Here is a 71,812-nt window from a genome sequence, read left to right on the forward strand (position 1 = left end):
TATCATGGTTTTTTTGTATCATTCACATTAGTGCAACTGCAGCAGGCTCAGGTAGGAGCCTACCTGTTCCTGGTCTTCCCAGTGAGAATCTATTTACTGGCATAAGTCAAGTGAGAAGATAAACAGCTGAGCAAATTGCCAGCATGCTCAGCAGGCAGATCTTTGCTCCACATGCTGGCTGGACCGGCAGCCACTGCCATTGCTGGGAAGAGGGAGTCAGTTAAAATGGGCAGCTTGATTGCTGATATATCTTTCCAATCCAATGTGGTTGCTTGGAATAGAGAGAAGCTCTCATGTAATAATGCAAATTATCATCTTAAGTCAAATAACAATAATAAATAGCTAGCCTGATAATGCTGATTGTAATTATTTGTTTATGGCAAAGCAAGACGATCAAAATGCCACTGAGCTGATCTCATAAGCTGTCCTTGGCCCCAGTGGGCTGCAATCCCAACACACAGCCCTGCAGGACGGCAGAAGAAGGGGGATGTTCACATCAGCCACACACGGGTCCTTGGGAAAGTTTGCAGGTTGTGACCTGTTCAGTCAGAGAAACCGGGTTGTCTAATGACTCCAAATATTCTGATGAGTTTGTTTTAAAAGGAAGCTTGAAATAAGTGAGAGCTGAGTGGATTATTGCTTGGCTTTAGTCTGCTGAAGGATGAGGCTTTTAATATGCATGGGCAGTTTGCAAAGCTTTTCTTTTCTATTGCTCTTTTGCAAAGCATTTAAAGATATTGACTTGGAACCATAAAGCAGACATTAATTCCTGACAAAAAACCTGTTTTTCCCTGGGAACTCTGGGAAGATGTAGCTAGTAGATGCACTTGATTTATAAAGGAGCGTCCTTGCAGCTCTGACCCCTTGAATATTGCAGCTGCCTTGTGAATATGAGTTTTCAAGCCCTGACTACCTGTGAGAGGCCAGGATATGACTACTGTGACTGCTGGGCTGCGTGTTATGCCAGAGGACAAACCCAGGTTGGGTCTCTTGGGGGTCAAGAGTGGGGGCCTATCTCTTCCCAGCCTTGGGGACTGCACAGCAGCACTTTACACCCTTCAGCTGATGCTAGCTGCAGCCTGCATTGCACTGCAGAGGAACAGGCAATCACTTCTGCATGTCTCAGTCCATAAACCAGCTCATAAATCACCCCAGCAGCCTCCCAGGGAGGGGACAGGAGCTTGTAATAGTATTTCTCCATCATTTCCAGCCAGAATTCTCTTTCTGAAGTGCCATTTTCCCACTTTGAAATGCAAATTCAATGCTGAAGATCCTACTTACTGCAGCAGAAGACCATAACAATGTCCTCTAGCTGTGCTGGGGATGTTAAGTGCAGCCCTACGCTGTAGCTGCAGCAGGAGCAGCAACTGTGTTCTCAGAGCTTCTGGCTGCTTCTCCCCTGTCAGAAGCGATGTCCTTCCAGGATGTTTCTCCCTCTGTAACAGTTAACAAATGAGATGAATGAATTGAGCAATAAGATGCCACATTGCTGCCTGTAACTGGACTTCTCCAGTCTGACTAACTGCAAATGCTCTTCTAAGTCAGCGACCCTGAGCCCCTGGGGAACTGAGCTGTAACTCAGGTTTGCTGCAGACAAAGTCACAGTGCCACTGCTGGTTTTGTGCAAGCTGATGTGTGTGGGAGTGAGCAGGGCATCCAGTTCGCAGCCACTGGCTCTCACAAGGCGACCTGCATTTATTAAACGGTCCAGTTTTGCAGCTTGCCACCAAAGATGCAGGCTGAAATACTTTATTTTCCCCACCTTCCCCTTGCAAATTATTAATAAAAAGTAAGTATAAAAAGGAAGGAAATGTAACTTTTGGTTTTGCGTCGTAAGATTCCGTAACATCAAGGCCATGCCATTTTCCCTCTTAGCTCAGAAGCCGTCCTCCAGCCACAACCCGGGCTCTGTCTTGAAGTCATGCACTCTGCCGTCTACTCCCTTGGCCATTTTGCTTCCCCCATGTAGGAAATATTGATGGCTGATTTGTGGTCTTCTGCTGCTTGTGGTTATGCTTTTGTTTCCCCTTTCAGCAGCTGCTAGAAATCCTTCCCTAAATCTACCTGCTGACTGCAGGAGTCTCTCTTAAGTCATCTCCAAAGTTTTCTAACAGAGGTTTTGTGGTGAATGAGGAGGAATGGAGAGGAGTTAACCATGGGCAGCAAGGGGACTAGTTTTGCTGCTGCCCTCTGCTTTGTGGCCATGTTGCAGTCCCCTGTCCCATCCTTCGGCATGAAGACCCTGGAGGAGGAGGGGACCATCCTTTGGGAGTGTTTGCACAGCACCTCACCCCGCATGGCTCACCAAGGCCCACCCCTCCGGGAGCCCCCCAAGGTGCATACCCACCAGGTTCAGAGGTGTCACCAAGGGGGGCTCAGTGCAGAGGTCTGGGCACAGCTGCAGGGCAAGGAAAGCACCTGTTTATGTGTCCTCTAAGTACCACCTGGTTGCCTCTTCAGGGCACAGGCTAGAGAGGACTTTGTATTTTTATGAGATATTAAGTTGATATATACATATGTGTGTAAAATAAGAAAATAAATAAAAAAAATAGAAGTAAGCTGTCTTTGAACCAGTATCAGTGCTGGTGAACAAAAAGTGGTGATCAGTGATGAACAAAAGTAAGTGCTTGTCCCTGCTTGGGGCTGTAGGCACCTGGTGAGAAGTGAGTGAATTTACTGCCCAAATGAGAGGTGAATGAACTCCATTTACCTGCCTTCACCTTTGACTTTGATGTGCTGAATCAAAATCTCTGCCCCTTCCTGCACAGACGGAAACAGTAGAGAGATGCCAAGGTTTCCTCCTCAGGACCCTTATGGTACTGAGATCTCCTCTCCTTCCCCTGCTCTCTGCCCCTTTATCTGCTGATCAAAAATCTGAATTCAAAGAGACTGATCCTGGGGTAAGAACTATGTCCTCACTCATTTCTATTATACATCAAGAGAGTATCTGCTCACCTGAAACAAAAATAGATCCAACAGCAAAGGAATCAAAAGGCAGAGCCCAGCTCTGGCTGCGGCCTTTCTCCAACTGGGAGACCAACACCCAGCCCTTCACTGCTGCTCCCGGGCAGTAAATAATTCCTGCTGAAGGGAAAGGAGATGAGGAGGGTCAGACAGAGAGCACATGGTGCTTCATTTAGTAGCACATCCCCAACTTGGAAGACACCGAACAGCCAAGCCACTGGCCAGCATTTATCCCTCTGGTAAGAGAATGCATTGGGAAGTGGTTGCAGGCTGCCAGGATGGAGATGGCAGTGACATGAGTGGCTACTGTCTCTAGCAAACACTGACAAATGAATGTCACACACCTTCCCCTATGTCTGCATAGGGGCTCTGTGATAGGGGATGGTCAGCACCAGGAATGACAGGGAAAGGGGTTTGCTGGCTGATGGCCCTGCAAGGGGCTGTGCTTCAGTGCATTCACTTTGGCAAGGGTCAAACCCAGTATCTACAGACTGCAGTGAGAATCTGGCAGCTGGACTCAATGGGAGCCAAGCCAGTGCTTTAAGGTAGTAGCCTGGGTCCCTCCAACACAGCCAGCTCTGTGCTGGAGCCCATGCCATCAGCACTGAAAACATGTCTCACACTGGTGGCAGTGACAGCAGGAGCAGGGTACTCTTTCCCATCTCATGATGGCATCTCATCTGCTTAAAGCAGAAAGAGTTTGCACTCTCACAGCAGTGGCTGGGCAGTGGGCAGTGGCTGCTGCTGTGCTGCCTGAGGTCAGCTCTCTGCTGGTGATCCTGGTAGTGCCTTGGAAGGATCTGCTGGAGAAAAGGCCAAGCACCAAGGGATGATAAAAGAAAGCTGAGTCCTTCTGTTCACCTCTCTTACCTCCTGTTCACCTTTCTTACCTCCTGCTCTTCTTTGGGGTGCTTGGAAAGGCATGCTTATCCTGCCCTCAGCCCAGCACTTTGCATCATCTCCTTTTATTCCATGAGGCTGATGAAACACTGGAAGAGGTTGCCCAGAGAGGTGGTAGATGCCCCATCCCTTGAAACATCCAAGGTCAGGTTGGATGGGGCTCTGAGCAACCTGAGGTAGTAGAAGATGCTGCTGCTTGTTGCAGGAGCTTGGACTACATGACCTTTAACTGTCCCTTCCAACCCAAACTATTCCATGATCCCAGGACAGCTCAAGTGCAGTTGATGTTGCTGAGACCTGGATGACCAGACTGAAGGGACACCAAACTAGTCAAAGCAAAAATTATTTTCTCTGACAGCTGTGAACTACCTTGTTATGTAACAGTGAAGTTCCATCTTGATAGGGAAACCCTTCAGTCTGAATGATAGCATTCAGAAATAGCCTTGCTTTGTTTTCCAAAGACTTCAGACATCTCTAACACACACAATCCTTGCTAAATTTTCCAAGCAAGTGACATGTAAATAGTGACTCTCACAGAGAAAGAACACGTATTTTCCACTTCACTTACACCCTTTTTACTGTGAGGCAAAGGAGCTCTTGGATTGATCGGCAGGGCATGCTCCTCCTTGCTAAATGCTCCAGTGAGCCCAAAGAAACCTAACCGGTGAGAAGGGAAAGGCAGATGCATCACCAAATGGTATAATTCTCCATAAATTTTCAGTACTTAGTGATTTATGTCTCTGAATAAAGCACATCAAGCATATTGAATGGCTTAGTGACTGTTCTACAACAAAACGCTTTCCAGCTCCTTTTTCACATACTGTCACTAAATCTCATGGAGTATCTCACATAAAAATGAAGTGGAATTGAAATAAATTGTCCTGGAGGCAGCTGCAGGCTCAAGGGTGTTTAATGTGTAAAAGACTAGAAGGCATCACTTCACTTTCAAGATGTCCATTTGCCAAAGGTTTATTTCACAAGCACTACATGCTGCTGTTATTAATTGTGTTGTTATCAGGCCTTAGATTCACACAGAAAATGGGACCTCTTTGAATCTATCACTTTACCACAAGAGAATAAGAAATTGTCCTGCACTGGGCAGCTTATGTTTGAAATAGAGAGAACAGATGAAAGGGGGGAAAGAAAGGCACAGGAAGGTTCATTTACCTTCCTGAGTTCATGCAGCAGAGCATCAGACCCTAATTCACAGCCCTGGAGCTGCAGGCACGTCCTGGTCCTCACATCAGCTCCATGTCCCCAGTGCAACTTTGGGTGGCATGGCTTGTCACTCTTTGCATCTCAGAATGAGTTATGGCTGGAGTAAGGGATACAGCTGGGATTGAAACATGAAAACATGAGAGGGGAAAGAATAAAAGGAAGGACTGAAGGATGAGGAGCATATTTTCTGGTGACTTGGCATCACAGGGATGAAAAGAAGGGGTCAGCTGAAAAAAACAGACAGCAGTGCTGACAGTGCCCTGGCAGAGAACAGTGTAGAAGGTGCAGAGAGAAGGAAGAGGTGTGAAAGGGCTGCCACGCAGGTGCAGCATCATGGCTAGTGAAAAGAGAGGTGAGAGCTGGGGTGCAGTGGGTCAAGAAGGAGCAGAGGAGCTTGCGGGCAGCCCGGGAACAAGTAGGAAGGTGACAGCTCTCTGAAAGTGCTGCAAGCTGAAGACTTAGATGAAGATTTAAATGAAGTTGCAAGATAGATGGAGGATGCTACAGGGACAGACAGGCTCAATCCCATGGGACAGGGGGTAGCAGCAGCAGATGAAAATGTAGCAATACTGCCAGGGATTCAGCAACCCTAGACTTCAGCTTGAGGAAATGCAGGAAAGGGCAGAGGAGTGACAACTGTGGATGATGTTTTTGCTTGGGAGAAAGCACATTTCTCCCTAAAACTAGTTGTAAGGCATAAAGGCAGGAGCACTAAATGAGGAACCCTCCTCGCTGGGGATATGAACACAGCAGTGAAGCCAACATACCCTGGAAAACTCAAACTACTGCCTTTTACCTGGCAGCCAGAACGATGCCTCTGGCCGGGTGCTGCAGCCCGAACTCCGGTTCTGTATCACACTCACTCCCGGAGCTGAAGGACGACCGGGAGGCCGAGGGGCTGCGGGCTGCTGCCGGGGCAGGGGGTCCCCGAGGCAGGAGCTGCGAGGCGGCCGAAGTTGTGCTTTTTGGGGAGGCCCACGAGAGGGAGCCAGGAGTAAAGGAACGGCGGCTGCCTCCGCCGCGCGAGCCCCGTGTCCCGCCCGGCGGCCGCGGGGAGGATGCGCCGGGGGATCCGCGGGAGTACCCGGACCCCCTCACCCCGCGGCCCCACCACAGCGCCCCAGGCACGACCTGCGCAGCTGGAGTTGGCCGTCAAAGGGTTAACAACATATTTACACACGCGAGTACTCGCGGCATAGATTTTGTAGGGAACTTTTGCTGTCAAAGACAAAACTTGGCGTAAGGAACGTAGGTAAACGCCTCTTGTGCTCGCCCCTCTTCCTCCTGCGGCTCTGCTTCAGGTGTGCAAAGAAACGGGCCTTTGCCATGGCAAAGCGGTGTGATCTCATCCCCGTCGCCATGGCCTCTCTCCCGCAGCAGGGGCCAGAGGGTTGGGGATGGTCCCATCAGGCACCCTAAAGCCAGCATCTTCCCCCAGTCTGACACCGTGGAGGGAGGATGAGGAAGTGAACGTGAGAAACCTCGGCACTGATGGTGCGGATGAAAGCTGCCTCAGCACCTGTTGAAGTCTTCACCTCCTCACTTCACTGGGAAATAAATGGGGTTTGGACTTTCCCAGGAATGATCCTTTGAGCTCTAAGCTCCCAAGGAAGGAGAGCACATGCTTGTGTTAAGCCTTTGTTTAATCACTTTTCTGAGTTTGGTTATAGAGCTCAGCATCTTGCAGTGGGAGACTTGGACGCAGAGGAGCTACATCCACTTATTTGGGGATCAGTTCTTGCATTGCTGAAGTCTGTGGGATTTGTGGTGTTGGCCCAGAGAGGAGGGAGGTCAGCAGTGCCTGTGAACCTCCCTGGGAGGGCTCCAAAACACCTCCTGTGCTGCAGCAGGGAAGCAGCAGCTCAGCTGACCAGAGTGAGGGAAACTCTTGAGACTGCATTGATAAACAGACACATAGAAATTGCTGTTTTAATAAGCATCTACAAAAGGAAAATGCAGTCCCTACTGAAAAGCAAATTAGTAGCAGACTCTCTCCAGTGAGTGTTCAGGGAAAGTGTACAGGGCCTGTGTTGTTATTACTCTCCTGAAGCTTCCTACCACACTGAGAGAGACACAGCCAGGGCTGAATAAATAATACATCATAATTTTCAAGTCCCAGTGAGGTGACTCGGAGGCAGTTCAAAAGTTCAATGAATTATCAGTTCCCCTTGGGTTCATTATTTCTTTTGCAAAGGATGCTATCAATCTCTATAACTCACTAGCTACCAAAAATAATAATAAGTAAAAGATCATTATGTTGAAATATGTGTTGTAAAGCAGCATAGCAATTTGGAAGATTAATTCAGTCCAGAAGGGGCAATAGCTGCTGGCTAGAGATGGGCTGGACACCAATTACTGCTCTCACTCATTACTTCCATGGACAGAGATTGGGAAAACACCTGCAGTGCATGAATAATTCTCCTTGAGTTAATATGCTTTCATTCAGTGCTGATTAACTCTATTTATACCTCATCTATGGTGATGTGAGCAATGTGATTCATTCCTTTATTTCTGTAACTCTCTGATAAACTGCATTTATTTGCCACCTCTGACCTCCTCATGTGCATGCTGCCTGTTAATTCTTCTCTCAGCCCTGGCTGCTGCTGCCATCCCAGGCCTTCAGTAGCCAGCAAACAGCTGTTTCTCATTTTCTTTCCTTCATTTAAAAGCACCTGCTACAAAAATGTGGGTCAGAGGACAAAACAGACTGGAAATTTCCCTATGATGATGGAGGAGAGGGGGTGTAATTTGTGCACACAATATTTGGTTCTGTAGGCTGCTTGTCCTATAGGGAAACCTCAAGGTACTACTGAAGGAATAATGATCAAATGTGGCCTGTTTGGGGTATTCAGGCCTGAGTGACTGGCAGCTGTAGTATAAGGCATCCTGTCCATGCTTCAGTAAGCGAGGCATGACCAGCTCGAAATCAAATGTTGCCACTGGTGTCACTGAGGACTAGCCTATGCCATGTGAGTTTTCTTTTCCAGTTTTATTTTTCAGGTTTATTTTAATTTTTATTTCCCTAGCTTCTGGTCTGGGCTATAGGGTTCATGATCTGAGGCTTGCTCTTGAAACACATTATGGTCAAACACTGTCCTCCTGAGGCTGGCAGGATGAAGTCGGCAAAGAAACCTTGAGTGTATGAAACGTTTCTGCTTCTCCCCCATCACTGCCCAAACACAGCACTAAAACTTATCTTGAGATGAGATGTAACATAAAAATATCTGACTGCTTGAAAGAAGTAGAGATGCTCTTTTGCTTCATTGGAAATGGAGATGCTTTGCCCAGAGGAAATGCTGGCTGGTAGAATCTCTCACATTCACAATGGGAGCACAGGCCCCAGTCTGAGAGCAAACTGGAGTTTGACTTCGGTTGTTAGAGACATTCTAGGAACAGCTCAGGTTTTGCTGAGCTGTGGATGGCCTGTATTTTTTGTAAGCTCCCTTCTATGTCTCTAAGTCCAAATATTGCAGCGCTTCCTAGTACAGCAAGCTAACATTTTAAAACTTTAAAATATTACCCTGAGATCATTTCAGATCATAGAATTACAGAATCATGGAGCAGTTTATGTTGGAAGGAACTCCTGGAGATAATTTGGTGCAACCTCCTATTCAAAGCAAGATGAACTTCAAGATTAAATCCAATTACCCAAGGGCCTTTCTCTCTGAGCTTTGAAAATCACTAAGGCTGGAGATTGCTCAACCCTAGGTTTCAGCATTTAACAACTCTTGCTGTGAAAATTTTTTCCTTTTCATATAATATCTTGTTTTTCATTCATCCTTCCGTGCTATCCTAAATCTAACACTTAGGACCTGTGGTATTTCCCACAATCTAGGCAGAAGGAAACTTGGCCTATCTGTAAAGACCTGCCCATATGCTCCCTGCAACACAAACATGTGCTTTCCTAGTGTAGGACAGACTGGATTCCTTGGAGGAGCTGAAATACCTTTTCTAATACCTGATTCCCACCACTGAACTATGAATCTTTTTCCTCTGACTTTCAGAGGGCAGGTTCCTCATTTACATTTTCCTTTGATCATTGTTTTAAAACCTAGAGGGATTCAGCTGCCTGCTCTGTTTATCTTGCTAGCCTTTCTTCTCATTCAAGGTCTCCAAACACCTTCCCTAGGAATGAGATAAAAGCTTGCAATGAGACCCTGGCTATTTTGTCTAATTCCCCAGTCTGCCTGGATCTCGGTCACCGGCCTTGTCAGGCTTAAATGTCATTGTACTTTTGTGTAGATGCTTCTAGATAACTCATCCTCCTTCCCCCTGCATCTCAAACCACCCTTTTATTTCCAGTGTGTCCAAGGTCTTTCCTTTTTTTTTGTAGAGATCTATGCTCAGCAGCCCACTCTGTTCTCCTGGCACTTCAAAGCCAGGTCACCCTGCCCAAGCCTTTGGTGAAGAATTTGTTGTAGGTGGCCTCCTGCCTGATGGCTGTGGTTCAGGCAGTGTCCCTGCCAGTGCTTTTTGTCATCAGCAGGTACTCATCTCTTTGTGCCTGATATGTGGGGGAGTTTGGGGACAAGAGGGTCAAAGCTGGCAAGCATGTGTTAAATCCACCCTTCGTCATGACTGTTGGCAGTGTGGGGTGTTCAGCTGCACGGCTTCCTGGCTCCAGAACTAATAGCCTTGCTCCCTCCCTGTAGGCTAGAAGGGAATATCTCCCCTTACTGCTGCCCCCCCTGCCCAAATCTGAGAGGGCCCCTGAGATGCCAGCTGGCCATTTGGGGAAAAGGGAATGAGGCTTCAGTCCCATGGATCAGGGTTGTTTTGCCGTGACAAACTGCCTTTACCTGCTTTGCAGACTGAACATCGGAGTTACTCTCTCTTTGGCTTCTTGTCATATTTCAGTGTGAACTCTTTAATTTTGGCTCTCTTTGCTGAGGCTTCTCTCACTTGAAAGCTGTCACAAGGCTCCCCAGAACCAACTCTCTCACACCAATAGGGAGGATTAGCTCCAACAACACCACTCCTTACTCCCTGCCATGGGTTCCCAGCACTCCTTTCCCCAGAGGCTCCCAATGCTTGCTCAGGCTGCCTACTCTGAACACAGTGAGGCTGGCAGCAGGTATGGGGCAAATACCATTTGATTATACCACTGTGTGGTGGCTTAGACTGGGACCTGCCACTTACTCCTGATCCGAGCAGCTCAGTGCCTCTTGCTAGTGCGAAACAGCCCCAAACCAACCAAGGGCATATTGATCTGGAGATGTTCTCTGCCTCCAGAAGATCAGCAGGATGTCAACGTCTTTAATAAGAAAGAGAAAGGCTCTTAAAATGAGCTTTTATAGCCCCACCGTTGTGTTTTGGCATGATAGAGCAATGTTTCAGGTGGAGGTGAGGTCAAATAACCGCTGGCAGAACATTGGGTGGCCAGGTCAAACTTCATCAAACAACACTGAGATTTGTACTTGGGAAAAACACTGTACTTTGGAAAAATTCATGTAATTTGCTTTTCCCAGGCGCGCTGTTGAAGGAAAGTCATCAATCCTGAGAGATGGTTAGATCTGAGAGGCGGCACAACAGTCCACAGATGGACGGACATTGGAGTCAGGCTGTATGGGGATTAATTGCTGCGAGCCCAGAAAATAACCATAAAGGGATAACACAGCTGCTGCTGGAAAAAGCAAACCTCTTGGCTTCTTGCACCGCCTCACTCGCAGTGTTCCCCTCCCCTCCATCCCTCGTTGCTCCCCGTGTGCTGCCATAAGGCACATCCTGGAGCTGTGGTTAATGGAAAAGTGATTTGTCTCATAACTGCAGCTTTACACAGTGTGCTACTGTGGGCGTTACAAATTGCTAAGCAGATTTAAAGTGTTCTTTGAGTTGCAAACTGCAGTGTTTCTCCACATAGTGATTATTATTCATCTTTTCCAGGACACTGTGGGCCTGATCCTGCAATCTGCACTCCTATTAGAGTCAGTGCTGTGGGAGTACTGCCGGCGTACAGACGGCAGGAGTAAGCCCCAATTAATATGGCCACAGGGAAGAGTGAGGAAGCAAACCACCTTTTTTTCCTTTCTTTTCTTCCTTTTTCTTTTTTTCCCCTTGTGCATGGATGTGGATTTACTTGTTCTGTGGCCACTTCCAGAGGTGTGTGTCCAGGTGCAGGCTACTGACCGGTGGGGCACAGGTGTTCTTGCCAGCTTCCAGGCTACAGGGAGACATGTCCCCTCCCACTCTGCATCATTCTTTCTGTCTTTCTCTTTGGTCAGATGACCATAAAGTCTTTCTCAATGAAAATGTCATCCAGACTGGTTCACAGCCATCAGAAGTTTTGCTTAGGTGCAGTTGGTGTTGTCCAACACCACCATGTTTGGTTTAAAACAGGTGCACTTGTTATGCTGCTCATTCTGGTTTTTCCTCCTGAGCTGTGAGCATGGTGGGAAGGGGCACAGGCACAGAATTAAAATTCTAGGTCTGGAAAAGCGGGAGTTCTAAAAATGTGGAGGGTGTGTATGACGTGAGCCCTGACCCACACCAGCAGCCCTGCAGGGGCTGGTCCCCACTAATAGCAAGCCCCATAGGATGTTGCAGAGGGAATTTATGGGTCTATTCCCCACCCAACATCAGAGTGTGTCCATGGACAATCTGGAAAAAGCCTCTGACCCTCATTCACCCTCTTCTTCTGAGATAGACAGCTCAGTGCTCTTCTGAAGGAGAAGGTAACTCTCCTCCAGTGACTGGCCCACTGTGCTCTCCCTGCCTGCAGGTGGTGGTACCAATGTAGTGAGCTACTGCTGCACTTCAAGGAGCATAAAACCCAGGATTGGTGCTGTGGTGGCCCATCCCATGGGCTGTCCCAATGATCCTTGTGTCAAAGGAAGGTGGCTGCTGCTGAAGGACATGGCAACAGGGCGTGGTGTGTCTGTGTCACCCATTACCTCCATCCCAGGATGGAGACCTTGCATTAGGCTCAGTTGACGAGTGTTGAGGCAACAGTGAAGTGGCGTGAAGTGTTCATGGAAATGCATGTTGCTAAGCAAAGAGGATATTGTGCTTTGTACCAGCTAGAGTGTTTTTAGCTTGTGAGATTTTACATGCCTCAAGGAGAGTTGTAACAGCTGAGTCTTGGAGCTGCAAGTATATGGTCTTGGAGCCAAGGACGAGCTGGAGTCATCCCACCAGGAGGAGGGTATTAATACATCTGTGACACTGGGACACTTGGGTGTCCTCAGCAAGGGCTCCTCAAGTCCTGCTGGGTTTTGGTCAAGAGCTTTGACCACACAGGCTCTTTGCCTCCTTGCCCCAGATCCCAGCAGCACAAGGTGATGCCTGTGTGAACGCAAACATCTCCTCCGCCTTACTTCCTTCTGAAACCTGTCTGGGAATTTTCCTGATCTCAAGAAAGACATGACAAATCTCATGTCCCTTCCTAGGGGGGCAGTGCCAGCCAGGAACATCTTAGGGAGTGAAAACCACTGTCAAAAATGTAAAGAAAAGCAAGTGGAGAAAGGTCATGACTAGTTGCTTTTCTGCCATGTGCATGTATAATAATGAACCTTGGGAGTGTGAGGCCATGTTAGCCCTAATTACAGCTCTTTAAATATTTATATACCTTAATCTGCTCACCTTGCTCTTTGGCATGGTCCAACATATCTGTAGGGCTGACCTTTCCAACTCAGCCCCATTTGTATACTTCACAGGCTCCTGGGTAGCTACTACTTTGCTTTATCTGAGAGGGGGGAAAATACATCATACCAGAAGAGTAAACCCCAGGTAATAAGAATACAATGTTAAATAAAAGCCAAAGGTACAGATGTACTGTTTTGACTGCATAACAAGCTCAAATACATTCTTCTCTCTCGAAGTCACTTATGCAGATTCCTAACTAATGCAAAACTGCAGATCTCAGGAAAATTAGCCTTTGGACATGCCCTGAAGAATCAACTAAGACAACCATGCTTATTTTCCCATGTGACCTCCATCAAATTGTAAATTATATCTTCAGCAGTAACAGACTAGTACATTAACCCCCTCTTTCACCTCTCAATGCTTCATCACAACAGGTCTGTTTAGATATAATGGGAATGGCTGGGAGATAGATGAGATGCTCATGGCTATGATGGAATTAGTTGTGTAACCAATCTCTTCTTCAACCCTTTTCTTGAAGCCTTTCTTCAAATACCTTTCTTTCAACATACCTGGGGATCCCAGGCTGATTTCCAAAGAACTACTCATAAACTAGAGGACTGAGAATCTAAACTAATGTTAGTTAATACCCTCCAACCTTGGATTATGCCCATTCCCCATTCTGTACACTGGGGTTAAATCCATGTGGTAACTGTCTCACAATGAGTCTGTGAGGAATTTGGTAAATTATGGACAGTCTATAACACCACCACTGAAATCACAATCCACACGTTCAGCAGAGCTAGGCAGCTCTGAGGATTTTGGTCACCTTGGCAATTTGAAGAACCTGTAGTGTAGCATACTTCATCCTGAGCACTCTTATGAGCCTGTTAAACAGGCGGAACAACACATCTGTACCTCTTGTTGCTTCCACAAAGCCTTCATTAAGGAGATGTTAAACCAGAGGAACTAAATTAGTTTGCATAAAAAGTGCCTGACATCCCCATGCTGCTCACTTCCATACTGAATTTGCTGGCTAGTCTAGGTCTGAAATAAAAAATGAAATCAGAACAGGGACCATTATCTGGCCCTGAAGCCAAGTGACATTGATCAGCCATTGCCAGTCAATAACACAACTGATTCTGGGTCTCATCTGGTCCCCCTCTGCTGTCCCTGTGCCTCTAATACAGTATTATTAGAATTATATTTCTATTTCTTTTTCACCTCAATTCTAAGTGTCTGAAATAGTATTGCAGTTGAGCAGCGTGATATTTTATTTCTACAAAAATGGGGTATGGAAGAAGTGTGGCACTGTGTGGGGAGGATCGTGCTGAAGTTGGTGCAGCCTTTCCCTGCCTCTTATTTGGGAACAGTCCTCAGTGCACGCTGCCCTCCATGCCATACCATGCCAGGGCACTGGCTGGCACCAGGCCAGGGAGGAAGACAATGATTAAACCTAAACGTTTGCTTATGCCAAGGGCATAAGAAACCTCTATGAACAGGTACTTGTTGACTTCACAGTGAAGCTGTTTGGTCTCCACAGTTCCTGCTTTCTTCAGGACTTGAATGTCTCTTATAGAATGAGTTAGGTTCAGCCAACCAAACCTGAGGCCAGGCTCTGGGGTGCCTTCCTCTGAATCCCTAACATTCCCAGGCTGGGGGCATTGCAAACTGGGGAATCTGAAAGATGTATTTGGAAACTCGTTTTGTTGGCTAAGAAGCCTTAAGGTTATGGGCCTTTGGCCCAAATTTCCTGAAACTCAAAGGGAAGGGAAGGCAGGAAAAATGTTCCTTTCGGTGAAGCAGAATTCCTGATCTTCAGCCAGCTCTGGTACCAACATTAGCACTTATGCTGGGTTTCCAAATATTAACCAAGTGATACTGCTCCCTGTTGGGACTGACCTCCTTGGTACCCATGTGTGCGCACCACAGCTCCAGCAACATCCTGACTAGATGCCAACTGTCATTTCCCAGTGCTTGAAAGGAGTGTGTTCATTTAGCAGCACTGCACAGCTTCCCTGAGGACCTTGCAGGGGCCTGACAAGGTCAGAACTACACATTCTCTCTCCCTCTGAAAAAGCATCACCAGAACGAGGAGAGCCACAGGAAAGGGGTGGCTCTCCTGGAGCCAGTGCAGAGCTGAAGGAAAGCAAGGTCACTCTGGCAGGTAGGCAATGATCCATTCTTTGACTTATGAGGAGATGCACAATATTTCTGCAGGTAATTTACCTGATATTGTAGCTGTGCTGTACTGATTACACTGCCAGAAAGGACAGTGGTTGGACAGACTGTTTTCTCAGAACCACTCTGTTGCCAGTGAGGAACAAGACAAGAGTAACCACCAGTATCTTAGTTTTGTTACCTCAGAAGTGCTCCAGAGTTTGCCAAGGTGGACATTAACACAGGCAGCCAGTGATGAGCAAAGACCTACTAGATTTGAGCAATGGACTCAGGTGCCTTGAGAAGACCTTTTGTTGAACACGGTGCAGAGACAGCCTCCAGTAGTATATGTGTACAAATAGATGTAAATTCTATCATATATATTCAAATATTGAGACAGCATATGAAACCTCTGCTCTCTAGGTATTGACTCGTCATTTGCTTAGCATTCAACACTCTTTCCTTCTGCACATAGAGTCTTAAAATCATTGAGGTTGGAAAAGATGTCTAAGATCAATGAGTCCAGCCGTTAACCCAACTGCGCTGCCTTCACCACTAAACTATGCCCCAGGTACAATGTCCCATGTTTTTTGAACACTTCCAGGGATGGTGACTCCACCACAACGCTGGGCAGCCTGTTCCAATGCATGACCACTCTTTCAGCGAAGAAATGTTTCCTAATATCCAACCTAAACCTCTCCTGGTGCAACTTAATGCCATTTCCTTCTGTCCTGTCACTTGTCACCTGGGAGAAGATACCAAAATGCATTGCGCAACCCAAAATGAAGTCACCCAAAACTTAGAGGTTTTCTGCCTCCTATCACCACCCTGCAGCCAGCAGCCAGGCTCGCTGCCCTTGCATCCCATTCCCATGTTCCTGGCAGTTTGCTCAGCTGTGCACACTCACAGCTGCTCACACAGTGCAGGGTTCATCGACTGGTAACATATTGGTTAAATAATTAAGCACACTGTGAACCTCATATGTGTATAATAGTAATACATCCTGTGCAGAAAAACTCTCTAGGAAAGGTTCTCTAGCTCATTATTTCACTCAGCTGATGAAGGTGAGCTATCAACCTTTAGCTTCTGCAACTGAACTCCCAAGGCTGACCAAGGTGCAGGTAGATTTTTGGGGTGCTGTGAGGTGCTTAGGAAGACCTCTGTGAAACTCAGTTAATTTGCAGTGCACTTGTGCTGCTCTGTAGGTCCTGTATAAGCCCAGATGGCACAGCACACCTCTGCAAGGCAAAGAGAGCTGGGCTCTCCTCTTCCACTCCTGCAGGCATGAGGAGAGCTCATCTGGCAGATGCTGGCTCCTGGTGTGGTGCTGGCTCCTGGTGTGGTCCTGGCACAATCATTTCTTCTTCAGACAAGACCTGTTTGGGTCTTGGGAGTTTGTACCAACACGATGTACCAGCTGCCCAGAGCTGCCCCATGTCCTCTAACATCTCTCCTTGGAGGTGAGGGCAGCACTGAGCCTTTGCCATAGGGATTTGTCCCTGAGGAAATCAGGGGTATGCATTGCCCCCTCCTGAAGGGAACTGAAGAGTGGGAAGAAAGGAGGTGAATGGCATTCCTGAAATGGGGGAAAAGAAACATTTTATCATGGTTGCCATGGAAACTGGGAATGGACAATAAGCACTTAGATACTTTATCATTTCCCTCAGCACTTGTAGCACACAACCTGTATGAAAAGAAGTATTATCCCGCACAGGGAGGCTGACAGATACCTGAATGGGAAAAAACTGGGAGAGAATCTGTGCCAGGGCTGACTGAACGCATCTCAGCATCGGGGCTGCAGAGACAGCAGGGAGATGGCACTTCCAGAGGTGCTCCCATGGGGCACCCTGGAAAGAAGGATTGTATGGGCAGTGCAGAGTCAAACATCTTGGGAAACAGGATTTGGCACAGAGAACCCCATGCAACCCAAGGTGCATACCATCCTGGGGCTCTCAGCCCCATTTGGGCACCTTTTGGTATCCTTGGTCTGACCAGGCATCTCATTCACAGCTGTTATGTTTGTGTGCTTCCTCGCTGCAGTCTTTGAGTTTTTATTCAACACATCACGTATTACTTTCCTCACTCAAATTCATTTTGGTGCATTTGAGTGGAAAAGGTCACATACATCCAGCTCAACCCCTAAATGACAGATCATGCCCACACACCATCAATACTTCAAAGGAGAAGACATTTCCTTGGTTACAATGCATTCATAGGCCAAAAATCACTCTCTTTCCTAAGCACACCCAAAATCCAGTTATGTTGCGGTCATGATTATTTTGGTCATTTTGCAGAGATCCTTTCCCCATTTGCCTAAAACATTAAATTTCTTCCTCCTGCTCCCACTCACATTCCTGCTCCAATATTTCCTTCAGGATGTCTCTCTTCTTACGGAGGTGCAAAAAACCTGCAGGCACTTATCACATGAGGCACATCATGGTGAGAAACACCCACCCTTCCCATGAAGTACCACCTCCCTCCTCTCCATCTTCCTCAAGTACATGCCAGTGATCAGCTGCAGCCACTCTGCACAAAGCTAAATAATTCTTCCTTCATGCCCAAACCACCAACAAAGAGCCTTCTTGGCCAGGGAAAGAGCATACACTGAATCCAGATGCCCAGAACAAGAAGAGGAACCGTAATGTTCGTGCCATCTCTAGAATCAAATAGTCTCTCTCCATTCCAGCACCCAGATCTGTTTTTTTGCAATGACACAGCATCACAGACCTTTCCACTTCCCGTTACTGCCAGTGAATATTTTATAGTGATCAGTCAGCCTCTGCAAAAACATGGAAAATACCTGATTCTGCTGGCAAAGATCAGATATGACTGTCTGTTATTTACAGCCCTTTAAAGCCAGCTCCAACTTTTGCACATTTCCAAGCTTATGACATGACGGAGCTGAAACCTCCCCATTTCAAATCCCTATGACAACATTTGCTGTAGCTGATCTCCCAAACTCAGCTGGTGAGCTCCTGATCAGCAGTAAGACGCCAGAGGTAATGGTGGCATGGACATTCATGGCTATACTCTTCTCTAGTAGCTCTGAGTTCTGCTCACATATCTAATTGGTCTTTGTTATCCAAAAGCTTTGCCTCTGGCAGTGACCGTCCAGTTCTGCACCACTACCTGTATCCCAGCAGTTGTTGCTGCCTACGTAAGCCCTGAAACAAAAATTTCATCAAGTAAAAAGGCTGTATGTAAGTGCTCCACAAAATTTGATCTCATCTTCCTACACCATCATTTCTTACAGCTGTATCACCTCAGTACCCAGTGCCTTTGAAAACCCCAGACATAAATTCTTCTGCTTGCCCAACTACAAATGCATGTGCATAATCCCATCCATATTAATGAATCTCATAATCATAGCACTTAGCAGCATGTCCTCCATCTGCTGCCCAATAGTAATTTGAAAATGGTGCCAGGAACACTAATGGATGGCAGGAAAGGATGTGAATCATGGGAGTTTGGTGGTTTAATACACTTAACTCCCCACACCAGTATTCCTGTAGTTTTGGAAAGGCATCCTACAAAGTACTGTCAGTAAATCGTAGAGCAAGGGATCACTGGACCTCAGGATATCTCCCAAATACTGAGAAAATAGTATATGCACAAAGGTTGTCAAGAGAAGCACCTTAGACTATTGTAACAAAGAGGGCAGACCAGGGAGTTTAATGTAGTGTGTAAAATGTATATATATGTGTATATATATATATATGTATATATGTATATATGTATAGGTATACACACACTGAAAAATACCACCCCTATATAGACATGGCCAAAGCTCTAAAAAAGTCACTATCACTTCTAGATGGCCCAAGGACGTCCTTCAAAATTTAGAGATATATGTGAATACTAGAGAGGGACAAAACTGCAACCTGTTTTCCCAACTGGTAGCTGGGATTAAATCTGGAATAGTTGTTTTTCCCCATTGAGCTATATGACTATATTGTGATGGGTGTTCCATTTGAATCTACTCTTTTATGGTGGGGAAAAACACAGTTCAATTGACTTTCTGTGAGATAAAGCCTCTCTCTGGCTATATTAAAATACATACTGGCCGCAGCAAACACGATTGGAAGCAAAGGTCTGTAGAGAATTAATATTCTAGTTAAATGCTTGGATTTTGCCTGACACAGCACCAGGATGAATGAGCTGTTGTTAGGTTGAATTCTTTTCTTGTTACCAAGCAGGTCTCCCAGTAGCACTTGCAAAGATAAGGAGATCAGATCTCCAAATTCAGGGTGAAAGCTGATCACTAAATCATGATGGAAATTATTCTCTTGCTTTCAAGGTATCAGGTGATGGCCATTACTGCAGGCTATTGTGTCGGTTTGGAGACACATAAAATACCCTATTTTCTTCATCCTTAATACAAAGATTGTTGCCATCCCATTAATATGCCCTTTTTATCTTTTCTTCCTTTCTTTCATTTGATATGTAATGCTACACTTTGCTTTGCTTGGTGCTTTGCTTGGTGCTTTGCTGTGTAACCTACATCCCAAGGAGAACACAAGTGATTGTGGGTCATATTTGTTTGGTAGCAGGCAGCTGATTGTCATCCAAGCTGTCCATACAGGATATGGTTGGCACACAGTGATCTTTGCCTCGTAAATCTGAGGTCTCCTCCTCTGTCACATTGCTTCACAACAAAGATAAGTGTGTCCTGCAAACACATTTCTGTGCATCTGAATCTTTTTATGGATTTGCTTTGACTGTGTTCCTTCCTTTTTTTGTGTTTGCTTTCCACAGTTATCCTAGGGAACACATTTTCTGGAAAGAATACTCACCAAGTGTGAATTTAGCATGAAAACACATTTCAAACTCATAATAACAGCCACTTACATCACAAAATAATTCCAGAAAGTTACACTCACCCACTTGGGAACAGAAACACATCACATCATCAGAATATCAACATCTCCCAAGGAACTGGCCACAAATGAGACACAGAGCACAAATTATTCCAGTAAATTATTTAGCAAATAAGTCTGAGCAATAGGTCCATACGTAAATATTGTGACCTCTTCTCAGATAATCTATGAAGATAAATGATTTAGCTATGTGTCAGATGAATTATTCAGCCAAATACTTGGAAAATAAGTGAGATGCAAAACATTTGCTCTTAAAGAAGTCTTTTTAATCAACTAATCTTGTCGGTTTCTGACACAGGAAAAATGGAAACAGAATGAAGCAGAACAGCTTCTTCCTGAAGAGTATTGATTATATGTCAGCAACATCCTTGTTTTAAATCTGGAGAAGTAGTCTTTGAATGCTAGAAACTTTCTTAAATCTTGCTCCGAGTCTGAAAAGTTATGCATAGCATCCAGAGAGTACATCTCAGAACTTCTGCTGAGATCCTCAAGGTCATGATCAACATGTGCCTCAGAGACACTGAAGAAATTAGCAAAAAAGGCTTTTCATGCAGCTCTGTTTGTTTCCTCTGTTGGATCACAAAATGTATTTCCCTCTTTTTGCATCTTTCCTGAGTTATATCACAGTACCCCACTAAGGGAAAGATGAATATATCTAGTGACTCTCTCTTTCAAAACCACATTGAAATGCTTCTCCAAGAGAGGCAGCCTGCATCCCCCTTGAGCAATGAAGTCTGCCATCTGGTAGGTTTGTTCTTTATAGTCATTTAGAGGATATTAAATCTCCTTTTGTATGCAGAGAATTAGGTGGTGGAAGGACTTGGCATTCTATTCAAGAACAAAAAAAAAAGAAGGAGAAAAAACAGTTCATAAAGGCATTGTGTCCAGAGAAAAATATTAGAGAGGCATTAAGTAGAAAGACAAAAGGCAAGCTAGCATCAGCTCCCTTGAAAGCTGTAAACCATTCTGACTCCTCGGGTGGTTGGTTAAGTTCATTGTTAGTTGAGTAATTATTATCCTTCGTTAGAACCTAAGTTTCTAAACATATTTTGAAACAAAATCATCCAAAATGAGCTGCCAGAAAGACCTAATGGTGTCAAGGGCAAGTTATGGAAAAAATATGTTCAAACAGAGCCTCTAAAGAAAACCTCGGCTTTTCATTTACATCGCTAATTTGCTTATCTTTGGAAAATTAGGACTTTTTCAAGATTTTGTCTTTGGTCACTGGGTAAGTGTTGAGGGTAGCAGGTTCCTAAGAGAGAAAAAGTCTCCAAACAAGGTTTTTGGTATACCTTGGAGACTTCAGCGACCCTCTAACATGGAGACTAATAGAGCAGGCTAATGCTTCCAAATCTTTTGTTTCAGCAGATGCCAGGAGTGTTTGCCTGGGTGGAGGGCCCCTTCTGTGAAGTGGAGGCTGTTGGCAGACTCTCAGCTAGAGGGATCAGGTAAATCTCAACAGAGAGTGAAGAGCTAGCAAATCTCCAGGCATGCTAGAAATTCAGGAGATTTGTGAAGGGTCTGATAACCTAAACCAAATGCTTGCAATGACTGATGACATGCTATTGATTGATTGATTGATTGCGAAGACATGGACCAGCAGCTTCCAAAACAGGCTTCACAAACCTGGAAGGTTTAAGCAGGGCCATAAACCTAAGCTAGATTCAAGTTAATTTTATTTTAATGCTGATAATTGTTCTGGCTTCAAGTATTCTGCCTGTAAGCAAGGATTCAAGAAAGAGAAGTTAAGAACATTGAGCTAGACAATGTCACCACAAAACACAGGAGAGCCCTGAGATTGAAACCCACATTAGCACCTGCATTGGGGAAGTGTCCAGTGCCACACAGAGCAGCCCTTAGCTGCTACTCTCTTAGTAGTAGCAATCAGGAGTTTCATTTTGTGCCATCCCGCAGTCTCACACTGCAAACTCACACAGACTTGCAGGACACCGCTGGCCCAACCTGGGACTATACAGTCACCTCAGGGCTCATATAGGTCAGGAACTCTCTAAAATGGGAATCCAAGTGTTCTTGAACCGTGGCAAAAATACAAAAAGCCCTCAGAAAAATACTATACATCCCTGTGAAGTGCTGACCAAGCATAGGGCAGCACCTACACCACAAAGTAGATTCATGTAAGCCAGCTGGAACAACTCAATGTAAATTGGAGGAGCCCTCTGGCTCACACTGCTACCTGTAGGAAAAAATAACCCTGTAACTAGCAACAGCAGCAAATCTCCAAACCCCTCTGCTACTTCTCCAGATTCACAGTCAGTTTCCTACCAGACTCATGTGTCAGCAGGTCATAAAAAGTTTTAAGTCGCCTTTTCTTTTTCTGGCGTTCTGGAAGAAGTTGTACTAACAATGAGCCACTGCTTGACAGCTCTAAATCCCAAGCTGTTGGGATACAGTGTGACTTCCAACATATTGCTTCCAGCCCCCACCACCCACAAGGAATGGCCTGGCAGGGGGAGCAGCACAGCCTGTTAGGAGGAGCCTTCAACAAAGAGATCCCTTATTCCCTGCCCTCAACGAAAGGGCAGCACCCACATCAGGCAATACAAGGAAGCCAGTTCAGCTTCTGGTAGGTCAGGAGGTCAGAGGAATGGGGATAACTTCACACGTTTTTTGTGCTGCATGGCCCAAATTAAAGGATGCAGAATGAAATATACCACATCCAGAAAGGATGGAGGGTTTTTTCACCTTGAACTGCAGCTTCAAATCCATGCAGGAAAGCTAACCCTAAGGGGCTGGAGGAGGAAGAAAAAAATTAAACGCCACCAACTGCTGTCATTGGATCTGGCTTGGCTCCAAGGTCTGTCAGAGCTGAGATTGATTAGGATATATGGTATCCTGGAAACAGTCAGTAACTTCAGCTGATTATAAAGCCATTTTAATTGTCTTGTTACCACCATGGTAACCATACTCCCAACCACAGCCTCCAGGAGTGGAGATGGGCTACTGGAGGACAGTCCTGTGCCTATAGACCACATATGACTTATGCAGTGATTCAGATAGCTAAAACCTTGCTCCAATACCAGAAGGAACCAAATCTGGAGAAGGAAATTAAGCCAATACTATAATACATAGTAACTCATTATCATAGCCAACATTTAGCTTAATAATTTCAATGGACATTGGGTATTACAAAGGGAGGCCCCTGTTACAGCAATCCCTGCAGATCTTATCCCACAAACAACCTCTGCAGCGTTGCACACTCACGTGTGGGGTAGGCACCCTTCCCTGCGCAGCGGCAAGGGATGAAGATGTGTGGCTTGGAAAGTGTATCAGGGAGTAAAGCTTGAAGGGATGGGGAAAGCATGTAAGTAGGAGCTCTGCAGCCAAGGAACAGCAGATGTTTTAATAAAAAGAACTCTCCTCCTTCTAGTAGGTTTTTGATGCTTAGTATCAGAATGCTTTGTGTGATTCTCCATTATTTCCCAGCCCGAAGCCCTGGCACCTGAAGCCTCTGTGATTCCCATGCTCAGTGCAAGTTAATACAGCTTACATTCCCTGGTTCAAACAGAACCACAGTGTGACCAGATTTTCTGACCCAAAAGCCCTTATATCGGGCGGGAATCAATCCCTTTAGCTGCTGCCTGATTTGTGTGAGAGCTGAGCCTGTCACTGGCCAGCTCACTCGTGTCTGCTTGGATTAAGGAGCTGTGCTGCGTGGGTTTTCCTTCAGGATATGTAGCCATGGGACTTTATGTATTACCAGATGCTTCACAAAACACCTTTTGAAATAATCGAGTATCTGCAAATGAATTGGAAACTCTTCTCTCCACCATCTCTGCCAGGACATTACTCAATCGAATGCAACCAGAAAACTGAAGGACTGAGAATTTTCAATCAGCACTGGAGTGATTAATTGTCTCAGAGCACTCACAGGTGACATGCACAGCAAACAACAAGGAATGACACCTCATGGTTCACAATGAGAGGTGTGTCTAGGAAGCACAAAGGGGATCCACAAAGGGGAAAGAGATGGGAGAAGAAAGGTCAAATTTACTACATTAAATTCACAACGTTAATAATAATGCCTCAGCATCATGCATATTCATCTGACTCCTTCACTTCAGCTGAGCCAGCAGCACTGTCCCTGATTCTGATGCTACCCTACAACAGAGGCAAAAGAAATTTGTTCCTTTTAATCTATAGCAAAAAAGGTTTGTGGTAAGACACACCATTACATAGATGCTGTGTGGATGGGCAGTTGCCACTGCTCATCTGAGGCACTGACTTGTCAAGGCACGTGGAAACAGCAGGACACACACCATGAAGGAGCAAGGTGACAGCTGCATCTCTTGCACACAGCTCTACAGGCAGACAGGGAAGATGGGCACATGTGTGTGCAGGTGCCACTGTAGACATCCAGCTGTGGAAACTGCATGTCTAACCTGGGTGTCTTTGGACATAATAACGAGTCAGATTTGGGCAGAGGCTCAAGGCAGGGGCTTCTCTTTTGCAACACGTGCCCCCCTGGCACTGGGGGCTTGCACATGGTCCCCTCCCAAGAATCTGGAGGTGGTATGTGCAGCTGGTGCCACCCTGGGCCTCAGCACTGGCATGTCTCACTGAGCATCTTGACCCTGGGTTTTCATCTGGATTTGGTGTGCAAATTGAGTGCCCTTCCCACACCAGTCTTACTCTGGATCTGAAAATGCAACCTCCTTCTCTTGAAGCCAATAATTATTTCCATGATATATATTTAATAAAGGCACCCATCCAATACTTGTGGTCTCCTGGTATAATTAATCATGAAATCAAATTCAGTCTGTTCAGTGTTCAAATCAGTTCCACAGGAATAACACTGGTTGATTGGTACTTACCCTGTTTGTCATCAGAAGAGCCTTTGCCATTACAGCCTATTTTAGAAACTGCAGTGGGCTTCAGAAACAACCAGTATGGGGCCTCCAGGAGCCCACACAGAGGATATACCATCCACATCCTCTGCTTTCCCAGCTGGTGTCTGATCAACTTGCCCATGGATGGCAAGTGAATTCCGCACTCGAGGCCTCAGGGGTTGGAAACACCACTCCAAAGTTCTCCTGGAGAGCATCAGGCAGATGCCGATTGCTTCTTCTGAGTGTTTTCTCTATCTGCCATAGACACATCTTGAGCCAACAGAGCCATGGGCCATATCACAAGTGTTTGTGTGAGGAAAAAAAGGATCCCATTTCCTCACCAGATACATGTTAAACACACAGTGGAGATATTTCTACCAGAGGACCATCAAAAAACATGTAGGAATTTCTCATCATCCATTCCCTCTGGCTGTCTGTAACTTTCTTATTATCACTGCTGCTCTACCTGGGTAGTGTCCCAGCTGGCTGCTCTTCATCAGTCTCAGCTAGCAGCTGCTCACTGCCCAGTGACATCCAAAGAAGGGAAGAAGGCCTTTGGCTGTTGCCCATCCCTCAAAGGCTTCAACATGCTGGTGGGAAGGAAGGACAGAGAGGCTCTGAGCTGTACCTGTTACCTGAAAGCCCCTCAGGAAGAGGCACAACTGTTCACTTCCCCACAGCAATCTCTGTGAGGAGCAGGAGCAAAGCCCCAACACACTGTGGTCACCGTGGGGGCTGACAGAAAGCAGAATGTCCCACAGTGCCCTCAGGGCTGGGTGCAGCCCGTGTGTGCCACTGAGGCGGATTCTGCCACTCAGGACCAAACAGATCCTGTAGTGGAGACAGAAGCTTGCTCTTTTCTTCCTTGGGGCCACAAAACCAAAATAAATAGTTGTTGCCACAAAACTCAGAATAGCTTTAAAATGTTGGTTTTTTTCTGACAGCAGTCACTGCCTGTCTCTGCTCTCCACCTTGTCTTTTGCAGCTCCTGGTGAAGCAGCTCGGGAAAAGCACAGGCAGAAACTTGCTTGTGGGGAGAAGGGAAAGCAGAGGGAAAAGTCCCTTGGAGGAATAGTACTGTCCCCATCAACCTCCCTGAGAGATTCTGGTGCCCTTAGATACAGGTGGCAAAAGCAGGTGCAGCCATTTCTCCGTTTGATGCAGCAGAGCAGTTTGTCCAGCCCCATATCCAGATTCTGCCCTGTCTCAGCCAGCACCTGCACTTCACAGGGGATACTACCCTGATGGGGTATCCAGGCACCCTAATATCTCCCTGGGCATCTGGTCCCAGGGATCCCTTCTTCTTAAAGATGTCCTGCAATTCCCGATGTTATTGGGAAGTTGGTTTTAGCATCTATGCTATAAATCTCCCCTTGCAGCTGTTCTGCTCTCAGACAAGAATAACTCATGAGTATGGGAACAAAACTCTCAGGAACAACTGGCCAGCCCGTTGCCACGTGTTCATTCTCAGAACATTGGGCCTTTACACACTAAAGCTGTACACTGAACATACAGGATTAAGCTGATAGTTATGTTTAATACACACTTGCAAAAGGAGCATGTAAAAAGCATATAGTGTGTAAAAGCTCACAGTTCAGGAGCACGTCCCAAAGGAGAGCCTACAAAACTTGTATTTGGCTGTTGAGTTGGGGTCCATGCCCATAATCCTGGCACTGGAAAATAATCCAGAAGATACACTCCATATATAGAGAGTGTAAATATATCTATATATATCCTTTGGAAGGAAGCTGCCTTCAGTCTCACATGTGTTCACTGGGCACGAGCACAGATCATTCCCATCCACCATCCTGAGTGCATGAAGAGCTGAATGCAGCTGTGCCAGCACTGTCCCAGTGTCCTAATTGAATTACCTTCCATCATTGCCCACAGAAACAGGCAGGATCTTCCCTTAAATCAGCAGCAGCTGACATTTTTCCCCCCACCAGCCAAGCATGAATCACCCTGAAATGGAGGTCAAGATCCTTATTTCCCAAAACTCAGTGTTAGATGGAGCAGAGGAGCTTGAAAAGGATGTTACACATCACCTCCTTTTCCCCTGCTTCAGCACTAAGCTGTGTCTCCCCTGGACACTCCATGCACCCTGTACCATCCATCCATGCCGCCATTCATTTTGCAGGACCTCACCCAAACCAAATGCTAGAAGGGTCTCTCCTAGTTGATATCCATCTCCCCTTCAGTGCTGCTCCATCGTGTACTTGTGTGCTTGTGCTGGAAATGCTACTCTGGGGAAAGGCATCAAAGGAAAGGCCTGTTCTGGGAGTGTGGTGCATGTCCCTCCTTGGAGCCCCACTTCCCTCAGGGCCAAGCAAAGAGGGGACCCCAGGGGCTGCAGCTCTGCAGTCTGAACCCAGAGCTACCATTGCTGAATTTGCAGAGGCAGGAAGACAAGTCTGGGCCCCCCTCACATCCCTCAGTACCTGCACTTGATCTGCTTCCCAGGAGGATGGCCAGCAGCAGGGAAGACCATGCTCCTCTCTATATCCACATTCTTCCATCACTGCTCCCCAGGCTACTGCCACCAGTGGCTTCCCCCACTGCAGGTGTTTTCTGTCATCAATACAAGCAGAGCTGAAGATGCCCCCCTGTCAGCCTCTTTCCAGAAGCTTTGAGGTGGGAGCCCCTTATCACAGCCCTGGCATAGACTGTCTGCCAGCCCCAGCTCTGCAGCCCCTGGGGGCCAGGTGGTGGAATGCTGTGCACGGCAGAGCGTGTCCCTACCGCGGGCAGGGGATGCAGCTGGGAAACTGACCCCAGGGTGGAGCACCCGCCCCCCCGCAAAAAATGAACCCCTCCAAAAAGAACCACAAAAAAGTTTGCGTCTCCTGAATTCGACGTTTTCTCAGCAGGGGCTGCTGCACGGACAGCTCGGGAGCCCCGCGTCATCCCCACGCCCGTGAGCAAAGAACGGGGGGGGGGAACTGCTCCGGAGAGTGACCCCCTGCGGGACCTCTGTCCCGCGCTGTGCGGAGCCGGCACCGCGCGGGGGTCGGGGCTGGGTGAGCCGGGCAGTTCCACGCGCGTCCGCAGAAAGTGCGGGGACCGCGGGGGCCTCCGGCGCCCCCTCCCCGCCGGGCGGCCGAGCCGAGCCGAGCCGGGGCCGTGGCTGCACCGCCCGCGCCGGCGCTGCCGGGGGAGTGGTTTCCCCGCGCTGGCGCGGCGGGGCCGGTCTGGCGGCGGAGGTGCCGCGGCGGCGGTGCCAGGCTGCCTCGGCCCGGAGGAATGCGGGACGCGCTGACGGAGCTGCCGGCTCCCCTCTGCCGCCGTGCATGGGCGCGGGCGGCTGCCGCCTCGCCTCGCCTGCCGCCGGTGAGCCGGGACGCGGGGCGGGGGTCTCCGCCGGATCGGAGGGGTGCGGAGAGGGGAGAGCTGCCACCTGTGAGTGCCCCGCTCGCAGCCCCGCCGGGGCCGGGCCGCCCGTGGCGGAGCCGGGCGCTGGGGCGATGGGTCCGGTCCGGTGCGGGTCCGGTCCGTGCGGTGCGGGGCGGCGCGGGGCACGGAAGCCCCCGGAGCGCCCGTCCCGCCGCGGGTCCGTGCGGTGCCGGGTTGTGTCGTGTCGTGTCGTGTCGCGTCGGGTCGGGTCGGGTCGGCAGCCGGGAGGCGGGAGCTCGGAGCGGGGAGAAGGGTGTCAGTCCCACGCCCGGCTGGGGGGAGTTATAGGGGAAGGAGAGGGAGAACGCGCGCCTCTGCCGCGGCTTGTTTCTCCGGATGCTTGGGGTTTTTTTCGAGCAAAGGGTGTTAAAGAGAATTCACTGAAAAAAAAAAAAAAAGAAAGGGTTCTCGTTAAAAAAAATCATCATCACTCAACCGAAAGGGCTGCGTGAAGGAATCCTGATGAATGAGCGCAGCGCTGAGGGAGTTGTTGGTTTGTGGGCTGCGATCGCCTCATCTATTCGTTTATGCCGGGTTTTTTTTCCAAGGCAACTTTTGAGGCGAGGAAGCGGCTAACAAAGCGCAAGTTTAAGACAATGATGCTTTTGCTTGCAGCCGAGCTGAACTGAAAATTGAAATCCAGCATTTCCCATCAGGTAGCAAATACCACACATCGGACTACTTTTAGAGAATGAAAGAACCTACTTTGCTCTGTAAATGAGGACTATGTTTCACTCTGAGCAAGGGGTGTGAGTATTTTCCAGATGCCAAATGAACATACCACAAAAATTTTCTTTTCATCTGGGACAGAGCCGTGTTTGTAGATCTCTGAATATGGCTACAGTCGTGGAGGGGAGTTGGGTTAGCCTGGATGTAGCATTAACCCCTCCAGCCACAATAAGCAATACACAGAGAGAAATTTGTTTCCATTAGTCTTTTCCTGACTGAGATCCTTACTGCAGTTCTACAGTCAATACAGCAATGGAAGCCCTCCTGGCTATAGGTTCACATCTTACTGAAGAACCCAGAGCTGGTGTTCACACCTGCCCTGTAGCCTGGCTTGCTGCACAATGCCTCCTTATGTAAAGGAAGGTGAAACAGTGAAATCTGCCTACACACAACCAGGCTCAAGCCAGTGTTTTCCATCTCTTAGTTTTAATGAGCAACAAATTTTGTGCCCAGAAAAGAATCCAGCTCACAGCTCGGGATTTCGATAATTAATATTCCATTTAAAAAACATGTTTTCAGAGTCAACTTTATGATTACAGGGAGAAAACAAGCAAACAGGGAATGACTTGACCCAGTTTCCTTGCTTTCCCGATCTAGCTTGACAATTTGTCAATCAGGTGGAATTTCCTCCAACGTCTTTGGTACGTTACTTTAGCAGAAGAAATGAATGTGCAAATTTAGTCACTACTTTCCCTCCCTTCTCACAATGATCTCTTTGTATTAAGCAACAGGCTTTTCCATAGATCAGGTACCAACCCCACCGTGTCAGAGGCTGAAATTGTTCCTTCTTTCTCATTTCTGAAATTATGTCCCTTTGTTTGAGCCCGTTTAACCACTTCTGTGTTGGAGAGGTCTGTCAGAGAAGTCTTGATCTGGGACAGATCCTATGTCATGCAAGGCAGGAAGAGTTCTGCCTTCAAGGAAACTAGCATCTGCCTCAGCAATAGCCCATCCCTTTGCTCCTCAAATGTGTACTTTTTCTGGAAAATTCTGTAAAATAATCAATTTCCTGCATTTTCAGTCTTCAAGGGAAGGCTTTGTTGCAAACCCCAGGAGAGCTGCCAGCCAATAATGTTCAGGTACAATGTAGTAGACTGATTGATACCAACAGGTCCTTAAAATCTCATCTCAGCCTTTCTCCCTCTTTGACTGCAAGTCCTCAGGGGCTGGGACCACCTCTCCTTCATGGTTTGAAGAGAGCATGTCCTCTGCAAAGCACATACCAGTGTGGAAGAAGCTGTGGTCCAGCAGGACAGTCCTCTTTTCTCATCAGGGTGCATTGATTGATCCCACAGCATTTTACCTCGTAGTGCCCGTATCCCCATGGGACTAGGAGAAAATAGTCCAAGTCCAGCTTCTTTGCTGAGACCACTGCAACTTCTGTAAGATGTGACCTGAATTTTCAGCTGAGTTCTGTCTCTGACATGCACATGCATAAACTGCCTCTGTGCAAATATTTAGGAAACCTCTAGATCCAGAAGGTGAATGTTAATTGGTTGGCAGGAAGACTCGTAGCCTTGTTAATGCTTATCTGCTTTCAGTGTTAATGACTCATTAAAAAAAACCCTGAATTTTATTTTTTTTAATAATTCCTTTATTTTTAGCTGTGCGTTGTCCTCATCCTCCATCTTACCCATTCCTACTGTGATAGGACACAGTGTTCTCATATCTTCCACCTTGGGCTGGGGCAACTTCCCATGCTTGGAAATTCAATTTGGGTGACAGAGTTTTAATTCCTGGGCTAAAAACAGCTGCATATATGGTGTTAGGTTGTGATATCATGACACCTGCAGTTGTGCTGTTAATTGCCAAGAGGCAATATTAATAGTCACTTCATTGTCTTTGTTCTCTTAGGAGTGTCTGGTAGGTTCTTGTTTGCTGTTCTTTTTTTTTTTTTTAATCTTAACACTTTTACTTCATTTGCTTTTCTAACTTCTCTAGAAATGCTTGATATTGTATCATGTTACTGCACTGATAGCACCGTATTCTAATTTCCACAGAGTTATAAGGAGAGAATTAATTTATCTTTTAAGTAAATACTGTTCCATCTGACTGCACTTAACCTCTTATCCTACTCCTTTACCTAGAAATGAGCCCAGTGATAGACTACTTAAAGTATTCTTTCACAGTGCCAGAAAGACATCAGACATTTCACAATCCATTTCCCATGACATTTCAATCTAAGAATCAAGTACTCTGTGTTGATGCTCTGAGATGTTTTTTCCCCTCTCATCTGCTCATGGGACTGTGGCATGAATTCAGGACTATCCAGACATACCTAGGGAATAGTAGAAAGAAGCACAGGAAGCCAGTTTTCATCTGCCACCAGTTCCCATGAGTGCTGCAAGGTGAGGGACAATTGTGGTGTGAAATATGAGGGATGAGAGAAATGACATCTTTCAGAGAAGATCTCAGAAACAAAACCATTTCTTTCTGAGAGCCTTTAGTAATGATTGCTCTGAGTTAGAAGGGATGGTAGAGTAACATGTAAGGTGCTGGCTTTGTAAGATTGTTTTGAGAAATTAAAGCCAACACAAGGTTAACTGTGTGAGCAGAGCTCAGAATCGCTCTGCTCGGTGCAGGCATTTCCAATACCAAAAGCAGGTTCTCAGATGAGAGAGTATTTGCACAGCAAGTACCAGAAGAGATACGTCTAAAAACATTTAACAGCTTGTTGAGGCTTATCTCTAATTTTGATGGGGCTGTTTTCTTAATGAGGTCCTCTCACATCAATTAGCTGCTGAATCTGATGTTAGAAAAATAAATCCAAACTTTCTCTTGGCACACGGTTCCATGAAGGCTCTGTGGAGATTTCCACGATATCGAGGTCTACCAGCATTCAGAGGAGCTGGCTTAGTCATTCTTCCCATCTGCTCTGCTTCTTCCTCCCTCCACTGCTCTACACATTCTTCCTGGCTGTCTGCTCCCCTTCCCTATCTCCGAGCATCCTGGCTGGCTGCCCCCCTCTTCTCCCCTGCCGTACCTATCCCTTGTGGCATCTTCCATGAGGAAGCCCAGGTAGTTTAGTGCTGAGATCAAAGAGCTGAAATAAATGAACCTCTTTAAAGCAGGCAAGAAAAAAGAAAAGAAAAAAAGAAGAATCCACCGTAGCAAGCAGCATTGCAAACATCATTTGAGAAAGCTTTGAGTTGAATCATCTCCCAAATCATGAGATTGCTTTAAAAATTGTGATAGTTGAACACAGACACATTTTAGTTCCTTTTAATTCTTCTTTGACCATTTACAAATCAAGTTTTTAGGTCCTTTTTGCCAAGAGGGCCGGTAGGAACTTGGACAACTACAGCAAACTGGAAATTGAGGTTTGTGTGTAGTCATGGCGCTACAAGAGCTGAGGACATACGAAGAACAGCGGCTCCCCAATGCCTCACTGTGCAACACCAGGAGTCGAGGAGGCTGAGTTAGAGTCATCTACCAGTACTGGCCCTTTGAAAGCCTGTGTTTTGTACTGTTGGTAGTCCACAGATGAGTGTTTGAGAAATTCCCCAGGGTGATATTTACCCCAGTAACTTCTTTGGAGCAGGAACAGTAAAAACTGCAGCTTGCCACGAAGTTAGCAGAGAGAGGCAGCACGGTCTGGAAATAGCAGCCTCCTACCCCTTTTCACTCTCCCAAACTACGTGCTGTGTCTCATGCTGAAATGCCTGCTCCTCCACTTTGAGAGTCATTTCATCTCACTGCTTCCTGAGAGAGATCGACATCTTCTGCGGAGCACACGCTGCCGAGGAGAGGAAGGCAGCTTTGGCCTGTGGAGAGCAGAACTCAAGTACTGCGTGGGTGGCCAAAGACAAGAGCTTCTGAAAGGAGGGAACAGAACAGATCTCTAGTCTCCAGACTCTGACACATATCGCACTTTTCTCAGTTGCTTAGGAAAGAGATTTGCATCCAAAAAGAAGTGGGAGGTTTAAATAGGAGTTCATACATTTGTCTTCTGTGGTCCATGGGGTGATTTACATTTTGCTGGTCCCATGGAATCCACGACACTTCATAAAGTGCATCCATTACAAATGCACAACCAGGAGAAACAAAGGCCCTGTCCAAGTTCCTATCCACAGTGTCCAAAAGCTGAGCTCAGTAGCAGTCACAGAAACTGGAGGCTGTGGAGTGTCACTGAGGTAAGTCCTTGTTTTGGGTTGTGCCAAGATGCTGGAGCTGTTGTCCCATCCAGAGGTACTGGGCATGGTCCTACCTGTGGATGATCCAGGCAGCCTGTAAGGGTCTAAGCCAGAGTTCTGTCCTCCTAGGACACTAACAGAAGACTGAAACATAGAAGAGTTGGATCCACAGAAGTACCTGGCCTTAGAAAATGCCAGCTGATGTTTCCTTGCATGGACGTGAACCCTTCATGGCTTCATCCACCACAACAACTGTAGCTCTGCCCTAGATCTCCCACTCATCCACCCCCGCTGAACTGACAGCCTGATTGACTGCAGCAGAGTGGCCCAAATAAGGAACCCTTTCTTCTTCTGGGTGGCAAAACCTCCTTGGGCCTGTTTGTTTACTGGGACTTGCAGAGCAGGGTTTACTGTGACCCATCAAAATTTTCCACTCTGCCGAACGCAAGCAGTAGACCATTGCTCCTCCTGCCTAACGCTGTTCTTGTGCACGCCCTGCCCCAATTTTCCTGGTAATCAATAGCAGGGGTTTCTTTTTGTAGCACATACAAAGGCTCGACTCCTTGAATGAAAGAAAGTTTGCATTTATCCAGAGGCTGTGTCGGGGTGAGGCGAGGGGGGGCCCGGATGCCCAAGGCTGAACTCCCGGTTTGTTTGAGGTGCTATCTGGAATCAGCGGGAGCCATGTGTGCGCTGTGATTGCGCGGGCGAGCACCCGGAGCTCCGTCTTTGTGGTGCTCCTGTGCACGAGGCTGAGCCAGCAGAGCCACATGGGGGGCGTCTATCCAGCACAATTTAAGTACAGGGCTGGTAAAGCCCTTGGGATTGTCCCATTGAAATAAGGAGGGGACGGCTCCCGTTTCTGACGTGCCAGGAAAATGATAGATTTGCCAGTGGAGCAGTGGTTCAAGGCCAATTTCTGCCTCCTATCTACACTTACTTTTTAGAAGGTGCACCTTCAATGTGGTATTGTTTGGATGTTATCATAATATTTCCATGACTGCTTAGTGGGGGAATGATTGATTTGGGAAGCCCAGGAGAGGAAGAGGCCAGCCTACAGTCCCTGCTAATCTAGCACCAGCGCTGGCACCCTGAGGTCAGGTCTCCATCTGCCACCCAATTGTCTCCAACACTGGGGCACCTCAGGGAGAAGATGTGATGCTTGCAGAGTAGGAGGAATCTCTAGGAAGAAGTGCCTTGATTTGGGAGGTGCTGCTGCCAGCTGGGGAAGGGTTTGGGGCTCAGAGCCTCTGAAAAGTGCTCCTTTATCAAGTGGACAACCTGTGGGCTTCCAGGATTGCAGCCTGTGGCCAGTTCCTATTTCTGTTTTGCCCAATGAAGAATGCTTGCCTTGAAAACATCTACTTTGCGATTCACAGTGGATTTATCCCAGAAAGGGACCTCTGCTGCTGTGCATGGTAGAGTCCTCTCCCTGCATGGCAAGGCCAGGCATATCTGAGGAGAGAGAGCAGGGCTGGGCTTTCCACACACCCTGGCTGGCCAGAACTGCTGCCCAACATCCTGCTTCTGCTTCTCGTGCCAGTTGTTCTCCTGTGCATTGTGAAACCATGCTGCTGGGACAGACTGTGTCCTTGGGATGTAGAAGCTCCAAACATGCGATGTGTTCCAGATGCTTTCCAAAGCGGGAGAGAAGCCCAGAGAGCACCTTTCTGGGCCTGGGTTTGTGACCCATGGCAAGCAGCACAGGTGGAAATCCATCCCTTTGTATGGGCTGAGGGCCCTTGGTCTGGGCAAAGGGTCCGCCACTGAAGTGTTGATTGGTCTCACTGATGAAAACAGTTCCCTTATGATTACCTTGCTTGGTGCTACGGCTCCTAAAGAGGCAAGACATGACTAACTCATTGGAGTAGTCCCTAAATCAACTGTTCTTTGCTGGGAGGTATAGCAGGGCTCTGCAAGCCCAGAGTAGGGGTGGCCAGGCAGTGTCACTGGTCTCTGAGACTTGACTTGGTCACTGTTAATGGCAGCACAGCCGTGTTGGTACTCGTGGAGCCAGAGAAGAAGGTGGTTACCAAGCTGAGGCAAAGGAGGGCAAGTTATTTTGGTGGCAGAAGATAGATAGGTTGGGAGAGGGTGCATTGAGCAAGTGGGCTCCAGGCTGGAAGGCAAAGGTGTGTAAAAGTGAGAAGGGACAAGAAGAGATAAGCAGAGAAATGCTTTACTTGAGTAATTTCCAGACTGTTTCCATTACAGTAAAATTTGTTGCATGGTCTCAGTAGCTGTGCCTTGTTTTTAAAAGATTAAGCAGTATCACAGGAGGAAGGGTATTAGTTTATGTTTCCTCTAGTGTCAGCCAAAGAAGGTAATCACATCTATTAGGTAGGTAAAGTGAGTATTTTCTCTTCAGAGATTAAGTGCATTCTGGTAGTTCTGTACGCTGGAAACAATGAACTCTACAACAATCTTGACTGGGAAGAAGGTTTTCTATTTTTAAATAGGGCTGTGGGGCTGGAATAAGGGACTTCTTTCATGCTGCAGTCCTGAATTGATTTTCTTTTTATTACAGCTTTCAAGTGCTGAGCACCAGGGGCTGACGTCCCCTCTCCAGCACAGCATGCACCATAGGAGAGAGTTGCCCAAAACACTGGAGAGGGGATTGGGCTTGGGTCAATTCAATCCAGAAGTCCTTTGCTGAGACTGGAAAGCAACAGATGTGGGTTTAGTTCATTCAGTACTGCATGGATCCTTATATGCTACTAACCAGGCATCTGAAGATATCTCTAAATAACAAGTGGCCTGGCCTGGATTCCAACCAGTGGCCATGTGGTGCCTGGTTTATAATCTCTTACAACCCTTTTGTCTCTCATTTACAGGTGACTCAGTGTAGTAATTGTTCTTATTACATCCAGTCTTTTCTGAAGGAGACATTGAAGGTAGACAAGTTCATGTGGAATTTTTGTAGGTTTAAAAACAGAGATTTTGTAATGGGTAGTGGGATAAAAATCTTCTTCCCAGAGTATTGGAAAACATGGTATCAGATGTTCTCTCATTTTCATAAGAGACAAGCCTTGAATGCAGTCATGAATTTTTAAGGGACAAAACATTAGCCTCTCTGAAGTTGGTTTGGTCATTGGTTAGAAAGCAAAATTGCCAGACAAGAATTAAACCTTCTGAATTTAATCCTGGGGATGGAGAAGTGATTTCCTGCTTCCCTAATTTGCAATAACCATGGCCTGTGGCATGAGAAGAAACTCCACAATGCTATGCACAATTTTTCGTCTCTCACTGTTTTTGAATAAAGTCAGTGTGCAGTTAATCCAGTGTTATAAATCTTGGTAGGCTTCCAGAGCAGGTAGATTTGTTTAATCATTTGGGCTGGAATCCAAACCACTGGAGGATATAAAATATATACACTAGTGCCATTCACTTCACTGAAAACACCTTTTTCCCATCCAAGGAAATAGCTGTGGCTGGCATGAATATATATTTGGAAAGCTGTAGGGCTAAACAAATTTCTCAGAAAATCATCTCTGGCCAAGATACTGACTATATTTCAGCACTGTAACTCCTCAAGCTTTTCAGCTAAGGCTTTCTGACAGAGAAGTCATCAGAAATCAGTGACTCACAGTTTGAAATGGTGGAATCCTCACCTCTGCTCAGCAGGCTCCCTGTCCTGATACCAGTCAAAGTATTACTTTCAAATTGGAGTAGACCTTTGAAAAAATCAGTTCTCCTGTGACTTCTGAAAGAACCATGCAGTAATGTAATCTTAATGTATCCTTCTTTCAGCATATGTTGTCTTCTTTGTGTCTTGACCAGTAGCTTCTTGAGCAGGAATCTCATTCTTTGATGTTTTGAACTGCGTCTCACTAAACAAACCGATCCTGCCAGATATGGGAATACATTTTTATTTTCCAATTTTCCAGCTATCATTAAAATTTCTGTATGGGAGAATTTCAGAGTGTCCCAGTTTCAGCAGTTTTTGTGTAACTCACTCTAAGGAATAAGGTTTAGCATCACAAAAAGAGTCAGGTTGCGAGCTATTTCAGCTAAGAGCTTTGAATGGGTTTGGAACATTAATTGACTCAGTAATTCGGAAGGTGCTCTCTGAGCTTTGTCCTTAGTGAGATCAAATCCCATCTTGCATAGAAAATGATACAGACCTTGACAGCAGGAGTTTCTGCAGCAAGCTCTTGGTAGTACTCTTTCACACCAGTCCCTGCCAGCGTTGTCCCTTTGGTCACAAGCTCTGACTCTGTTGTGTTTGTCTCTTTCAGGCACTTTTAGGATTTGACAGTTTGCAGGACACTTCATCAGCGACGCAAGCGCCTGCAGCAAGGACAGTTTTTGGAGGCAACATCCGTTGATGTGATTGAAGGTAACGTGCTCTCTTCTGTCATTGCTCTCTACTTGCCATTTATCCTCTACAGAGCCTCATGCTCTGGCCAGGATCAGGCCTCAGTTTGGTGCATGTCAAGAACTGACTCTTGCTTCGGGTAACAGCTCTTCCAAATCATGGCTTAGCTTGTCCCATAAAATGTATTAGTTCCCATCTCCTTAAGGAAATCCTTGCTTGCATCACACAACCTGCCTATTTTCCATAGCCACATAAGTGCTGCACTTTTTTGAGTCCTGAAGCTGGTTTTCATTCAAATACTTCTTTGCCCCCAGGAATTTCACAGGTCAGTTTTGCCCTCTGTTCAAAACCTAAAATAAAAATGAGCACTTTCTCATGGGAGGTGGTTTGGCACTTGTCAGCCTGTATATTGCTCTGTATGTTACTGACCTTGTTAGTGCCATCACAAGCAGCAGAAAGTGAGCTCTGCATTTCCTCCATGCCTCTGGAAAAAGATCAGCATAATGTGGGTCCGCAACTGTAGCACTTGCATTTAAGATAGTCTTCTCTAAATGTAGTTTTCTCACAGAAATGCAAGAAGAGATTTTGCTTTTTTTTTCCTCCTAATTGGTATATTTGTGCTTAATTTAACCTAGGGGAAGTAATGTGTCTCTTAATTCACTGCCACAAGAATTTTAAGGTTCAGAGTAGATGACTCATCTGCCAGAACAGAATTTATTCTTTGTTTGTAAATGCTATTTATTGCCTTGTTTTGCATCACTATGGCTACTGTATGTCATTGGTGATACCAGCATCTATCATACATAAAATGAATGCAAGACCGAATTTAAGAGCTGTAGTTATTATAATTGTTTGTATCACCCACTTTTCTGTTGTATGTTAGTACATTTCACATAAAAGCAGCACTAAAAGCGGCTTAATATTTTTCCATCAACACTGGCTGAAAAGTAAAAAATTCTGCGCATGAACCTTACGACAGTTTAAAAAGCCCTAAGCAGCAGCACCAAGCCCCTTTTTTCAGATTATGTGGGTTTATAAACGGTTCAGTGATGTTCTACAAATGATTTTGAAGTTTCAGGTGAAAGATTTGCAGTGGCATTCACAATTATTTTGCATTAGTTATTTTTAATGTTGAACACCTAGTTAGGTTTGTTAGAAGCATCACTGTTTTCACAGCCCATATAGATTCTTCTGCATTCCTTTAGTGTTTTTAAGTGGAGACTGGGAACAATTAATCTATTCCAGTTAAAGCCTAATTATTTTGCCAATTGTATGGCCCCATGTTCTTTTCTGAAACACATCAAGTACAATCACTTCTGCCATCCTATTCAATCAAAGCCTTAAGTTGCACAGATTTTGTGAAATGGCCTGGGCTTCAACAGCTTGGGAGCTGATTCACTGAGGCATCTGCTGTAACACTGGCAGGACTGTCACCATTTTTCTAGCCCAAATCATTTGTCTTTGTCATTTAGAAATAATCTGCAGGGTATAATGTGGTCTTAGGGAAGCACGGAGCCTGTAATTGCTCAATAATAGAATTTCGTGAGGTCTTAACAACATCTTTGAGCTCATATGACACATTTGACAGTGCATGTGTGGATGTATATCTCTAATGTCCCACGGAACAAGGACAGAAAAATATTGTAAACCCTTGCTATGCATTGAAAGGCTGCTAAAATAAACCAGCCAGCTACGACTGACTGCTGGAGTCTGCTGCTGGCTAGCAGAGACCAACCCTTGGGACACACAGCAGTGGGACATGTCTTATCTGTTGTTGCCAAGACCCACACTTCATAAATACCAACCCCACACAAAGGCTCCAGGATTATTTCCATCTAGACACACACTTTCTCATTTCCCTTTCCTTGCAATCCAGGACATCTGGTAATGGGGCACTGAACCCCAAAAAGGATGCCAAAAGAAAGGTGTGCATCTTGGACATGGTCAGAGTGATGGGCCCAGTGCTCCTCCAGGCTCATGACTGGGTCTGCCAACACATGGTGTGAAAGCCCCCCAAACCAGCTCTTCCCAAAGAGTTGGGCTGGGAGAGCACAGTCCTGCTATTGCCTGGTGAGGTCATTCGCAGAGGCAGCACTGGAGGGGCATCAGGAGGGATGCAAAAGGATCCCTCTGGGACCAAGGAAGAGACCAGGACCAGAATGAAAAAAAAAAGGCAAGAACGGCATGAACACCAGGGATGATCAGAGGCAGGAGGTATCGGAGGGAGTGCTACTTTCTTTTTGGTTCAAGGGCACATCTCTATTCCTTTAAGAGCTGTCCTGTGTGGCAAGAACAGCTGGCACAGCTGGCCCCACAGTCACCACCCTGGGAAGGGGTCTCCTGTTTCAGATCACCGTTCCCTCAGTGTTATTTTTCACAGGTGCCCAGTGGTATGGCCTGTTGGATGCTTCAAGAATAAAAGCATGTGTCCAGAAAAATCTATGTATTTTACTGATTAGGTGATTTGTGGTGTCCTTGGGGAGTGATACAGGTCCAAGCAAGGCAAGGGAGTCAAAATTCTCTTCCTAGCGGGCAGAATCTGTCCCTCTTCTACTGTGCCATGGTTGTGGGAAAATTTAGGCTGCATAAGCTGGGGGGTGCCCAGATCAGAGTTTGGTTGAGCCTTTTGTGAAGTTTCAGAGCCTGGTTCTGCTCTCCTGTTGTGTGCATGTTTGTGTACCAGGAAGTGTGTGGATTAATTCAGTGTTGGTTGGGTCCCAGGCTGTCTCTTCAGGGTTTTTCCCTAAGCTGATGGGTGCCTAAGGGCTTGGGTCCTGGTCCACAGCTGAGCTCGAGTGTCTTCTGGGTCTGCCGTGCTCTTTTTTAAATATGCAGTGGGAGTTAAAGTCTTTGTGCTATCATGCTGCTCCGTGCTACAGCTAATTAAAGTCATTGTGAAGGGTTTTGTAGTAATTGCAGATATTGTAAAATTTAGTTTTGTGGAATAATTGGTAATGTAAGCCTGAAACAAGTTATCCTTAAGATGTTGTAGTTGGCATTTCTCAGTATGAGCAGCCTTTACAAAGAAGGCTTTTGTGTGTGAAGCGGGACCAGAATTAATGGCAGCATTTAGTCGTGCCTAAAGGGGTGTTTGCTGTGGCAGGTGGCAGGGCGGTGTAATTGATGATGCCTACATTCTGCGTGCTGCAGGAGGCTCCAGCAGCCACTAACTGCTCTACCTGATGAATGCCAACTAAAGAGAGTGAAAGCCCGCTGCCAAATCTATCCAGGGCTGATATATTCACATTTAAAATGAACGTGGCCCTTTCAGTCTCTAGGTCAGAGTGGGTCAGGCTCTGTTTGCTCCTACGCACTTAATATGCACTCTGGAGTTCTCAGGCATCCTCAAATTTTCCGGTAGAATGCTGTAGCTATAAATTGCAGTGTGAGGAAAATCCTAATGCCATAGAGATGTGCAGCTACCCATGCACGGGCTGGGCTGAGCTCCCTGCAGCAAGGGCTGCAGCCAGTTCTTGTCCCTCTGCTCTGGAGTGCTGCAAGGCCCAGCAGAACAAGGCAAGCTCAAGGGCCAGCACTGTAGTGCCTTGGGTGCCAAATGGCACAGGAGAATGCCTAGTGGGCACATAAGCAGCTTCGATTCCTAAGTCCCTGATTTAAATGAGATTTAGGTGCCAAACATTCCTTGATGCATTTGAAAATCCCACTCAACACCTCTCTGAACACTCAGGCGAGTAAAGACTATTGAAAATCTGGTCCTTAGACACCAATACAGCTGGTTTGTCTGGAATTAACAGTTTAAAAATAAGTGCTGGCTCATGACTAAATGGAATAGACATCTGGGAAGAGCAAATATTGAAGACATTATGAAGAATCAGAATAAGAATTTAATTCAAGGCTGATATTTCCACCAGTAAGTGTTTTTGTCAACAGATGCAATTTCTGAGCTCATCTATCAGTAATAAACTGGGTACTAATAAAATTGGAGGACTCCCACTTTCCAGCTGTTGACTCTGGGACTCTGTTGGGGTCTTCTCTGCTGTCCCATGGTACATGAGCTGAGTATTCCCATTCCATTTTAATATTCACAGCATGACAGAGGTGATGAACACACGAGAACCAGTGATGGAGGAATTCGCACTCAGCCAGACTCCTGAGGAAGAAGGAGGCCCTTCAAGCCAGGTAACTTTAGCAGAACTGGAAAGTATCCGAGTTGCTTATCAAAACCAATTTAATGCAACCAATAACTGTCATAGAGGTAGATGTTGAATTGTAAAGAACAGCTGCCAGAAAAACAAGCCCTGAAATACATGTTTGATCCCACTTAGGTTTTATTATTGAAAGGTAGAAGTTTGGCAAGAGTGTTTTCTCAGGTCTGCAGGGCACAGTGGCAGCGATGCCTGGATCCTGCAGGGATGCAGGCAAAGCAGCTGTTTGTCACCAAGAGTTTGGATCTGAGCAACTGTTGTGCAGTGAAGACATCCAGCCAGTACTGTGCCACAGCCAGCTTTTATACGGCATCCTTGTAATAAGCTGAGCTTCCTCAGGCTCAGAGGGAGCTCCCTTTTTAGGACAGAGACCATTTGAAATGATTGTGTAATTCACATAAATGGCTGTGGCATCATAGCAGCAGCACTGGTCAGGGCCATTTGCTGGCAGGTGCAAGAGCATTTTCTGTCCCCAGGCGGTCTCAGACACCCACTCGTGTACCTGCCCGCGGTGCTCAATCCAGCAGGGTGGATCACGATGTCCCAAGCCCCTTTTGTGACAGCCCCCATGTCCCAGTTTGCTCTCTGTGGTTGTGCTCATGATTCTGTGTCAGTATCAGGGACAAACCACCTAAATGTGTTCTGGTTGGACCTGAGTTGCTCCTCTACACAAGGTGTAACATTGAAAGCAGACTCAGAAAACTACTCTAGGAGCAGCCTATTCCAGGTGGAAATCAAGGATTTGAAAGCCAAGGAAGTCAGAACTGAAATTTTGCAAATTCCACTTGGATCACTTGTGCATGTAATGAAAGCCTTTGTGCAATTAAAGAGCGTACCAAAGGCTTTCCCATGCCTCAGCAACTGCACAAGATAAATGCTGCTCACTTAAGGAGCACTTTTTCACCGAGTTCCAGGTTTTCACTGTTGTGTTAGTGTATGCTGCCCAAACTCTCTCCCAGCCCTGGCTCCACCTATGTGTTCAGGGCTGTTCTATGGTGTCTCTGATCATATGCTCCAGAGTTTTTCCCCCAGCTCCCTTTACCTTTCACCTCTGGAAGAAGGTGCTACCATCCACACTTTAGTGGTGGCCACCTAAGGCAAAAAAAAATCAAATAGAAATGAGATGTAGTGCAAAGTCAGCGACTCAGTGGGAAAAGCAGGCTTCTTCCAGCAACTTCCAAGCACTTTGTCCAGGAGACCAGTCCTTCTTTTCCTGCAGTCTCCTGCCCACTCGTCATACACTCCAGCTTCCGCAGAAAAACACAGTGAGGCCCGACAGGCAGCTCTGCTTCCTGCCAGTCCTGACTCATTCCTGGAGGGACATGGTAAATACTGGGCTCTGCTGGAAAAAAACATTATGTGATTGGTGTGAGGAAAGACCATATGAGGATGACACAAACAAAAATAGTCAGGCTGAGGCCGCACAGGTGCCTTTCCTAAATTTTGTTGCAGCCGTGGCAATCGGCTCTCAGCACATTTTTAGATCTTTCTGTTTAATTTCCTCAGGCTTCAGAAAGCAGATGAAAAAGCAGAATTTTCATCTGGATGAAAACCAGGGTTTACCAGCAGGCTTGGGGATGGGGTGGCTGTCATGCAGCCCTCTGCCACCAGAACAGGCTGCGCAGCAGGCAGGGGAAGAGGTCACTGTCACCTGCATGTGCAGCCGTGGGAGGAAATTCAGCAATTTGCCCCTAATTTTATGGTTATTTTCTGCCAGCTGAGCTGTGAGGCTCAGGGATCTGGGCTCTGTGGTTCTGCAGAGCAGTGCACTGGTCCCAAGGGGCATCTCTGGTCCTGTCCTGGCCAAGGAGATTTTACCTTGTCTCATATTTGGAAATAGCAGGATTGTATTAGACACTTATTAAAAATTCCTTCCAGTCAAGACAGCTGCCATGGAAATGTCTTTTCAAATTACAAACAGGTCAGGAGGAGGCTGTGTAATAGGAAGTTGGGAGGAACTTTTCTAATAGGCAGCATGAGTAGCATTGCTTGGTCAGGATGAGTGAGTGCAGCTCAGGGAGGCATCAGAAAGGTTTACCTTTGGTGATTCACTTGGTCTAGTTGTACTGAAGGGGCTTTCTCACAAAAGAAATTTCTTCCTAATTGTATCTCACTTTGCAACACTGACAGTAATACACAACATTTCTCACCTTTGTATGGATTTGCAAAAAGTCATGAATCCTCACAATGCTACCATGGGGAGTGAGGGTGTGAGGATAAGGTTTGTTGTCCTTCCCCATCTCCAGAAGTCAGACATCCCAACAGTATTAAAACTGTGCTTGCTTCTTCCTAGAAGCACAGCCCTTCCCAAGGGCTTGCCTCCCCATGCCAGCTCTGGTGCTAAGTGGGACAGCTAAACCCCAGGCTCTTAGGGAGTGCAGCTGCTGAGATGAAGGAAGGTTTCAAAAACCATGGAGCAAACAACTCCAGTGGGTTATGACATCCCCAGATCCCTGTCACTGTCCTAGGGGATGTGCCCACTCTTGTGGTGGTTAGGGAATATCTGCATGTTTCTGCCTGTGCTCATAGCGGGAGCTGTGCTGAGACTGGCTCACATAACCAGCAGTGTTTGGTCTAACCAGAGACCCAGATTCAGTGGTGAATATGTTGCAGGTGTGTGGGGAGGCTCCCACCAGCACACAGCAAACCTGTGGCAGCATCTGAAGTTAAACTGGGATTGTTCTTGCTCTCAAGTGCTAGTTTGATCCCCTTGCATCCATCTTGATTTTCCTGTTACAAATAAAATAAAATAAATAAAATAAAAATAAAACTCAGCTAGCACTGAGAGATGTGCAGCTTGTTAGCTAAGGTATACAGAAGTTTGAGAATCCAGGAGATAAGGTTTCAGTGAAGCAACAACAGAGTTTCTTATGGAAATGTCCTGGAGGGGCTGGAATGATTTTTCCTCCAAAAAACCCAGGAAAAACCCAGTTCAAAACAAAGTACCCTGAGAGATTTAAGTGATCCAGCGATGTTGAAAACAGGAAAGCACTTTTACATGTTACAACCTCCTTCAGTAAAAAGACCTAGTTCGGCTTCAAGCTCTAACCACGGTGTAGTGTTTGACCTGCAGCTTGAATGTGACATATGAAAATAAACAGCTGGCACCATTCTCTGTGTAAAAATCATCTCTGGGGCTCCCTGTTTTGCATGAATGCATCATAAAATACAGTGTTTCACATTACAGAAAATAGCTCTACAGAATGGTGGCTTCTTAATAGACTGTTCACTGCAAGAAAACATGAATATCATATCAAAATGAAAGGACAGCAGCCAGAAGGGCTGCAGCAGCCATTTAGATTAGCATTATAGCAGTGACTTCTGTGTCCTAAAAACCCATCAGAACTGAAACATGAGTGTTTGGCAGCACAAAAAATTTTGTCTCCAAAGTCTCCATTTTTACCACTTGCGTCGGATCACACAAGGCAATTGTCTGCTCAACACACTGACAAGCAAAGTGTGTTCTTTGCTCAGGAAGGGACAGATGTACAGGGGAGAGTATGATGAGATCTATAGCCCTTCTGCATGCATGCTTGTCCAGCAAGGATCTGGGTTCAGCTGCTTTTGAAATCCTCCCTGTGCAGGACTGTTCCCCTGCACCAGTTTGAAGAGGATTTTTTAAGGGACATGTGAGTGCATGTCAAATGCAGAAAGGATGTACTCCTCTTGTTCTGAATATGCATCCCTGGGCAAGGCTTTGATGTCTCCCAATGTCTCCCCAGGCCTTCCCAGACTCACGTGAGAAGTACCCCAAGCTGTCCAAAAGACTGCCTTCGATCGTGGTGGAGCCGACTGAGTCCGGGGAGGTGGAGAGCGGAGAGCTGCGCTGGCCTCCTGAGGACCTGAAATCAGCAGAGGACAAGGGTCTTCACGGTGACCAAAGAGCCTGTGTCCAGCAGCAGCAGCAGCAGCAGCAGATGGATCTGGAAGGTCTGAATGAGTAATTTTCATCCTTGTTCCCCATAGGAAAATAGCTGTTTCAGACCATGCCGTGCACTGAAGTTAACAGTGAACCAAAGAACTGCAGGTAGTTGAAGATGTCCAGAAATACCTGCACTGGAGAAGGAGCCCTGTGGACTGAAAATTTCCTTGTAGCTTATAAGCACATGGTGTTTTCATCCACCTCAGCCACTTTCATGGCCAACAGACAGTTCACTGCGTGTTAGCAGTTCACGCTCAGAAACAGAAATCCTGGTCAACAGCATGTATCTACCTCCCTGTCTCCTATCCTAGGAGCAAAGTGTTTAACAGCTGCAAATTTTCAAAGCATTGTGATGTCTCAGGAGTGTGTTAGTACAGCAGGAGCTCATAGACATGTAGCTATGACTAGCAGTGTCACTGTAAATATGTCAATAGTAAATATGGCTAAAGATAAGAGTTTGTTGGACTGTAGCTTGCACAGGGAGTGCTCCAGTGTGGATCTGATCTATTTGTTTCCTTTTTTTTTTTTTTTCATCTCAGCCGCTATCCTTTTCTCTTGAAAAGTGACCCGGTTTCCATTTCAGTGTACCAGCATTTGCCACCCAAACGCCCAGACACAGCAGCCAGGAGATGGGGTGCAAGATGCACCTTCACTTCCCTTCAAAGGGGTGTTGACAAATGGTCTTGAAGTGTAAAATCACCTACTACTCCAGTTGGCGTTTCTGAGTGGTGACAACCACAGAGTTTGATCACTCAGGTAGAAATATGAACCAAATCTATTTCTGACCTCCAGGTTGCACACTGTGGCCTCTGTGTTGCTTTTGTGCCTTGATGTTAGACTCATTATGACAGTCTGAGCAGATTTCAGACAGCAGGTAGTGTTCCTGTGGCGGTGGGTATCCATAGGGATCACCTCACCTCACTAATATCTGACCTGAGGTCTCAAGTTTTCTGTAAAGTCAGACTGTGATGCACTCAGAATTCCCTACTCCAGGTTTAACTACTGGTTTGCAAGCAGAGAAAAATGCTCATATCAGGTCTAATCACCCTAATGAATCAACTGCTGGGTGGAGCAGGGAATCAAACAAAGGTTGGACCTATCTGGGGAAATAAATACTGACGAGCCATTTCTTTGCAGATACTTTAGCACACCCAGCTCAAGAAGTGGAAGACAGTACAGATACCCTGGAAAGCAGAACTGAAGAGCATGAATAGGAACTCCATGGCCTCAGAAGTGAAACTTCATTGTGAATGTTGTTGGAAAGCTAACACACTCTGAAGACATGTCAAAGTAATCTGTATTTAAATCTGCAAGGGTTTTATTTAGTTAGTACCTAAAGAAGCGTCTGGGCTTTAGAACTGTTCTTTTAACATTTTGATTTTCAGGCTGGGATTCATATTATTTGTTTAATTTTCCCTTGGGAAGCAGTGGGATGTGTTAGGAAATATGAGACTGTCAAGGAAAAGATGCTCCTCATTTCAATTAGTGCATTGCATTGGTTTTACCTTTTTCGAGAAAGGCTGCTTTCAGATATCAACAGCAGGACAAAGGTGTTGCGTTTCTGCAGGAAGGATGTCTTAAATCTAAAACCTTTCTTTTTTTTTTTTAGCCATTTAAAACTAGCACTGTGATATTATGGACAATAGATGTAATATAATGTCACCAGTTGATTTTGTAACTTTTGTATAGAGACGCAAGGGCAAGGTTTGCCTCCTGGCTGCCGCCCCGGGGCAGCCCAGAGCAGTTCTCTCCCTTTGGCTAACCTGTGCAAATTTGGATGAACCAGCCTTTCCTTAGCTGCCTTTTCAGTAAGGCTGATGCCTTTTGGAAGCGCTTTCTCTCTGTACATTGATGAAACAATGAGCTAGTCATTGGTGTTTGTGGAGTGGGGCTGTCTGGGGTGGGCTTGGTTGGGTGGATCGTGCTGTTCGTGCACACTTCAGTCCAGGTGGGGAGCACTTCCCTCCCTTAAAGCCAATGAGATGGTTCCTGCTCCCCCCAGGGCTGGTTTTGTCCCACCTTGTTAATAGAAATTGTTGTGACATTTCTTCTTTGGTATGTTTGGTGTATAACCCAAGTGCAGAGATGCATCTGTTCCTCCCCTGGCCCAAGCTGGGCAGCGGTAGGGGGTAGGTGGTAGGAGCTCCCTAGCACATCCCAAACCTGTCCTTCATTTTGTCTGGCTTCAGGTTTCCCCCTGAGCCACCTGCAGTAGGAGAGGGTGGAGGAGAGCTGCGGTGGTGGGACAAACACCTGCCTCCCTCCTGCCCCAGTGGCACTGCTGGCGGGAGCACATGTGCCAAGGGGTGCCCTCACAGCCCCCTTGGCTTTGGATGCATAGTCACCTCCTGGAGCCCAGAGCTCACAGTAGGACAAGCTGTCTCTGGACACCTCTGGCCTCCAGTGGATTTTCCTTGGGAATTTGGGGGTCATTTTGACAGATGTGAACCCCTTTCTGCACGGGAACCTCCAAGAGACTCCCTCCCAGTGTCCCAGGAGAAGTATCTATCTCAGCTCAAAACCCTTTGGATGGTGCTGGTGGGGGTAGAGAATGTGTGTACTCAGAGGGACTTAACTGTGTTGGTGATGAGTGCCTCGTAAGCTGTGAGGTTGGCTTTCTCCATCTCTGCAGGGCTGGATGGGGTCTGTACTTCTAATTAACGTTGCATCCAGAAGAAGCCGCTTGCTGTAGATGGAATGAAATAACAGGATTCCTTCCAGCATTAACTCCTAAGCTGACTTCCAAGTACTTTCTTTTCTCCAGTAATAATTTTCTCTAATGGCAACTTTTAATTTTGTGATGGTCAATAAAATTTACTGGCCAGATGTATTAATAAGTTTATAACTTCTTAGCAACCAAATTTAATATATTTACTCACAAAGAATTCTGTGCAATGAATGTTTAATACAAAGGGAAGAGACTATTTTACTTCAAAGCAACATTAATTTATGTACAAAACTATAGCTCATTCTTTGGGGTGTTTGGGATCTAGGACCCTTTTTATAAGCAGTGTAGTACAGTATAATGTGATACTTAAGTTAAACTTTGCTCTCTCAACCTATAAAACAATTTGTTTTGCCTTCTTGATGTAGACTTTCTTGAGTACACTGTCACAGAATTATTTTGTCAGGTGAGTGGGATTCTGGTCAGAGCACTGAATTTCACCAGAGTAACTGAAGGTTTCAGGAACACTTCCTAAATCTGGCTGCTATCACGCCCTTCACTGGTGACAGTTTTCTGACAAAGCCAATGAAGCAAGAACAAGCTCAAGCTACATGTTGGGGTAGCAGTGGAGCAGTGAGGGGAGGTCACCAGCTCGGACCCACCATGGGCACGAGAAGAGCCATGCTGGTGAGGTGGCCAGGCTGATGGGAGGTGTTCTTTAAATGTTGCTTTTGCATCGAATGTCAAGAAGTTTTACAAAGCTCTCAAAGGGAGAAAACAACAGCGGTGACGACATATTTTTAGCTCTGTGATTTCCTTCCAATCTGCATCTGCCCAGCTCCGTGAGGAATGACGTTAGACGTATCACTTAATTTGCTTTTTGCTTTATAAAAGGAAAAACAGTTGTTTGAAACACTTCCCTCAATTTTATGTGCTCTCTATCTGCTTTCAGACGCTCCCTCCCTTCCTGCTCTGGATGGCCCTTATCCTATTTCCACCTGAGGTCAATGGCACTTCCCTAAACAAGTTTCCCAAAGAAACAACAAAATTCTACATACAACCTGAAAACACACCATGCAAGCAGCACTATTTTTTTTCATCTGTGTGTGTAAAGCTACAGCCCATATAGAAATCCCAGATTTCCTTTTTCCAGCCTAATTACTCCTCTTTTCTTTTCCCCTCTTTTGCACTTCTCCCCTGAATTATTTTACCTGAAGTGGTTGCTTCAAACTAAACCTTTCTCCTAAAGCTGTGTGGCCTCAGTTTAACATCCATGCAAAGCCAAACTCCTCCTCCCATTTTTATTTTTCTGAACATGGGCCAGAGGCCCTAAAACAGGAGAGCAAGATAGAGAGAAAATTGTTTTATACAAACAAGCCCTATTTATTGAACTTGCAGGTCTATGAATGTCCACTTACTTTGTCTGTGTGCAAGTGTTGTCTCTCTAATAAATTCAATAGTTGTTTTGTATTTTTTTCTGGATTAAAAGCTTTGTAGAAACTAAAAAGAAAAAAAAAACATTCAGTCATATTTTTCTAGTCTGGCTTGTAGAATACTTCATGTAGTGCAGAAAGGAAGTTTTATGGAGTAAGACATTGTTGGATTTTGCTCTATTTCAGTTCTTTCTAATTTTGTAAAATGCCACCTGTACATAATACTTGACTAATGTATGTCCTGTAGATGTATTACACCATTTAGCCTATTAAATGCCTATACTGGACCGATTGGAAGAAGAGGTTGTATCCACAGTTTCTTGGTTTAAAAATGCAAGGGGTTATTTGTGGTGGGGCGTGTCCTACCACCAGTACAGGGAATGAAGCCCACTCTAAGATTGCCTTCATCCTGTGACATGTAAATACTCACCCAGGCACTCCAAGCACATGCTCCTACACAGATAAATTCAGGTTTACACCAATGGCAGTTGCCATCACCGTCTCTTTCCTTTGTGCCCTTCCTAGACCAGGCAGCTCAACACCCCTTGCTTCTGTTTTGGGATTTCCTCTCTGCCCTGCTCACCCTGGTGGTACCCTGCCTTGCTGTGCTAGCAGCAAGCCAGTTGGCTCATCTTCATTCACCTTTTAATGCAATGCACATTTTTAACATTTTCTGGAAAGGCTATTGTAGAGCCCAGCAGGAACTCACATTACTGGAAACCTATACCCTGTGCAAAGGGAGCAGGGTCATGTGGCAGAGAAGATGAGAGGCAGAGATAGCTTGCTGCTGAACAACTGATTTTTTTCCCCAAATGTCAAGTTACCAAAAAGCAAAAGATCAGATAACTGGAGGATGAGGCTGCATCTCACTTACCCCTTCAAAAGCTGCTGCTGCTCGCTGAGATGGGTAAGTCAGCATAGCAAAATGCATTGCTTGGGGTCAAAGCCAGTTCTCTGCTGCTGTGGGGCTGTGCCTGATGGGCAGTGGTGGCACAGCAAGGGAAATTGGCTGTATCCCAGGCTGGAGGCAGTGAGCCCAGCTTTGGCACCGTGGGGCTTGCAAACCTGATGCTTAGTGTCACTCAGTACTGGAGTTTCCATGCACCACGCATGGAAAATGTCGTGTCCAGGCATACGTTACTCTGAGGGTGGGATGACAAAGGGACTGACACTGCCTTCTCCTCACCTCCCTAGGAACTGTCCCTTCCCCCTGTGGTTTTCCTGTGTGGTGTATGGTGTTCAGCCACACAAGGATGCAACAGGTGCTACCTGATGGCTCCAGAGGATGCAATTTCAACTGGTGCCTATTTTATGTTGCTGTGGGATCCTTGCTGAGTCCTGGCTGTTCTCTTTCCTTGAGTCAGAAGGCAGGGGGAGTTTATCTGTAATTAATTAAATAGGATGAGCATAGGGAGTTTATCTGTAATTAATTAAACAGGATGAGTGTGGGAACACTGTTGTCTTACTCCTAACATTTGTATTTTAAACTTATATTCACTGGATCCTCAGGTTATTCCATTGACTTGAGACATTTTCATTTATTTTTAATCAGACATCTGCTTAGTAATTTTTCTTTTAGATGTATTCTGCTTGATGCTCCTGTCTAAAGAAGCGAGTAATGTTTTCAGTGGAATTAGTTTTTATTTAAACCACTAGTAAGAGATGAAACTAACTTTTTTATGATGTTAAACTGAAAAATGTCACGTCTAAATTAAATCAATCCTAATTTGTGTTTTTATCATCTTTTTAGTTTTTTCCAAATCCAGTATTTTTGTGAATTCTTTTGGGAGAAAGGTGATCCCTGACAGCCACAGGGAGCCATGATTCCCATAACAAACAGCACATCCCTCACATTTATGTTATAAAAGCTCATGTCATATGCACTGCTTCCACCACAAATTAATGCAAGACACCCTTCTCTCCTCTGTCTTTGAACACATATTATGGCTTTTGTTTCAGAGACAGTAAGTCTCCATAGTTTAAATTCACCCAGTTTTGGAAAATTAGGATTTTAACATATTTTTTTTTCGTTTTGTTTTTTCTTTCTTATAAAAAAATAAAAAATTGAAAAATAAATTTAAAACATTTAAAAATTGCAGTTTTCCTCTTAAGAACACTCATAAGATACTTTCCTTCATTTTCTCCAACAATTCTGCCACGAAGAGCCCGAAAACTTCCCATGTAACCTTAGCAGACCTCCCTTCTGGAGACCCTCCCTGAGCCCAGTGAGGGTGTGGGCAGGGGCAGAGGAGCAGGGGTCTCTATGGAGGTGGAGCCATGGACTAGGGGCTGATCTCATGCTCAGCTTTCAAACCCCAGACCTCACACCAGAAAGGACAAGGATCTTTTCATCCTGCCTGAAAATTTGCGCCCACACACCGAAGAAAATCTGCTTAAAATGCCCATGATTGCACTGAGTCCGACCATTAAATGGATGTTTGCAATCAAGCCAGCATTCAGCTTCAGCATGGCTCCTGGAGTGTGACAAATTGTCTTTATGAATTAGTCATTTAATTTGTGAAAGATAGTTTGGATATTGTCACAAACCCACGTGTCCTCCATACCCCTGACAACTGTGCCCCCACGCATTACTATGCAGTAGGTGATGAAGCCAAGAAAACCTTCGGGACTAGAATGCTGTTGGGACATACAGCCAGACCCCAGATCCGGGCAAAGCTCCAGTTTTCCAGCACCAGAAACCTCAGAAAAACCTATTGTTGCTGTCAGCTATTCACTGATGATGTTTTGAACAAGAAGTAAAAGCACAGGAATTTCTCTCATCAGCTCAGCCTTCCCTTGACAGCCTCATACATGCACCTTCAGGGTGGTGAGATATGGCAAGTACAGAACTGCAACAGAGGGGCAGAACAAAATAAACTGAACATGGCTGGAAAACCAGCAACTCAGTTGCTCTTTCACTGGTACTGGTCTTTAACTCCTAACTTGCGTGCTTGTGGGGAAGCAACTAGCTTTTTTCCCCAGAATTTACAACTGAGACAAGACAAAGTGAACTAGACACAAGAATGGTCTCCACATAGCTGTAGAGTGCACTGGCCCTTGAAGCAGCATAGTTGTTTTTCTAATTCTAAATGGCCATGACCAGCCACTAGCACTCCTGTTCCCCTGCAGGATATGCATGTGGCTGGGGCAGCTCATCCTCCCCCTCCTAATGAACCTGAGGGCTGGATTCTGCTGTAGAAGAGGTTTCTCTAAATCTCAGGTTTTTCTGTCCATCCTGGTTTTGGTTAATGTGGCCCAGAGGTGTGATGCTTGGACAGCATCCCTTGGAAGAGAAGGAGCTAACCCCACCCCATGAAGGATCTCTGCACAGGGGGAAGAGCAGCTCCTGGTGTCTTTTCCATCATGAAGCCCCCCAGGTACCACAGGGATGAACAGTCACTCCCACAGCACTGAAACCAATTTTGCTCCAGTAGGAACAAGAAAAAAAATGAAGATTGGGTTTGGGATGCTAAATGCCAGGAAGACTTGGTGCTTAAAGCACCAAGCAACCAGAAAACATGAGAAAAAGCAAAGCAACCCGTTGACTCCTGCTGGCCTCAGCACCTTCTTTTTAACTGAAGGTCTCTCTTTGGACCAAACCTGGTGCCCTCAGTTCACTTTAATGACCCTTTAGCCCAGGGATACATCTCAGACTGAAGCTGTGCTCTCAAGTGGGATTGTAACTGAGCAGGCACATCTGAATTCCCTAGTTCACACAGAGGCTAAGGTGCTGCTGCCTATTTATAGGCAGATGGGTTAAATAAAGTGCCTTATTCATCCCTGAGGTTTTAAACAAATTCCAGAGAGGACAAAGGGCATTGTGTCTTTTTCCCCACCCATATTTTTTTGGCCCAGTTTGTACATGCAGAGTTCAGACTTGTTCCAAGAGTGATTCAAAATAAGACTAGAGAATTATTTGCTGGCTCAGCATGAACCACTGTCCTGCTAGAAATCATCTGTACAGTTTTCATATGCATTCTGTGAAAAATAAGCTATTAAAAAATGTAAAGTTTTGGTGTGTGGGTACAAACTATGCTTACAGATCCACTGATAGTAATCCTCTCAATTTCCTGGCATTGCTTAGAGTCCACTGCAGCTGATGGATGAGTTTGGGTACCAAGGGGAAGAAAGAAGGAATAAAATGAGGGTATTTTAAGCACTTGCTTTATAGAAATGCTCAGTAATTTATTGAAATAAGCAAAACAAGAGATGGTCCCTCATGCTAAGCTGCTGTCCCAGTCAAGGCCAGCTCGCTGAGTCAGTACACTTTTCATTGCATTCTCCAAAGCTTTTCTGGTCTCTGACAGTGGTGTGTGCCCTTCTCACGTGCAGAGCCTCAGCGAGTTTGGGCAGGAGTGCTGCTGGCCAGGCCTCACTGTGTGAATAGCGTTGCTTAGGTGCTTGCATCTCATTCCAGCAAATAGGAAAGAACTGATCCAGCTCACAAATAACCCAGACATGTAATTACCTTGTTTTTGCAATAGGTGATTTTGTCACAACCCAGCATCTGGCCCGGGTCATGATAACCACTATTGTAAGCCAGCCAAAGCTTTCCTTCCAAGTGATTCAATTTTAAACTCTTCGGAGTAGCAACTGCCTTTTGGTTGTTTTGTACTGGAAATACCTTAGAAGAAAACACGAGGTTTGGGAGGAAATCAACAGGAGATGCCAGCAGCATTTTACCCACACAGGTGTGCCTGGTCCATACCCTGCCTGAGGCTCAAGATGTGCCTGCCCCACTTTGGAGTGCATTATTGTATATTGCCCCTCTCCCCTCTGCCACCAGCCCTGCTTCCCCCTACAGCCCTCTCAGGGATCCCAGCTGTGTGGGTGAGCTGGCTCTGGCAAGGACAAAACCAGCAAGTTTTAGCTGCATTCACAACTGCAGGACCAAACCAAGAGTGGGCTGAGATGAAAGGAATCAGGTGAAATGGTCCAAGAACTGCACGACACATTTGCCTAAAAGTAGAGTAAAAGCAACAGCTGTGAGTCTCTCCAGTTATCTTTCCTGGTTACTCTCGAGTTGCCAGAAAAACTATCGACAAATTAACTAATTTAGGTTTTGGTGGTTTTTTTTTTCCCCTCCAGAAAAGCTTGCATGCATTTATTCAAAGACATTAAGTGTTTCTGCCACGCAGAACTCTGCCAAGAACTGTGCTTATTATTCCATATTTACAATAAAAATCTTGTACAAATGACCTAGATACATAGAGTATAGCACTTAAGTGGGGATTTGTCTGAATCCAGCACACATATCTAATCAGAAAACATCTACAGGCTTGGGAAAACACCATGATAGGATCTTACAAAGTTTTAATATATAGGTGGGTACAGGTTACATGAGAGGAGAGAGGCAATACTGCGTTAATGTTGGAAATTCTCTCTTTTATTGTTCTGTAACATCTGCTGGCCAAAGGAGAGAATGAAGAGCATCCTGAGATGTAAATCAACCTGGTCCACCAACTCCATGTGTGAACTGAAGTCATTTGACCTTTTGAGTCTCACTCTTAGAAAATTGGATAAATGGCTGATTCCAAAAATGAGAACCAGATGCTGCTACATTTTAACAAAATCTTCCTGCTTGTAGAACTATTCTTACTTGGAAAGAAAAATCTATAGGCAACTGTTTTGTGTCTTTAACACAGGACAATGTGAGCTCTTAGCAGATGGCAGGATAAGGTCCATGCTTTACACCAGAGCAGAACACAGCTCTCACTATAATGTGATCATGCCTGGAGTGTTCATAAACAACAGAGCTTCTGTAGCAACATATGCTATAGGCGTTGCATGGCAGTAGGTAGGTTTGTAAATACTGTACCACTGCAGAGTAGTGAATTTACACAGTTAAACACACACAAAATGAAAGGCACAGAGCATATGATGCCAAACATCAAATACTAAACATTTCTAGAGTGACCATCAACTCTGCTCCAGAGGAAAATTTCAGAAGAAACTTGAAGATCTCATTTCCCCTCCAAAGTTACTGTGATTGTCACTACACTCAAGATACTCATGTTGATATTTCAGCCTTCTTTGATCTACCAGTCTTCCTACAGGCTGCCAATAACATGTAACACTTTGTACACTCAATTATCCTATAGTTAAACTGTATCTTCTCTTTGTGGATTTATTTTTTATTTAGAAGGATACGATTACCCTCTGAGTAATGCTTTGCTACCAACTCAAAGCAAAATGCTCTGCAAACAATATATGTGAAAGAGTAGGAATCTCTAGTGTCTAATGTGAAAACTAACACATAATCAACTTTTATCACAAAAGCATAAACCAGCCCCAGCTGTATCCATGCTGCTTGACCAGATCTGGTGAAGTTGTGCTCATGAATCTCCAAACTGATCTTCCTCTAAGATCAGGTATGTACAGAGATAATTCCTTTGACTTTGTAGACCTGATTCTTCCTGGGTAATACACTGAATATGGACATTTGGACTGTTACTGGAGCTTACTTCTGAAGTGCTTGTGACCCCATTCTTCTGGTGTGCATTTCTTGACAGCTTTGCTGGATCTCCATTGAGAACTTTCCTCCTGTGTCTTCTTGGAGATATCAGGTAGCTCAACAAAAGGCAAGATTAAAAAACACAGGATGGGATCCCTTACAGTGGTGACATGCTCAGAAAATTTTGCAAAAGAATGCCCAAGTTGGTCTCTTCTGCACCAGAGGCTGCTGGATTCAGTCCACAGTCTGGAGAAGAAGTCAGCTAATATGCTCCATCTTTGCTAAGCAACTTAGTTTCTGTCTGAATTCCTACATGACTAGCACACAGAGTGCATATTAAAGATTAATGCAAAAGACCCTGCAGATTGGAGCTTCCTGAAAGACATCACGCAGCAGGTCTTCATTAGCGCACGAGAGCAGATGGACACACCCCGGGGGGCTGACAGCACATGCAATGCCTCTCTGCACTCTCTTCTTCAGCCTAATGCCTCTGAACTTCATAAGCAGCCTCAAAACATCCATAAATGATTCAGAAGAGGATGGATTCACCAAGGGGGAGAAGTGTCTCTTGCTGGGTTGTAGGAGACCCTAGACCTCTGTTCTAGTTCTTGTTCCACCACAAACGTAGGCATAGCCATGTTATCTGTCTGAGTTGAAGTTACACAAGAAGATTTATATGCTCAGTCCCCAAATTTTGAACCCCTCCATCTTTACTGTCCTGAGAGTACCTCCTTTTCCTCAGTAAAGTGTTCTACCTTTCCACATCTGACATCTGACGTCCACACTTCTGTACACTGGTGGGATTGACAAAGTTTCTCACCAGTGGGATCTGTTCCAAGAGATGGTGTCCTCACAGACAGATTTTGGCTGCCTCTTCTCAGGGCAGGAAGAAGGTTTCTGAGCAGCTTTTAAGTGTCCCCTGCTAAGAGCATGGCATTGAGATGATACGTTGGCAGTGGCACTCCTATTTTTTTTCCCTTTTCACTCCAAACTTAAAAGTGGTAATTTATATGCCTAGCATTTCAGAAATGTTTAAAATTACAAAAGACTTCCAAATAATGCCCACACAATGTGACACTGTACACTACTGCTTAGCAAATTGGAAAAAAATCATACATGATGTAAGAGTATGAGTTTAACAACAGTATTTTTTCTTGCAGCTCCTGAAGACAGTAGTGGTTTGCATAATGCATACCATCGAGGCTGGCATGATTTAGGGATTACATCTTCAAACTAATGGGTGGAAACATGCATGTAGTTACCAGAAGCTGTAACTCTTCAGTTCTTGCCTCTTCTCCTTTTTGACATTTGCTTTTGTGTTGCATTTATGGTGCTGACAGTGAGCTTTATACACAGAAAGTGAAACAGCTCAAATATTCTACGTTCCTAACAGCAGTCGCCTGATGTTGCTACACACCCATCCCTCCTCCCCACGACACAACAGCCTCTGTTGGACAGGAACAGCTGAGAGAGCTGAGGAGCCAAACGTGTGGCTGTAGTGATGGTCAGCCAAGCCCTGTGGCTGGCAGTAACCTTGCTGCCTGTCCTGAGCAGATGCCAGTGCTCAACCCTCCCCAAGTGCCACCAAACCTACACTTACAAACTGAACCATGGGCCTCTCACAGCCCACATGTACCTAACACCTTCCTACTCTGTCTTCATCCCCATCTGCTGAAGGGGCTGACACAAAGACAGTCACCAGCTACCAAGGTCATTGGCAGATGTTGCAACACCTCTGGGTCCCTCTGGGATCAGCTTGAGCTATTGCTCCGGGAGTAAAGATCAGAGGGACAGGCAAACCTTTTTTCAGAGCTATCAGTGGGACCTGTCTCTTTACTCTATGTCCTGTGAAGGGACCTGGCAAAGGGTCTAGAAGGAAAGCCATATGAGGAGTGGACGAGGTCACTCTGTGGAGAAGAGGAGACTGAGGGGAGACCTCCTCACAGTCTGCAGCTTCCTCGTGAGGGGAAGCGGAGGGGCAGACACAGATCTCTTCTTTGTGGTGACCAGTGACGAGACCCAAGGGAATGACCTGTGGTTGTGTCAGGGGAGGTTTAGCTTGGATATTAGGAAAAGGTTGTTGGTCACTGGAACAGGCTCCCCAGGGAAGTGGCCATGATACCAAGCCTGCCAGAGTTTAAGAAGCTTTTGGACAACTCTCTCACGTACATGGTGCAATTCCTGGGGCTGCGCTGTGCAGAACCAGGAGCTGGAGTCAATGATCCTTATGAGTCCCTTCTAACTCTGGTTATTCTATAATTCTGTGACTTAATACTGAGATTTGCATCATATGGCATTCAGTCCCACCACTACCCAGTATCCTGTGTGGTGCCACAAGCTCTTCAGTTTCTCTGTTCTCTGATGACTTACTGATCTGCAAAATCAGGCAATGCCAGGTTGTTTTCTGAACTTGCATCTAATTTTAGCAGCTTTGAATGTCCCTAAATAATCATTCAGCCATGCAATTTAGCCCGCAGCCTGTAACATCATGCAAATTAATTTTTATTATCAGTTGCTCAAAAGGGAAAGTTTTGCGGAAAAACATGTTTCAAAATGCCTAACAATCTCCACTTTTTTCAACACAATGTTTCCAAGTGGCGAAAAAAAATGTATGCAGCCCATTTTCCAGAAACACAATGCTCACCCTAGAAACTATAAACTAAAACAATCCTACTGGTGATTGCAGCTCAGTGGAGCGTTTTAGTTCATAAATTATTTGAGTAAGAGGGATATTTGCAAAACATCACTGCTAATCCTGCCGTTTGCTATATGTGGAAGGGCTCCAGCCGATTTCAGTGAAACTCCACCCATGTGGAGTAGGCAGCAGAATGAGGGACAGAATGAGCTCTTGCCTTTTCCACCAAAATAGCCTGTCAGCAGCCATATTTCAATGTAAACTAATCAGGAATATACATGGGACTGTTTCTCCATAGCAGTTTTACTTTTTTCTCCTCTCTCTCTGCCCCAGCAGAGCTGTTCAGGATATTCTTTCACATCAGCTACATTGGATGACCATCACTGACTGTGGGGTAGCCAAGGTTGGGTGTAAGTCATGGGGTAATGAGCCTCTTGAGCTACCCCAAACCAATTTATCCTGCTCCTTCCCTTGAACAGTGCTGAGAAAACCTTTCTTTCTTTCTTCACGGTTGGAAAATTATAGAAGTGCTCCAAGCAAGGGTTTTTTAAGCCTGAATCTTCTCTGCAAGCTGACTCTGCTCCTACTCACACCATCTCACCTGGCTGAATGTGCCACTGACCTCATGCTGAGACAGTCTTGTGTGCACAGGTGAGTGAAATGGCAGCACTAGGTTGAAGCTCAGCTTAACTCCAACACAAAGAGCATGTCCTTTGGACCAGATTTCTCTTTCTGAAGTATTACTCATTCCATTTAGCACAGGTTGATTTATACCTAGCAGTCCTCTTGTTTCCCACAAAAAGTCACAAGCTGAGTTTTGCAGGCAAACATCTTAGTAAATTTATAGGCTACATCACGATTTTCATCTTGGAAGGAGCAAAGACATAATTTTCTCATGCAATTTCTTCGAAAATCATGCCCTTTTTGATTCATTGTGCTTGAAAGTCTTTCTGAGCCAGAAAATGCAGACCTCTCTGGGATATTAATTTTGAAAGTTGAACAAAGGATAGAGGCGTCATTTAGGAAGTCTGTCCAACACTCCTGAAGATGAACAACCCAAATATGCCGCTGCATATATTATCTTCCTTCTGACCGAGTGACAGCAGCCTCTCCGTCACACAGACAAAAAGCACATGAATACTTCAAAAGAGGCCAGCACTCAGGAATGTGAACATTCAAGATATCAAGTGCCTGTTTCAAGAAATTGGAACAGCTTTTGCAAAATACATTACAAATTGAAGACACGTGTATCTGTGCAGACATATGCAAAGGCTGGGTGGTCTAGGCACAAGGGCCTCTGGGCTGTAGGACTGTCAGCTCCAGGTATTCAAAAGTTCTACAATTTTGGCTCAAAAGTTCAAGATTTAAAACAAGTGGATCTGGGCTCCCTGACTGCTTTTTACAGCAGGGGGAGAGGAGAGATACTGCACTTTCAGTCATTACTCTGCAGCACAAAGGGCTAAGAACAACCTTTAGAAAATCCCCAAATGGAGATTCTCTGATAGTCGCACGACTCCAGGTGCTAGATTTCCAGAGAGAGAATGTGATCTAGTGAGCAATAAACCCTAGTTAGTGATACTGCCTTGGAAACCCATGTTCTGCCACCATTTCAAGCTGACTCTGTCGTGCTGGGTCGATCACGGAGTCCCTTTGTGCTAAACCCACGCAAAGACATCAGCATCAGGGCCAGACTCCTGAGCAACCTGCAAACTCACCAAAGGAGCCATGGCAGCTCCCTAGGAGGTACATGGGAAGATGAAGTGCTTGGGAAGCAGGACTCATTACAGCCAGCCTGACACACACCGGGAAGCTCAAGTTATGCTACAGGAAATCCTGAGGAAGGAGGTAGTTCTGGTCCAACCTCTCCCAGTGACTTACACGCCGGTGTCAAGGGGTGTTTGCCTCTGCTCAGCACTTACAGGCAGGACCCTTCTTGGGTCTATCCCAGCCTTCCCCTCCTCCCACCACGGCAGGAGTCAGTCCTGTCAGCAGTGAAAGGAATCTCGACCACCCCTTCACCAGGTCAGCTGGAAAGCACACAGCTCAGGGGCTGGTAGCTGGGGAAATTTGGGGACAAGGAAAAGTGAGACTCCAGGATTTCAACCCTCACTCTAATGAATTTTCACTCCAAAACACTTTTTAACTCACATTTACCTTCCAGCTGGTTGTCCTGAGCAGCAGCATACAGGGTCTTTCTTTTCTCTTCATGGACAAACAGCTCTTTGATGTTGCATGAAAAGTGCAGTGGGTTTTTTGATTTTTAAGGTATTGAAAATGAACTTCAACCTCACAACTCCCTAGTGCTTTAGAGAGCAATCACCTCTGAGGCAGGAAACAAGGTCAAATCCCTCCGGCAGACATGAAAACTCCTGAGGCTTCCTCACATCCCACTGTGTACACCAGACAGCTGAGCTCCCAGGTCTGGAAGTGATGGCAGCAAGCAGGATGGGGAACACACCAGTGACCTTTTTCAACTCAGAAGAACTGCAGAATAATTTGTATTGGGAAGGATTTGCAGACTTTTTTTTGGTCTAACCCTGCTCAAAGACTGGCTGCCTGCTGCATGGCAGGCTGATCATGGCTCTGTCCCACTGAATCTTGAACACCTTCAAGGATGGAATCCTGCTCTTCTGCTTGCCCACCCTCTTGGAAAAGTTTTTTCCTTATGTCCCATCCCTTTCCACAATATGTGATTGTACCTTCTGCCCTTTCACTGCAAACACCTGAGAAGAGTTTGCCTCTTCTCCACAACCATCCACTGCTGATTAGACAAGACAAGACAGAAGGGATATTTCCCTTTAGCCCTCTGAGGGTTCGAAAGGTGGGGTTAACAAAAAGATAAACCATTGTCCCAGATCTGGTGCTCAGAATATCTTGGCCTAGTGACTCATCCAAACCAGACTGCCTGACACCGTTGTCAGGTAATCAGAGGAACGTGGCTCCAAAGTGTCCAGCTCTTAGATGAACAACTCTGTGTGCCTAGAAGAGGTCAGTTTCTCACTCCTACCCTCTGGGCACTTTAGAATAGACTTTTTCCATGTGGTGATCACCTACCACGAAGATTATGCTTGAAAATACAGGTGTTTCCTTGACACCTAAATAGCAACTTAAAAAAAGCCACACTAGATCTGATAGGTGTGGAGCAGATGGTCTGTGAGGTCTCTGTGCTTAACCTCTCCAGACACAAACAAGACATTGTAAGATTTCCCTTATCTTCCCTTTATCTGTCTTTTCCAGGGACATTTTCAAGGTCTTTGGGTAAGGGCTGTCTTTCCTGAGTCCATACAGTGTTTAGCAAATGTCAACACTGCTTCTATTTGGGTCTTGTGTGACATAAACCATAGAAAGTAAAAAGGTGGGATTTTCTCTCCGTGGTTGTTGCTGTAGCAACTCACAGATCAATATGCTCCACTTCCACTGGGCTTTTCATGGGTAAAGGAGGTGTTTCCACGACACAGATGTGGAGGAAGCCATGGTGACAGTGTGTGTGGGAGTGGGGCTCTACAGGCACCTCAGCTGCTCCTTGTCACACCGGCCACGTTGAGCACTGGCATTGCTAAAAAGTGGTGGATGACAATATTGCTATTTTCTCCTGTTGGGACAAGTACCCCCTTGTTTAAAAATCCAAACCTCTGTGCACACCTACACAATACTCCAGATCTTTGCAGTATGTGGACTATGATGATATGAATAATATAAATATTCCTTTGTACTCATTAAAAGATTTAAACTCTCCCCTCCACCCACCCACCCAGCCCTGTGTGCCTCTATATATGTGATAATATGGGATTATAAAACAGTGCTGTTATTCCTGTGGGGTTTGGTTATTTAACATTGTACTGAGCAAAGTTATCAGAGCAATCCTGACGGACCAAAATAACTCTTTGTTTCTGATGTGGTGTTTGCAAAATGGGAGCCAAAAATAGCTATTGGCTGGTTGACTTGAACCATTGCTGACCTTTCAGCACACCCAGCAGAATCCGCCAGCACCAGAAATCCCTTTGCTCCGGGTGTGCAAGCAAACTACCCTGCACTCATCTCTTCAGTGTTTGACTCCTACTAAACTTGGGTCACTCAGGTCCAGTCCTATTTGCTTCAGTCGCCTTAGGTTGTGTGCTGAAGGGGAGAGAGATGTCAGCTCCGTCTGGGAAGACTGTTCAGTCCTCTAGGAAAGGAGAGGTCTGTAAAAGCATACCACCACCTGCCCCACTTCTGTGACAGCTTTAGGTGACCCAGAGCCAGTCACAATCCTAAATGTCTTTTGACCTGTTTCATCCCCCAAGCACAGAGACAGACCCGGACCTGCACCTGGACCTGGATGCCAGATGGAAGTCAGGAGACCATTCCTGGTTCTGCTCAGGCAGGGTGTCCAGCTTTCTGCCCTTTTCCTCCCTGGTTTGCAGTTCTCAATCCTGCACAGGACTTTACTGCCCAACACGCCAATAAACACCCAACACTCCTGAAGAGAAGTGTGTTTGTCAAAGGTGTTCGTCAAAGGCCCAATGAAGCCCTGAACCCTGCAACTATTTTACTCCTGTATAACCAACCCTCTACTCTTCTGTTTCGCCTGTGGTTTATGAACCCCCTTGCCCAGGAACCATTTTATCATCTGTCTCACTCTGAATCTACAGTCCCACACCAAAAAGCAAAAACTCCAGAAATTTCTACAGGTCTCATGTCCTCTTCTCCTCATGCAGATGGCTGTGAGAGAGTTGCCACCTGCTCAACTCTACTCCTTCTCACAGGTCTTCTGTCCATTATTACTCCTTCTCACCATTCTCCCACTTGCTTAGCTGAGAGAAAAATCCCAGGGCACATAGGAATGAGGGCACCTCATAAATCAGGGAGCCAAGTGAACGTGCAGAGACATCAGGAGCAAGTTCATGCATTAGCCGGAGAAAAGGGGAGATGTGCTTCTTGTCCAGGGATTGTTCCTGCCTTGACTCATGGAGTCACCCATGGTGAAGTCCAAGAGGCAGGGAAGACCCTTCCAGGCTGACTGAGTCATATTCAGAAGAGAAGCTTTGTGAGAAGCAGCTCCAACTTTTCCCTAACCACCCTTCCTTGACTTACCAAAAGGCACAACACTTGGTTTGCAGGATACAAAGTGATATAAGGCAGAGCATCAAGAGAAAATATCTTTGCTGGCTATGTTTGAAGAAAACATCTGCTCATGCTGGATCTTGAGGGGAGCTCCAGTCTAGACCCAGAGCTCTGGTGATGTGCAGAAGTGACTGTGGGGAGATGAGTGTGCAGTGTTGCTTTGACAGTTCTGGGGCAACTTTCCCTGCAGTGCACAGAGCTTGTGGAAAGGAGAGGCTTGAAGAAATCACCTGTGAAATTCCTGAAAGCCTTTCCTGTGCAAACTGAATATTTTGAAGGTTCACGCATTTAGCTCCATTTAGGGGAATTTTCACAGAGTAAGACAGCCTTGATACAAAACACTCATCAAATTTCAAATCACTCCTGCAATTTTTTCATAAAATGGGCAAAACACCACCCTTTCTTATGCTTTATTCTCAGAAACTGCCACTTTATGTGGACATTTTTAGGTATACAGTAAATATATTCTGACCTGTCTCTCTTAATGTTACATTTTAGCCCAAACAGGAAAAGGCTGCAAATTAAACAAAGAGGAAAAAAAGATATTATAATTGGAAGTTTCAAGCAAGCAGCTTGAATTACAGGTAGTGTTAGCAGGACAGCCCATAGCAGAATTCTGATGTACCTTTCCAAAGAGGATGCTGTCAGCAAAAGTATTCCTAAACATGCTGTAGGGGCACAAGAGAAACAGCAAAAAGGAGGAACCTGAAAATAATAATAAATTCTAGTGATTTGGATACTATATATTCTTCCTGTATACTCTGAGAAATGCTTAGGTGCTTGTTAGACATTGCGAAAAATATCTTACTGTGAATGTGCTGGGAAGGGACTAGTACTACTTTTAAATAATTTTCTAATGGTGTTTGGATCAGACTGGTTGTATAAAGGAGGTTCTGTGCAAGCACCAACCCCACTAGCCTACCTCAAATTTGTTTTTATGTAAAAGAGACAAAACTTGTGGAAAGAGAGGCTGAAAGCAGAAGCAGATCAGCATCTAACTGCTGAAACTCAGACAGTTTCAAACCTCCTTTGATTCACATCGGTGGCAAAGTTGTTACTCCCCATCTGACAATCCTGCTGACACCAGTAGGGATTTCACTTGCAGAACATGAGCAGGAGTGGGCAGCAGATAGGTACTTCAATACAGACTGGATCTTCTATTAACCCTTTCAGAGGCTGTGACAAATTATTGCCTTACTGCTTGATCACAAGTTGTTTTCAGGAATTATTTGCAGCAGAATCTGGATCAGGCAACATCGATCTCAGATTTGACTTGCTTGTCTTTTGTTGCTTCACATACTTATTTTATCATTCTTCAAAGACAAGTGTATTTTCCCTCTAACAAGACCATCTTGTAGAGGGTTAGCATACAAAGGGCAGATTATCAGAGAACCAAGAGCAAAGCCCCTTGGGACACTTGTGCAAATTGCAGCTGAAGCAGATGGTATTTAAACAGAATGTCTGGGCACAATTAGAGGGGGAAGAGAGAAGCCACAGAGGACCTGGAAGGCAGACTGACAAGATCCTGTAGCCTTGGCAACACCACCTCCTGATTGCCCACATCAAATGCAGAGGATAGGGCATGAAGGAGGTCGCTAATCAAGTGCCATCTTTGACGAGCTTCTTAATTTCTGCTGTTATGTTCTGAAGGGCTCCTGTCTTTCTCTCAGCCTGTGTAGGAGTGGTGTGGATTTGCCTAAAGGAGCACTGAGGAGCTTAACTACCACAACAGGACTTCCAAGTTGCTCCATTAAGGACACACAAAACAAAGTCTTCAGATGTACCTTGTTTTCTCACTCCCTGACCTATGGTGACCTGCCTTAGCAGCACACAGGGACCCGGCCACCAGCTGAGCTGTATCCAGCAGTGCTCACTTGCGGACACACAGTGCACCAGCAGCTGGGAAGAGGCTGCTGCTGGACCTGCTGCTCAGGCAATGACGGGCTGGAAAGCTGGAAGTAGCAAACTGGGGTGAGCTTTGCCTTCAGCAACTGCCTAGGGAGGGACAGAAATAGGCTACTGAAGGTCCAAGCACATTCAAACAGTGATTTCGTTGAGAGATGTCCTCAACAGTGAGAGATGGCCCTAAATCACACACACAGCAAAGCAGAGTCAACCTCCCTTTAGTGCCTTTGGCAAAATCGATGGTTGAGATAATGGATAGAGCTCTTGGAAAGCAGGTAAAAGGAGCCCGGAGAGGGAAGGTGTCCACCCCCTTCCTTGTGTTAGGCATTAACTGTAGTGATTTGTGCACAATAAGCTATTCTCTTTTTAGTTAATGGAGAAAACCAGATGTTTTTAGAGAAAGGTCCATCTCATTGTTGAGTAGGTGTTTAAAACTCAGGGAAACAAAGAGTCTCTATCTGCATAAGATACAAAGAAAACTGCATGCAAAACTTATGACATCGGGGTCTTGAGGGATTTCCCAGAAAACTGAAAAGAACATAGAAATATTTTCTCTCTACCTTCTCTGGTATAATCACATTGGGCACTACATGAAAAAACATTCATTTAGGTGACAGAGATGACCTTTTTAATTTGACATGCTAAATTTCAGAACAAAACTTTCTGTGTCACCTGCCAACTTACCTAGAATGTGCAGCTTCAGTGAATAAACAACCTGAACTCCGATATAAGCAATTCTTATTACCCTGGAATTGTAGGAGGAGTAAATAAAGAAAGAGTATCTACTGCAAGGGTAAGCATTTGAGGGGAAAAGTGAGTAAATATGGAGCTGAAAAATCAGAAAGAAAAAAATACAGTTATTTTCAAAATCATCCTCAATTTACACAAATCAGTTGCAGGGGATGTGAATTCAGCTCCCTTTTGCAGTCTGCATCCCTGCAGGACCAAGCAGCCACTGCTCTTCACCTCTACTCTGGGACATATGGTCCAGAGCCTTCTGGCCAGCACAAGGATAAACCTCTTGCATGAGATTTCCCTGGACATTCATCTTTCTTCCTTCTGTGATATCTACCCCAATCTGCTCCTTTTCCTCCATAAGCAGCACTTAATCAGCAGCACAGATGAGCACCTTCTGCATTCCAAAAGTCCCAGCTGGGAAATCTTGATTGTCATCTGAGCTCTCATCTTCATTGACACTTTGGCCTCACCTTTTAGGACTCTCCTTCTGCTCAGTTTTACCTGTGCCTTACAGCATCTGGGGGATGCTCTGAGCACAACTGCACCCCCAAACCCCTCAATACTTTAATGCTGGAGCCACACGCATCTTCAAACAAAGCCTGTGAACGTTCTCTAAGAGCCAATTTGGTTATAAACAACTCTTTTTCCGTCCCATTATGGACTATTGACACAGCTGTTCTCTTTCATCACTCAGCCTATGGAGAACTATAATTTCAACATGAAAAGAACTTTAATAAAATTTTCACTGCTCCTCACTAAACTGCTCTCCCATGTTAATGGTCTGCACGGTTAGATTTGAACACGTCAGTGCTTGTAGCATCTGGAGCTTGGAAACTGCAGAGTTCCCTCCACAGGCAGCAGGGAAGGTGACGGGCAGAATGGCATGAGAGCAGGGGCAGAGCAGAAAAGTCTGGGAACATCTCCTGCAGCTCAGGGCCTGGCAGCACATGGCTTTTTATGGCTTAAGATCCGGGGCAAACTGGGGAGTCATGTGAGGGGACCTCAGTCCCTGTGTCCAGTGTGACTTGACTTGGGAGGTCAGCAGTGGCCTGGGACCATCTACTCAGAAACAGGATAAGGACATGAGCGATATCAGAAACGGGTGTTTCCTTAGCAGGAGGAGTTGCGCCATCCTACGCCAAAGCTCACCAGGCAGCTGGAGCCTGATGGTTACTGCTGTGAGGCCAAGCCACAGCTCTGCTTCTACAGATGGAGGATCCAAGAGGCCTCATGCATCCCACTCTGCCTTCATTCTCACAGCAGCTCCCTGGCAGAGAGCATTTGCATTTGTTTGTTCCCTGGGCACCTGCACTGCCACACCCAGGCAACATCTGTGTCTCTGTCCCCAAAGTGGGGTAACATGCTGGGTGCCCCGGGAGCGGGGCTGAGCCAGCACCATTTTCTCAATATCTTATCAGACTTTTTATTTTTAAAATGGGAGAATAATATTTCTCTTTGCCTGTGTCGTGAGCATTCTGGGTGGGTTTGCAGCACTGCTTCTGGGAGAGCATCCAATGTCCTCTGCCGTGTTTGGAAAGGGTGGCTCCCGCCCCGCCGCCAGCCCTGCCGTTGATGACATTGGCAGCTGCAGCAGATTTGGCCCACAGACTTTGCTCTCCTGGTTGGTTTTCATGCCATCTCTCATGTTTTTTTTCCACACGACCTCCTCCCCCCAGGACAAAGATAATCGTCTCTCTGGCTGCTCCTTGCGGTTGCCCTCGCTGTCCCCCCAGCTGCTGGTGCCACGTACGTGTCCCTGCTGGAGCCACCGCGGCCCCTGTTTTCCAGCGCAGCCACCAGCAGCGGGACGCAACCTGAAACCCCGCAGGAAGCTCACGCCCATTCCCATCCCTCGCTAGCCGGGAGTTGCCTGTTTTTAGCAGCTTTCTGTCCCACCGTGCTGTGAAGGTAAAGAACAGACTCTCCCCACCCAGGACTGGTTCAGGAATCTCACATCTCTCTGGTTATAATAGTGTGAAAATACTGATTAACTGGAGGTTCACAGCAGCCAGAGCAGTCCAATCCAGGCAATGGCCAGGCAGGGAGAGAGCATCCCTAAGGCTCTGGGAGAAGGCAGAGACCAAACTCTGGTGAAGCGACCTGCAGTCTGCCCAGGACAAGGAGCAGCAGGGAGGGATGGAGATGTGCGCCCTGCATGTACACTGCAGTGAGAAAACCCAGGAAAAAGTCATTTAGCTCCTACACTCATAGCTCTGCAAGCCCCCTTTGAGAGCATGGACATCCTGCCTTCCCGAGGGACTGGAGTTGTGTCCAAGCAAACACACACAGGGTGGCCAAGCAAGCCCCGAGCATGTCCATGCTAGTGGCACAAGTGTCCTTGCAGTCTGGTTGCTCACAGGGCTCCCAACAACCCCCCAGCAGACCAGTTCTCACTGGTGTCAGTGCCTCTCATGATTTTATAAGAATATAACATGGGAACAGACAATTCCCTTTGAAAAGACCATAAATCTCCTGTCATATCTTTGCTGCACCTCAGCACAGATTTAGCCTGGTACCTGCTGGTGGTTAAGTCCCCTCACCTGTGTTTGCTGCTGCATTGAAAACACCTAATTTTGCATTTCCTGTGATAACAAAACCTCCTCCTTTCTTTCCCCTCTTTAGCACTCAAAGGTGAACCAATATATAGCCCAAAGAGTTGAAATAAGCATTGCTATCCTCTTCTCAATTGGCAGCCACTTCTTGCCATCTTCCAGATGATACACTCTTGGTGAGGCCACAACTGCTCGAAGATCAGCTCCTCCAGGCTCATTCCCATCTGATGGGCAACATCAACAACACCAAAAGTCCAAAATCTGTCCTTCAGAATTGAGGAAGGGGCTTGAAAAACTCGACGTATGGTACACTGCGTGTGATTCAAAGATACATCTAAGTTCTTTTTAATTTCATTTAAAAAGAAGTGAAGTTTCTGCATGTAGGATCTGAGATTTTAAGAAAGCAAATATTAAAATCGCAAGGCCTATCAGAACCTTCATCAGTAACAGCCGTTTTCTGAGAACACCAAAAGGCTGGGCAGCCAAAGGCCAGGTTATGAGATCTGTGTAGCAAAGGCGTCACCCTACTCACAAAAACATATACGTCTTTCATAATTCCTTTTGTGTGCCACTTGGAAGAACGCTCTTGTAAGGAAGATACTTACCTGGATTGCTCAACAGCTCAGGATCTGATTTCCGGCTCTGCTGCAGTTTTTCTCCTTGAGCTCAAAGAAATGATGTTTAAACTTTCTCTGCTTCAGTTTCTCCATTTGAAAATGAGGTAAACTATTTATCTCTCAAAATGGCCAAGACTCTAAAACTACATTCTTCTTTTATTTCCAAACAACTTAGAAAAGTCACGTGGACAGAACTATAAATTACAAAGCATTATTTTTCATATGAACTTTGTCTTGAACCAAACTCTCCTCTTTGACTCACAGTCCTTAATTGACACTGGCATATTCTTTCCTTCATGCCTTTAATTGCTTCAACATAAATTAATTAAAATGTAAATTAAATGATAGCTTGCGGGGAAATTGCAATTACCATGATTTCATCTTTCACTGTTGCATCCCGTGGTACCAACAGGTCTGTGCAACAGGTATGCCAATTAATAGCAGATGATAAAGATGTCTGCAATCACTTACCTCTCTGCTTCAGGTTATTCAGTAAATGTTGTCTTGCACAATTAGTATATGATTACCTATTCCAAGTCTCTAGCTCCATCAAACTGAGAGATGAGAGAATGAGGTTTTCATTCAGCAAGAAAGAAAAAGAGAAAGATGCCCAAAACTTTGGACAAACCTTTAAGAAACCTTAAGAAAATGCTTTCCAGGTGGTAAACAGATGGTTACTGAGATAGTTAAATGAAGCAGAATACTTAAAGTTTTCTTTTGTCACCATGCCTCCACCTTGATCTAGCTGAGAGTGGATTAGCCCTTCTGTTCTACCTGTGTATTCAGAGCTGTCGAGTTTGACATGTCTTTAGGCTGAAATTACTGAGTATCATAAAGAATGTGAGTAATTAACTTGATTATACGAAGTCTGACAATAGAGTTGGGAGAGTCATGTTTTTTCTTGCTTACCTAGAAATGGAAAATAAAACATTTCTAACAGGGACATGAAGAGAGAAAATCACCAGGGCATTTCCAACAACTCTGAAATAAGTGCAGTTTATCAACCGTCATCAAAAAATCCATCAGTTTGTTTGAAAAAAGGTGATGGAAACTCAAGTACTTTAGTGTCAGAAAAACCCAGAGCTTGTGATTCTCTACTGCCTGACAAGCCATAGGAAGAACCACAGAGCTGGCAGCGTGCCTTCAGCAGGGCAATAGCCAGAGCCAGGGCACCAAAAGCATGTTGCTCAAGACCAGTCAGGTTTTGAAGGTCTTCAAGGCTGGAGACACCACAACCTCCCTTAGCAACCTTTTCTGATGTTCAGTCACAGTCAAGGCTGAGCTCAGGAGAGAGTGGGAAGAAACAGCTGCCTTGTGTTGAAGATATCTTTTGATAGAAATGTATAAATAAAGAGTTAAAATTTTCTACTTGTGGGGTGTGCAGAAATGGAGGTTCTGTGGAGGTTCTGTCTGCAACACGGGCACTGAAGGGAACACACTGTCCTGGAGATGCAATGGTGAAACTAGAGGTGAAGATACAGCTTCTGGTCATGTCAAGAAAGGCTGCAGGGAAATAAAGAGGCAGAACATGCAACAGAGTTCAAACCAGCTGAGGCTTATTATTTTGGGAATAATGGTCTACTGTGTTGGTCCCCTATTCAAACTCATCTGGTCATGGACAAATATTGCTACAATTATACCAGCAGAGATATGCTGAAAGAGACTTGGCACTGTGGGAGGCTCTATTGCCCCAGCAGCAGCCTGGACAGCAAAAGCAACTGGTGAAGATACCACTGATGGTTAGAGGTTATTCAAGTACATAAATGAAAAGGGAATAAAGAGAGCTGTTCTGTTATGTGGTGAGAGAGTGGTAGATTAAAGGTAACTTTAACCCCATAGGAGTCTATGATAAAATTCTGAGCTCACTTGGGAACCAACATTTGAGGCCATGGGCTGGGACAAGAGGTGGCTCTGTGCAAAACACCATTCACAAGCTCAAGCATGCAGTTCTGCACCTTGGAACTTGTGAGGTACAAAGAGAAAAGCCACCCTATTTTTGTACTCCCATCTGAGCAAAACAGGGTCTTCAAAGAAGCTGACAATGAACCAGGATAAAATCCATGATATGTTCCATTCCCTCTCCCACTGTCACCTCTGCACATGAGGATTTACCTCTTTGCTTCCCATTTGTCAGAACAAGGAAGGCATTTGCATCCATCAAAAGGAAGGGGATCCTTGGTTTCCTTTTTTTCTTAAGAGCATAAACAGACCTTGATCCAAACCAGCACAGATTTCAGGGCAGCTTGAGATGTAGCTTCTATGTTCACATTCATCCTAAATTTTTAACCAGAAAATGTTTCTAGTTAAAATATCCTCTAAGAAGCAAACAAGAAAGGAAAAGGAATAAAATAGCCCATAAGTAGCCTCTACATGAGCCTGTGGAAGGGTGGAGAGCATGGGGACGTGAAGAATCACAGAACGGTTTGTGTTGGAAAGGATCTTGAAGATCATCTAGTTTCCACTCCCTGCCATGGGCAGGGGCACTTCACTAGACCAGATTGCTCCAAG

The 71,812-nt window shown here is 45.7% G+C and overlaps 1 protein-coding gene across 1 annotated transcript; it reads left to right on the forward strand.

Moving 5' to 3' along the window:
• Positions 1-27,923: 27,923 nt before the first annotated feature.
• On the forward strand, positions 27,924-49,600 carry LBHD2 (LBH domain containing 2). The gene is made up of 5 exons (XM_025896101.1): positions 27,924-27,940; positions 37,035-37,135; positions 41,164-41,254; positions 45,003-45,210; positions 46,340-49,600. The coding sequence occupies exons 3-5, from the start codon at positions 41,165-41,167 to the stop codon at positions 46,414-46,416; spliced, it is 375 nt and encodes a 124-aa protein (XP_025751886.1). The 5' UTR covers positions 27,924-27,940; positions 37,035-37,135; position 41,164; the 3' UTR covers positions 46,417-49,600.
• The last annotated feature ends 22,212 nt before the right edge of the window (positions 49,601-71,812 follow it).

The sequence above is a fragment of the Manacus vitellinus genome, unplaced genomic scaffold, assembly GCF_001715985.3.
Source record: "Manacus vitellinus isolate BGI_N305 unplaced genomic scaffold, ASM171598v3 scaffold_6_pilon, whole genome shotgun sequence".
NCBI classification, from domain to species: Eukaryota; Metazoa; Chordata; class Aves; order Passeriformes; family Pipridae; genus Manacus; species Manacus vitellinus.

Coding starts and splice junctions, on each gene's coding strand:
- LBHD2 (XM_025896101.1), top strand. CDS start 41,165: ATGACAGAGGTGATGAACACACGAGAACCAGTGATGGAGGAATTCGCA. Junction 41,255..45,002: donor AAGGAGGCCCTTCAAGCCAG/GTAACTTTAGCA, acceptor ATGTCTCCCCAG/GCCTTCCCAGACTCACGTGA. Junction 45,211..46,339: donor GCAGCAGATGGATCTGGAAG/GTCTGAATGAGT, acceptor ATTTCTTTGCAG/ATACTTTAGCACACCCAGCT.